Here is a 72,089-nt window from a genome sequence, read left to right as displayed (position 1 = left end):
CCGTGAAAATGCTGTCTCGATAGTAAGCGATGGATTCAAAACGGTGTCTGCGGTCATTTACTGTGTGTGAGAAACTTAAAGTTGTAAGCGAAGCTGAAATATGCGGAAATTGTGCCGTTGGCAGAAAGTACGATACTGATGAATCGTGTATTCGTGATTGATGGAAGAAGAAGGAAAAACTTCTAAAAAGTAATGGCGATCGCAGAGCGTTCCGTGGGCGGAGTGCACTGTTTCCGGAAATTGAAGAACAACTCCACAAATTTGTGATAGAAAAACATGACTTAGGATATGGTGTTTCTAGTGAAATGTGTCAATTGAAAGCACTAGAGATCTCAAAAGAACTTAAAACACAGGATTTTACTGCAAGCCGCGGATGGATCCGAAACTTTTATCAGAGAAAGGGATTGTGCATTCGGAGATGTATGTCTATTTCACAACGTCTCCCTGGGGCGTATGAAGAAAAATTAATGGCCTTTCAGCATCACATTATTCATTTGAGGAAGCAAAATTCTTATTTGCTATCACAAATTGGGAATGCTGACCAGACACCAGTCTATTTTGAAATGCCGTTAAAATACAGTGGATATGAAGGGTTCTAAAAGTGTAACCATCAGAACAGGTGGTAACAAAAAGCAACGATGCACGGTAATGTTGTGCGTATTAGCGGATGGAACCAAACTCTCTCTCCATATGTGGTTCTGAAAAGGAAAACACTTCCAAAAGGAAACTTGCCGTCCGGTGTTATTGTTAGAACACGAGTCTGGCTGGATGGACAGTGCATTAGTTGAGGACTGGGTGAAGTGCATTTGGCAACATCGTCCGGGAGCTTTGTTACAAAAACGAAACATGCTTGTGTTGGACAGTTACCGAGAACATACAACTGACGGCGTAAAAGATATGATGAGGAAAGGAAAAAACGATCTTGCAATAATTCCCAGAGGACTCGCTTCTATTCTACAGCCATTGGTTGTGTGCGTGAACCGGCCTTTCAAAACTGCAATGAAACAGTTGTACACCAAATGGATGTCTGATGGTGATCACGCATTAACACCAACCGGACGAGTGAAGAGGCCTGAAGTCGGACTAATAAGTCGGACTAATATGCAGCTGGATCAAGACCGCATGGGTGCGCATTCCCAACTATCTAGTGTCAAAAGCTTTAAGAAATGTGGAATTTCAAATTCATTGGATGGTAATGAGGACGACTATTTGTGGAAAGATGCCAACGACGAAAGTTCCTATGGTGAAACTTCAGATGAGGACGATGAATTGTGAATGACCTGAGTATTGGACCAATTTTATTTATGATTTTTGTGATGATTTTATTAACTGTAAGCTGTTTGAATTTATATTTGTGGCATATTTGAATAAAATTAAACAGGTATTTAAGTTATTTGATTTTTTATTCATTTCCGTATTATGCCATCTCAAATTTAGGGTGCAGGTCTTATTCGGTGGTGGGTGGTATTCAGGATTATACGGTAATCGAACCCTCATCCTAGCATGCCTTTATCACCTCAGCTAGACCGCTCCTATATAACTGTACATTGACTAAAAAGACAATTACCTGTTATGAATATATTGTCCAATATATACAACTTTACTTTTCCCTGAAAGATAATTTTTACACGGGATGTTCATATGTGTACTTTATTGCTTCGGACACACGGATAAGAATAGATATGCTGAAAATAAAGAATTCTGCCAATCATGGTAATTGAGAAGAAAGTTTGGACATATAATTGGCATGTGAAACCCCACTAATTTAGTGTATCTTGGTAGTTTTCAAACAGCAATTTATTTTCATCAACCTCATATAATAATGTAACACTTGCATAAACTTTCATATTAAAGGAATAATAATTTCATATTAAAGGAATAGTAAACACTAAAAGTTCAGTGAGAAATTGCTAAATTCGGGATGCTTCTTACGGATATGCTTTTGTAAATCAGCCTTATGTTTTGACCGTAGAGGACAAAATGGACAGGGAAATTTTGGTTCCTTCCCACACTCAAGATTGAGATGTCTTTTAAGGCCCCGTTTGTACTTATACTGCTTGAAACACTGGTTGCACTGATAACGACGGACCGGACGAATTTCAAACATACAATTATTCTCCTGCTGTATCTGCAAATGAGGTTCTGGTCCTTGGTGGGAACTTCTGCTGGTGAGGAAATTGAAACGTGCACCAGTGTTTGTTGACCACCCACCAGTGTTGTCTTCCGCAACGTTTTGACAGACACTCCATTCACTGGACAGACCTACAAGATAAAAGAACATTTTATCAGTCTCTATTCAGAAAATATCACAACTGCATCTGCTGGTCCATTGACAGAGAAAGCAGAGGAACCAGAATCTCAAATATTAAGATGGAACTAATTTAATGTGACAGTGATGGCCAATAGTGCAGGGAGCAGTGAAAGGTTACACTGCTACAATGTCGGCAAGAAGTGGCAATGTTTGTGAGGCCAGCAGCAAGCAAAACAATACCCTCGAGGAGGCTCACTTTAAGGAAGCTCTTTAGAACATGCTAGAAGCTGGCTACCAATACAGAAGGCACGCAGAAATACAAAAAAATGCAAGAATCTTCTGTTGGGTTATATAAAGAGTGGAGCTAGCAAGACTGAGTCAGATGTAGATTTTGATTCCCACAGGAAACCTGAAATGTCTTGGATGAGTAAATTCATACTGAGCAAGTAGCCACACGCCTTGGATCACGTAGCTATGAGCTTGCATTTGGGAGATAGTTGGTTCAAACCCCACTGTCGGCAGCCCTGAAGATAGTTTTCTGTGGTTTCCCATTTTCACACCAGCCAAATGCTGGGCCTGTATCTAATTAAGGCCACAGTCACTTTCTTCCCACTCCTAGGCCTTTCCTATCCCATCGTTGCCAAAAGACCCATCTGTGTCAGTGCGACACAAAGCAAATTCTTTAAAAACAAAACAAAAAAAAAACCGTAAATTCATAATTCCTATATAAATGGAATAAACTTTCCAGCAAACTCATTCTCAGTTGCCAGCACCTCGCATCAGCGTGTCAACATGGACTCATCAATTGGCAACGAGCCACATGTCTTGGTAGGTGTGCTAGCTGCCAGCTGATGAGCCCAGGTTGGCGCAATGGGGCAAGGCCCTAGCAACCAAGAATGTAAGTCATCTGGGAAATTTATTCCATTTATATAGGAATTCAGAATGAGTCAGACTTGAGTCAATCATGGGTGAGTTTTGAGACATTTGAGTCAGTCCATCTGCACGGAGTAAGATAGTCTTTATTACGGGGTAGTGATTCCAATTTTAAGGACTTCAATAATCTGTCGCAATAAATATCACATACAGAGATGGAAAGCAGTAAAATACTAAGGAAGACAACAGTTGAAAATACACAAACAGAGAAAGTTTACTCACTGAAATTTGAGGCTATCTTTTTTTTCCTTTTTATACAATTTGTTTTACATCGCACCAACACAGATAGGTCTTATGGCGACGATGGGATAGGAAAGGCTTAGGAGTAGGAAGGAAATGGCCATGGTCTTAATTAAGGTACAGTCCAAGCATTTGGCTGGTGTGAAAATGGGAAACTATGGAAAACCATCTTCAGGGCTGCCGACAGTGGGGCTCGAACCCACTATCTCTTGGATGCAAGCTCACAGCTGCGTGCTCCTATCCGCACGGCCAACTCACCCGGTGGATATCTTTCAACAGTGGGTGGGGATAAGAAAAGCACTTTATATAAACAGCAAGGAAATTATACAGGAATTTATCTTAAAAAGGCCAGAATATTTCAAAGGGTTGTCAGCTCTCGGTTCGGACAGCTGTAACAGAGAATTATCTTCTTATGACCAGTCCACTTCATCTGCTTATCATTTACATAAAGAGAGTTAATTTTAAGTAAGTTATGTTACTGACATGATATGTTACCAGCATTTCTAAATTAAAGCAAGAGTATGAAGAAGGTTAACAGCCAGCTTGCAAGAGCCAAGTCCTCCAGTCAGCAAATTAGAATACTGTATATAATTCAAAATATGAAATAAGGTACAATTCTAATTCTAGAGTCCTTTTAAAATAAAACAAAGTGGAACTGGCTTTCATACCCCTTGTTGATGGGACAGCTACTCAGTCTGTGCATAATCACATTTTTGTTGACCATTTATTGAACATCCTACAGAGAACTGGGACTTAGAAATATCTGGCTGTTGGTTTAATGTCTTCAATGTTCTGAGGTTTTATTTCTATTAGTAGGTATGTTGGGAAGAAAACCTGTCCTCAAACTTGAAATCAAGATATGGACACAAGTGCTATATCATTCATTTTGGCAAGATAAAAAACCAAAAACTGAAATAATACAACACTTTTATTCTTCCTACCAACCGAATATAAAAATAATACAGTACTTTTATTCTTCCTACCAACCAAATATAAAAATAATACAGCAGTTTTTTTCTTCCTACCAACCAAATATAAAAATATAAAAGCCCAGAATCAGGTTAAATTAAAAAAATAGAGATGATGTACAAAGCCTTTAAAACACTGCTAGGATGATGTCCATAGCAACTGTCTATAGAGTTAGTTAACAGCTCTTGGACTTAACTTCTATATGGCCACAACTGATATTCCCTTATTTTTTGCTTTATTGAAAAAAAGTATAGAATAAAATAAAGTTTGTAAGCCTGTAAAACCAACCATAAGAGAAATGCATCGAGTTTTAAGTTTGAGGTCTCCTCTGAAGCCCCCTTCCTGCTGAATTTTTTGAACAGCAGATAGTTACTGGCCCTTATCCTAAACTTTCTTGTAAAACCATCAATTCGTTTTCCCCATGATTCTGAAATGAGCAGACAAAACCTGACATAGGCTATTACTTGCCCTATAACAGCCAAGTATCAAGTTAATATACAAAAAGTACAAGCAAAAAGATGATTTTATACACATTATATAGAAGATCATAAAAAATAAGAAGAATGATTTCCATCTGTGAAAATCTCCTTTTATTTCTGAATGTTTGAGCAAAGGATGCATGCTTGAAACCAGCCAGGTCTTCACAGGTCTTCATTTCCTTTTGGTAGAGCTATAGCTGAGAGAAGGAATCAAACCTCTAATTCTTGCAATGACGGTTAAGTTGCAAATGCTGAACTGTAAATATTCACCATTAAGAAAATTAATTAAAATACACTCGCCAGTTTCAAACATGATGGCTTCATTTCCAAATATTTTTGAGGTTTTTGCTTATAAACATGATTACAATCAAAGAGATAATATATGAAAAGGGACTTTTGTAGAGTTTCATTATACGGTTTGCAAAACTGTCAAACTTTGAGAAGTAATTCTTGGATTTATCAAAGGGAATTTCAATAATGGAAATTCTTCCTTCATTTACCTACACTACCATTTCATTAAAGAAACTTTATCTGTCCTGGCTTTATACAAACAAGATTGGAAACTGTAAAATGGGTAAATAGAATGCATTAAATTAATTGTTAGATTAATTGTAGAAATAAACCAAATAATCATTAGAGTCAAAAGTCACCAATGAGGAACCCTTACAGCATCCTTCTGTTATTCATCAGACACAGCCCTCTATATATGAAAATGCTACTATCAATTCAAAATATTATGGTATTACATTTGATCATAACTATCATAGGCAATCATTCAGGGGCGAGTTCTACTGTCTTTCAAATGCATCAGCGGTGCCAATTACGGGGTTCTTAGACAACTTATGAGAACCAAGCTCTGCCGCAATGCTGGCACATCAAGTCACCATGCTGTTGCAGAACCTGACTGTCAGTTCTTCACCGATTTCTTTTTTGTTCTTCTCTACAAAATTGTACCTTTGTCGCTGTTGTTCTAAATGTTGTGAACACCTGTAGTCAATCAGACAACACATGCTTCCAGTAGTTTAAATCAATCTGGAACTTATTCATATCAGACTTTAGAATGACATCAAATCTTTTTTGCTGTTGTACTTCAATTGAGAAAATGTCACTTGGTTTGGTAGGCGTGTGTTAGGCACATTATAATTACAGCCTGCAAAAAGTTTCCTGATGAAAGACTTCTAAAGTGAGAGCAGACAAACAATACCATGAACATTTTATCTAATAACCAAACAAGTATTGTATCCAAACCAGGATGATGGCAAACTAATCACTGTCAGTGTTGTCATTAAGAAGGGCATCCAGCCATAAAACTGAGCCAAACCCACACAAAGTGATGATCACAAAAAATAAGCAGGAAAAATAAGTTATATTTACCTTCAGTGTATAATAATGTAATTGATTTTATGTCACACGACCTATATTTTTATGGTTTTTGGAGACTCCAAGGTGCTGAAATGTTGTCCTGCAGGAGTTCCTTTATGTGCCAGTAAATCTACCGACACAGGGCTAATGTATTTGAGCACCTTCAAACACCACCGGACTGAGCCAGGATCGAACCTGCCAAGTTGGGCTCAGAAGGACAGTACTCTACTGGCTGAGCTACTCAGCCCAGCCCTTCATTGTACAAATGTTCATAGTGTTTATAGTGCCAAAGTTAACAAACAATGGAGGGCAACAAATGACACGATGAGGATATCAAAGATACACATGTGAGACAAGGAGGATAACAGGGCACAGGGGGACTGCCTAGCCTTTACGGAGGACATAGTCATAGTAAGTGAGACAGAAGAAGATGAAAAGAAACAATTTAACAGCATGAGCAAGATAGCCCAGAAGGGTAGGACTACAGATCGCCTATGACAAGAGAAAGACTCTGAACATCACCAGGGATTGGAAAATGTCAGAAGACACCATGCAGAAGGTAGAAAAGTTAAAGTAACTTGGAGAATATATAACAGGAAGGAACTGGAGCAGTGAGGGTATAAAAGAGAGGGTGAAAAAGATGAGGACTGCCTACCTTCCAACCAGAGAAGTGTACAATTAAAGAAACATATCAACGGGCATAAAGTTCACGCACTACAAGGCAACAGTGAGAAACGTGGTACTGAACGCTGTCAAGATTATGACACTAGGAAGGCTTGGGAAAGAGCACCTGCTGGGCTGAGTGACTCAGATGGTTGGGGCGCTGGCTTTCTGACCCCAACTTGGCAGGTTTGATCCTAGCTCAGTCCAGTGGTATTTGAAGGTGCTCAAATATGTCAGCCTCATGTCAGTAGATATCTGGCACGTAAAAGAACTCCTGCAGGATTAAATTCTGGCACCTTGGTGTCTCCAAAAACCATAAGAGTAGTTAGTGGGAAGTACAGCAAATAACTTTTTTTTAAATATTAAAAGAGCAACTGGAGAAAGAAGAGAGAGAAATCCTGAACAAGATACTGGGACCAAGAAAAGGAGGTGAAAGATGGGAACGAAGATCAAGGGATGAACTGTACCGAAACATGAGGATGATCTCAGAAAAAATAAGACTCAAAAGAGCAAGACTTGCTGGACATGTGATCAGGATGGACATGAAGAGAATGATCATGCGGAGTGAATGAACAGAAGAGCATGGGAGACAACAGGTAGGGCGAGAGGAATGATGGAAGCCAAGTGGACTGTTGAACTGTGAAAGGACTGGACTGAGATGAGAGCTGGGTGGAAGGGACAGAGAACCGGAGAAATATACACGAACCAATATGCCAGAGCTGAACAACTCAGGAAGGTACAGGAATAGGATAGAGAAGCACCAATGGGCGAGACAAGAAAAGAGGCTACTGAAATTTCAACTGAAGAATGGGAGAGAAGGAGAGAGGGGATAAGAGGATCTGCACAGAGGCTGTAATGAAAGAAGATGAAGATGAAAAAGAAAAAGAAGTGCCATTTCCAAATGTATATTTATTTTCTTTTGTAACATAAGGTAAACTTTGACATGATTTAGTAAAGATATACAAAATGTTAAATGTATACTTCTTTTTGTATGGGTTCATTGGAAAATACTTCTCTTGATACCTGCAGCTTATAACAAGTACATCTACACATGTAAACTTTAAATAAGAACTGTATTTTGGTTCTCTGACAAACAAACAAACATAAAAATAAAAAATGTAGTGATGAAGTGATGAAGTCCACACTGTATTGAGAGCAATGGAAACTGCAATAACATACTGTATACATTTTAATCATAAGATGAAACATGTTTCTGTCTCATATGTTCTTGTAAGTTATCTTTGCGCTTTGTCTTGTGAGGACAGTGAGGGCATTTAAATCCTGGTTCTTTTCCGCATTCATGTTTTACATGCCTGTAAAGATTGTTTTTGTATCTGTACTTCTTTCCACAAGTATCACATGGGAATGGACCAAACATTCCCTCAACCAAGTGGAAGTTGCGATTGTTAACAATATTCATTTTGTTTGCTGCAGCATATCCCATGTGAGAACTTCCTACAACGTTTTGGATGCCATGCCAAAATCTTAATTGATCTAAAAGAAAAGAAATAAATTCTAGTCAGACAAACAACATTGTAATCATATATCAAGCATTATTTGGGTTAAATATTCTTATACATTGTTATATTTAGTACAGTTTTTCAAACTCTATTGGTTGAATTGTATAAAAAAGATTTAGGACTGTCTAAATCCCACTGCTAACTTACAAATTCCTGGAAAGGAGAAAAGTTGGCTAAAAGAAATACAAAGTATTTAAATGCATTATTTACTCTCAAACTCATGTGAAAATATGATTCGTAGAATATGACTAATGGAAAGAATGTAATTTGAGAATATGTATTCATCGCTTAAGGTAGATATATTTTTAAAATGGTATTTTTCAAATAAATTCTCACTGTTTAGTTTTCTCAGAAAATACCAAACCCCATGGTGCAATGTCCCCAAAATGCCATGGCCTACCAAGTGACACCTGCTCAGCCTCAAGGCCTGCAGATTACGAGGTGTCATGTGGTCAGCACTATGAATCCTCTCGGCCGTTACTCTTGGCTTTCTAGGCCAGGAGTTTTCACAGAACTATGAAATTAATGAATTATCCTATTTTTCAAACCAAATAACCCAGAGGAAAAATCTGAGATAGAAAATGTAGTCATATACGAAAGAGTGAATGTTTTAAACAAAATTTATTGAAATTTGCTGTATTCAGCGGCTGTCACACCGAGATGGTAAAGACGTGCTTGGTTTTTGCGGAAGGCAGTAAAAAAATGTAAGAAACAAGATTTCTCTTTCTGGAGCAGCACATGGCCTCGATGTTATCTTGGCTTACACCAAAAATTAGTAACAGGTTAATTCCTGGAGACATAGGCAGCCCAGCCACAGTGCTAATGACTCTATCACATTTAGCGCCAAGGTTATGGATAGTGAAAGTCTTTACCTTCCACTTTCTCCAAGGCACTTCATAGCCTGTATGGTGGTAGTTTTAAGAAAAACATATACCATACAAAATTTAAGTTAAAAAAAAAATTGTTCTCATCCTTTTGTGTTTTCTTCCTATTTCTTCTGCTAGTGGCTTTATGTCGCACACACAGACAGGTCTTATGACGACGATGGGATAGGAAAGGGCTAGGAGTGGGAAGGAAGCGGCCATGGCCTTAATTAAGGTACACCCCCAGCATTTGCCTGGTGTGAAAATGGGAAACCATGGAAAACCATCATCAGTCTTCCTATTTCTCCCTCTTCCCTCATTGAGCAGTCATTGCGTTTATCCTATTATGTGCTTCTTTCAATGTTCCTATCTTTCTATATATAACTTGATTTGTTTGTGTGTTCTTTTCCATCATTTATATTACCTTGTTGGGTGCCTTTCCTCCTGTTGTGTTTCTAGTTTTTTACCAACTGTATTCATCTTTACCTTTTTGGTCCCTTTCTTTTTTCCTGTGCTTATCTGGCTTTCTTTGTCTCAAATTTTTCTCAAGAAGAATGAAGATTCGTCAAGATGGCTCCTCGGTGAGTGTTGAAACCCGCCTTCCTGATGAAGCTGGGAAGCAGAAACAAGATTGTCAAAGATATAAAAAAAACTAGAATTGATGAGGACAGCAGTGTACGAAGATGTGGAGATTGTCCTTGCTTTTTTTTTTTTTCCTTTTCTATTTCTCCCTCTTCCTACACTGGTTTTTGTATTGGTTTCTCTTTGCTTAAGATATAATCCATTGCTTCATAACGGGTCGCCAACCTCGTGGGGTAAGGTTTGCGTGCCTGCCTCTTACCCGGAGGACCTGCATTCAATTCCTGACCAGGTCAGGGATTTCTACCTGGATCCAAGGGTTAGTTCAAGGTCCACTCAGCCTACATGATTACAATTGAGGAGCTATCTGACAGTGAGATGGGGCCCCGGTCTAGAAAGCCAAGAATAACAGCCGAGAGGATTCGTCACACCAACCACACGGCACCTCGTAATCTGCAGACCTTCGGGCTGAGCAGCGGTCGTTCGGTAGGCCATGGGCCTTCAGGGCTGTTGTGCCATGAGTTTTTTTTTTTTTTTTCATAACAGATTCTTATTTACAATTACTCTCTCTGTTGAAGTAGAAATGTATGCAGACCTGTCTACAATAACCTGAAAGAGTGCAGTTAAACAAATATGACAGGAAAAATCTGAGCTAACAAATTTCAGTAAACTTTATGCCAGGGAATTCAGTAATTAACTGAGAATATATCAAAAGTCTGATGGTGTCAGAAGGACATCAGCACATAACAAGCAGCAGCCAAACAATGTGATGTACCATATATAACAATGTTAATATATTCAAAATTTATCTACTTTGGAAAGAGAATAATTAGAAGAATATCTACAAGCAGAATAAAGAGCTACAATAATGAAAGAGATTGTGAAAATATAAAAAGATAAAATCAGGAAGATGTTGAAAGTATGTAACAATAGATCACTTCTCCTGAAGTATTAAATTAAAAAAAAAAAAAAAAAAACAGCACATAAAGAAGCAGCATTTCATTTGAAGTAGAAAATAAATTGCAAAGATAGGGCATACAATTAACACCATCTGATGAAATGTCGTATGGCTTTTAGTGCTGGGATATCCCAGGACGGGTTCGGCTCGCCAGGTGCAGGTCTTTCTATTTGACCACCGTAGGCGACCTGCACGTGCCGTAGGAATTAATCAATTAAGGTTAAAATCTCCGACCCGGCCGGGAATCGAACCCGGACTCTCTGAACGGAAGGCCAGTACGCTGACCGTTCAGCCAACGAGTCGGACACACCATCTGATGACAGGCTGTGATAAAGGGGATCAGGGCAATTAAAACAGGGATAGTTGCCATTTTCATCCAAATTCAACTGAAGCAAGCAACGTAATGTCGTTTTAGATGAGATCTGCAGAAACAGCACCCATGACATCTTAAATTGCAACTATATAGTAAATCCCACTTTTGCGGTGTCTAAAGGTCGAACTTTTGCATCGTTCAAAAGTAAAAACTGAACTGAGCCCAAATAGGACTGTGGAGACTTCCATTTGTAGCCCTACGGACACAGTATTGATGTAATAATGATAAGTGTAATGTCTACATACAAAATAGGAAAGCATAATGCAGCAATTAGGGTATTTATTTAAAAAATGGCAGAATATGGAAACTGCTGAGAAATATATGAGTGGTCAGAACTGGAATCAATCCTAGGTCATCCATTCTTGAGCTGGCTGTTGAAATCATTTCTTGACTACAATACATTGGGTATAAACAAAATACTTAAAAATTAGATAATAATACTACAATTATATCTCTTTACATTCTCATCTTCACTTTCCGGCAAACATTTATTGTAATATGTTGGCGAGAAACTGATTTTGACAGTTAGTCAAAATCTTAATATCAACGCTTCCAGAAAATTAGTTTATAATGGACTTACAGACTAGTTTTCTTGGATATCTTAGATCTTTCATCATATTTCATCACACTGGTTAGGTATTCATATTTTAGTAGTTTATGAATACATTTTTTGCAACATTTTTGTAGCGGTGTTTCGTGACTACACGTACAATAATAACAATAATAATAATAATAATAATAATAATAATAATAATAATAATAATAATAATAATAATAATAATAATAATAATAGAGAATAGCCAAATTAAGAATGATAATAATCAAAATAATAATACTGACATAAAATATAAATAAAGAAATAGTAAAATAATGCAGTGCCGGTAACTATCAATACGCAAAATTAAATCATATACAAGGGAACTTTTACAGGCCTAAAAATGACAACTAAGAAAGGAGAGTGGAAGGTGCAGGAACCCTATGAGGTCCATGGGAAGGTATGGCGTTATGGGGGAGAAAAGGTTTACGATCATCACCTCGAAACTCATCATATTAACATTAACAAAACCAATAATACAAGAAACAAAGCCATGACATATCAACTGATACTTAATTCACAATTCCAGGGTGCTTAAAAGACTTTAACAAAATACAGTTCCATGACACGGAATTAAGACATACTTAAGTAACTTAGAGAAAAACTTGATTTAACATAGAAAGGTGATGCTACGTGATAATGTATAGTTTAAAACGAAAGTAGGTGAAAGAACTGAAATTATGGCAACGGGAATCTAGGGCAAACTCGGACACATTAAAATTAAAACTTGAAAAAATACATTAAGCAAATAAATACCGAAACGCAAAAGGAATTAAATTAAATCAAACAAAATCAGAAAACATAGAGAATGACATCAAAATAGCACTGAAATAACACTTACCAATAAAACAGGAGTTCCCGGGGGAAGCCCCCGTGCGCACGCGCTCGCTAGGGTGGTCGGATGTAAATGACGCCGAGCACACGCATCAATTTTCTGAAGCTGGCAGAAGACTGGAAATGGCCCGATCACAATTAACCAATAAGATCAAACTTACACTAGATTCCCGTTCCTTTTCGCCAACAGGAACACCTTGACCATATATGGTCATTTTAAGATTGTTAGCAATTACACAAGTTCTGAAACATTGCTATTACAACACCAAAAATTTCATCATTGGAAACCACACATGTGGTACAGGATGCCTCATTTTAAAGAACCTTTTAAATTTTTAAATCACATTACAAACCTCAAGTTAACATTTAGTCAAGTTACACACTTGCTGACATTGATTTAAATGATCAATTGCATAAAATGTATATATATTAAAAAAATCACTTCAAAAACAATTTCTCGCATCTTGCAATGTTCATTTACAGTTCCACATATCTTGACATTTCCCTAAAAAAATTATTACAAACATAAAAAAATATTCCAGCAGAGTTCAGAATTCTTATTTCTTCATTTCTCAGAATACAAAATATTACAAACAAAAATAAAATCCTACTGCCCTTTCTTGATGACAAAAATGCCTATACATAAAAAGCTTAAGAAAACATTATGCAGTGTCTGTCATAATCTTCTTGCTTCAGTTTGGTTGAAATTAACAATGTGGTTATTAGAAAGAGAATTCATCCTATGTTGATTTAGAAGTTGATCATGTTAGGTAAGGGAAACTTCTCTTGTTCATTGTAGTAGATGTGACAATGAGATACGGCAGAGCTAGAAGGAAAGGAAATGACCGTGGCCTTAATTATGGTATAGCCTGGTGTAAAAACGGGAAATCATCTTCACCTTCGAACCTACTATCTACCAAATGCAAGCTAACAGCTATAAGCCTCAGAATGCATAGTCAACTTGCTTGGTTGATACTGACAAGTTTGATTTCATTTGATAATGAGTCTGAATACCTGGAGACTGATGATAACAGTTTTCATAGTTTTAGGAGACACGTAATTAAAAATCAGAAATATAAAATAGTAGTGGTAATGAAGAAAGAGATTATATTTGAGCTTTTCACATGGACAAATTGTATTTACAAATGAACCTGAAAGACAAGCACATAGGTCTGTGAATCTAGTAATGGTATTATTTCAAATCAGAAAGCATAAATGATTCTGAAAACATTGCACATTGTTGAAATATAATCCATACAACCCTTGTAAGACACCGGAAACACATTTTAGATAGCTTTTAATACATTTTATAAATTGGTACCATAAAATTTCCACATGCAAGGATGTTCTTCTGCAAGATACTGCAAAAAGTAATTAAGAGTGAGATAACAAAACATTGGGAGTGGAGAGCATTAAACAAACCATGTACTCTTAATCAAATTGAATATGCAACTCAAATGTTCCAAAGATAATGCACCTTATTAGTTAATTGCCAATTGCTGTTCTGACAAGTTGGATTGCATATCTCCTTACTTCTCCCAAACACTCAGCAGACAAAAAGAGCATGGGATTAACACATAATTCATACCAACATGTAACTCACACACTCAAACTGTAAAAGCACTCTGTTCTCTCAATAATGAAGACCATACAGACAGTAAAATTATTTAATTGTGAATCATGGTGATTTACCAACATCTGTTTGATAGAAAACTGCTAAAGATTAACATTTTCTCAAAATACATACTTTCTCACCAAGTGAGTATAAACTAAGTCATTATTTGAGTATTTAGTTTTCACGACAGTATTGCACTTGAACTAGATTTTTGCCTTTTTTAGGTTGTGTCTGGTACATAAAGTACATGTCTAAGAGATGTTTAGTACATAGCAAATATGGACTACCAGACATCAGTGGAAGTCAAACCCACAACCTTCCGTATTTTTTATTTGCTAGTGGTTTAACATTGCACTATCACATTGCGCCTTATTAGTTAATTGCTAATTTATCTGACTGATTTGTTTGTATATCTTCTTATTTCTTCCATTGGGGTTTTTGGTGACGTAAAGAGGGGAAAGGTAGCATTTGTGGCCTTAATTGAATCGATTATTTCAGAAACAAGTCAAGCGCCAAGTCTGTCATTTTTGAGAAAATGAAAGATATTGTCTAGCAACAGACAAAATGTTATGGTAGGGGTTTTAATATTTTAGCTTGAAAGTATTATACCATTTAATACTTTCTATCTAAGGAAAGCTAGTTTGTGCTTATTAACTTTGCTGTAAAAAAATCTGAAACATTTTTCATTTAACTGGTTTCTGAAATAAAAGAGTGTAGCAAACATATTTTTGTGGGATAATTCTTGAATTTTGAAAGGATTTTGTCATAAACTCCATATTTGTGTAAACAGAAAATATGTGAATAGGTTTAAAAATATAATTATTAAAAGGATGAAATCAGCAATGCCTGCTTATTATGACAGGAGGTAATTAATTCTCATAAACAAACTCCACACCATATTCTGACCCTGTAGTAGGCCATTGTAAAATGCTGTCCTAAAACTGTTCATATCCTATCATGTAAGGTTTTAAGGCATTTAGGTCACGTATCTTCTTGATATTGATGGGCACATAAAACAAACAATAACCAAGAATAATGTAGGGCTCAGACCAGGTATTTCCTTTCCTGAGTAAGAAAGATAACCTTCCCCTTTTATCCTGGTATTTCGAATAATATTACGCGTGTGAGTTTGTGTGTCTACCACTCCTCATTTCCTTTTTGATACAGGTTCGTCTTCTGAACATTCAGACATATCTCTACTATTATAAAAACACTGCACTAAACAAAAGAAACACTTTTTCAATCAGTTGTTCAGAAAACTACGAATATGCCATTCAAGAAACACAACAATGATAATAAAAACAGCTAAACAGCTAGCTATTCTGGATTCAGAGCAGCAGTGCCAACCGGCAAGGTGCGGCACATCACAAAATGTATCAGCAGTTTACTGCAGAAACCAGCCAAGTGGTGTCACTTAACTGGTTTCTGAACTAAATACGAAATTCAACGTAATGCCTGACCATTATATGAGGACATTTCTTGACTGGTTTCAGCACCAAAATGTGCGTATACCCTCCTAGTAACATATTCTGCAATTAACTAATTTTTTCATTTTTTGGCACTTGACTGCTTTCTGAAATAATTGATTCAATTAAGGTACAGCACCAGAATTTGCTTGATGTGAATATGGAACACCGTAGACATCCATCTTAAAGGCTACCACTGGTGGAATTCGAATCCTTCCAAATACTAGCTCAAAGCTATGTGACTCGAACTGCTTAGCTAACTCGCTTGGCCCTTCTGTTCAGCACGTACTGGGTATACCCGTTACGACCTTCCCAATTTATTGCGGTCAGCACTGAATGTGGGTTTAGCCCAGTTTATCAGCAGGATGTCCGACTCGTTGGCTGAATGGTCAGCGCACTGGCCTTTGGTTCAGAGGGTCCCGGGTTCGATTCCCGGCCGGGTTGGGGATTTTAACCTTTATTGGTTAATTTCAATGGAACGGAGGCTGGGTGTATGTGTTGTCTTCATCATCATTTCATCCTCATCACGATGCGCAGGACGCCTACAGGAGTCACATAGAAAGACCTGCACCTGGCAAGCCGAACCCATCCTGGGATATCCCAGCACTAAAAGCCAGACGACATTTCATCAGCAGGATGCTCTTCCTGACAGCAATTTTACGCAGAGGGAAGTATTCGCTATTGTGTGTTTCTGCGGTGGTTCATAGTGTGATCTGTTGTGTGTATGTGACAAGAAGTGTATTAAGATGAACATAAACACCCAGTCCCTAAGCCATGGGAATTAAACATTCACAGTTAAAATCCCTGGCCTGGCTAGAAATTAAACCCAGGACCCTCTGAACTGAAGGCGGTATGCAAACCAATCAGCCAAGAAACCAGACTATGATGATGATAAAACTTCAGCATTCTAAACACTCATGAAAATATAAACACTTATTCTTATAAATGATCAAAGAACATGTATCTGGTTTACAGATATTAAACAATACACATGTAATTCTTACTTTGACTAGATGATAAGTAGCAGTCAAAGGATACGCCAACTCTTGGCACCGACCATAAGAAAAATGACCACCCTGATGAAATTCTACATACTTACTGGGTTCTAGATAATACCCAATGCTATCATTATCTGGATTGTCTTGTACATCCTTAATGACTTAACTGTCAGCTTTAGCATGTGCTATTTACCTAGATTTCCGATTTTCTCTTTCTTCAACTTTTTTAGTACATTCTTTAGTACAGATCAAACAATGTGAAATATAGGATTAAGACTTCCAATCGAAAATTATGGAACAGTATATTTCCATATTATAGCAAATAAATTAAATAAATTAAAATAAATGAGGAAAACAAGAGGCTGCCAAACAGTCCACAAACATTTTACTTCAACAATTATGCACTTATCACTTTACAATTCTGACTCAAAACATGCACACATTTCATATTACTACTATTTGAATAACATTCATACCAGTAGTAATTAGAATCACAATTGAAAGTCAATATCTCTGCTTCCAGTTGACAAAAAACGATGGGGACATATAATATGACACATTTTCAAGTCTTTTAGCCTACACTGAGCACTTCTGGCTAACTTGGGAAGAAAAACCCTGAAGTCTCAATGAAATGATGGTATTTATAAAACTATACAAATATGATACAACTACTTTGAAAGGTCAGACATAATAACTAAATATAATTAATATCTATAATAAATACAATAATAATCAAATTAGGAAATATCCAGGCATTAAAACATTTAAAGAACTACCATGATGATAGAAACAATAGAGGAAAGGGGAGTGAGCTGAAAATAATCAATAAGCTTTTACAGTACGTTGTACGTCTGGAGTCAATATAAAATATTCAGATTCTGATCAGAAAATTTCACTTTCTTCTGCCATTTCTACTGTCAGAGTACCACCTTAAAACAATCTGAGAACTCAATAACATTCCTTACATGGTCAGGAAAACAAACATTTTGGAAATGACTACAATATATCAACCCATAAGAGGCAAAGTATAGTAACCACCCAAATGGTTCAATATTAGGTAAAGAGCTTACGGCAATCTTTTATGTTGTTATAGATTTCAATTCCAAATGCTGGCAACAAAGAATGAGTTAGTTGGAAAATTTACAGTTTCCAATAATGAACCAATTATATTGGAATTGTAGTCTTTATTTTAGTGGGAATATCCTTGTTAAATGTCTTAAGCACCAATAAAATTCATTCCCACACTTTTACTTGTCAAATAAATGATCTTATAAATAACTAAAGTGCCTTGTAAGTGCCATGGTAGCAATCATAAGTAAGAGTACAAAACATTGTAACTGTCACTTACAAACTTAGCCGCTATGCTCGGTCATTGTGTCTGTGATCTAACCAAATATTACTGTTAGAGTGCGGTTTTAATCAAATTCAGTTGTGCAATGCTCTTGCAAGGTCAACAGATGATTCATGCACTGAAGAAAATGAAACAGAAAGCAAGAATAAAGTTTATTAATTAATTTGGAGTACAATTCAATGATTTGTTTTGGTATCAGGATATCAGTTTTTGTTGCCTCCTGTAAAGTTTAGGAAACGGGACTTAAAATACTTTGCCTGGTATGGGATTATGTAATATTAGTAAATAAATAGTGGTTCTATAAAGCATCTTATTTGTGATAAGGCAGTCTACTCAGCTATGTTAGGTTAGTTTTAAATACACATGACTGATTAAAGACTGCTAGACCCATTTCTAATAACATAATTGGACATAAAACTTGAAGTTTAAAATATATTTAAGTGCTCTGCACTCCAAAAATCCAATAAAACTGGGAAAAATAATTCCATTTGAATACAGCTCTCCTAAACTGTAAGGGAGTTTGTCACATTAAAATAGCTTCTCATTCCCTCTGAACATATTTTCAGAATAATACAGAACCTAGATAGTGCCCCTAACACATTATACATTAATTATGTGAATTTCATGACAGAACCTTCATCTGTTAAATATTTGTAATAATATCATTTGAGGTTCTCATCATAATTTAGGGCCCCATTGCTTAAAACAGCTAAAACTGACTAACTGATATTATCTTTGGTCTTGTCCTACAACACCATGTTACAGAAAAAGATTTTACATCCTCTGGTGCAAAGATGAATTATAAGTTAGGTAGCATATTAAATAACTTATTCAAATATTCTCCACAAAACTTTCCAGAAAACAACATACTTCCAAACACAAATAAAATATTAAAAAATGTAACAATCAGTGACTCTCAATATATTTAAGCTTCAGTACTTCAAATAGATCTAAACTCAAGAGATTTTCTTTTCTTGGAATTACACTTTGGCAAGTCTTAAAAACTTAAAAACTACATATTACATGATTACAGATCCCCCTCCCCAACACCCTGTTCAGCTTCCAAGAATAAAATATAAGCTACATAATTTCTATGCACTTATATAATCATTGTAAATATTTATTGTAAACATCTAATGAACATCACAGCATAACTATATCATAAACAATCAAGTAAAGTGGAAGTTCTCCAAAATTATTATAGCATTACATCATCATAATCAACATTCCCCTCGTCCACTTTGAACTTGGATTGGGTTGTGGATCATTGATCTTCAGCTCTGCCTGTCTTTCCAAAACTCTTCATCAAAAATGTCTTGAAAGTTTGCCACTCTCTTTCTTAGGTCTTGTTTAATTCATTTGCTCCAACATTTCCTGGTTCTATTTCTTAATCTTTTTCTTCTAATCTTATATTCAAGCTTCAACTTTAGGATCCTCATTCCTCCCATTCTTTTCACGAGCTCAATACCACCTCAGTCTTGATTGTTCTCTCTCTCCCACTCCTCATACACCTACTGTTTCTCGCATTACCACATTTCTTATTTGGTCCTGTCTTGTCTTGGCCTTCTTGGCCACATCTGGATAGATATTCACGCTCTTGAAGTCTTTATGAAGTGTATTGGCCCACAGTTGCTTAGGTTGTCCCTTTGGTCTTCTGCTGATGACCTCTAGAATGTAGCCCATCTTGCAAGTGTGTCAGCTCCTGCTCATGAAATGTGCCCAAACCATTGGGCATTTTCTCATTAATGGGTACAATGCCAAACCATTTCCTGATGCTGTCGTTAGAAATGCCATGTAATTTAGTGCTGCCCACTGTCCACTTCAACATCTTTCATTCCATTGCGTTAAGTCGGCTTTCTGTTTCAGTCATAGTCAGCTAACATTCGCAGCCATAGAGTGCAACAGATGGATGGCTATATGGTAGATTTTTTAATTTTAGTATTTCATCCTGTGGTTTGAAAGTGGCTGGAGTTGTTGTTCACTATTTCGTCCAGGCTGCATTAATTATTGTGTTGAACTTGTCAGTGAATCAGCTGTCGTCAGCCATCATGGAACCAAGGTTTTTAAACTTTCTCACTCGCAGCTGGTCATCACCGTTTACTTTGATGGTTCCCACTTCTTGTGTATCTGATACCATATACTCAGTTTGCTTCTTGTTGAGGCACATATTATCTTGTGCGGTAGTCTTCTTCTTCTACTACTACCACATTTTCCATACCTGTGGGGTTGCAGGTGCACACTGTGACACATATTATTATTATTATTATTATTATTATTATTATTATTATTATTATTATTATTATTATTATTATTATTGTATCTTTGCTGGCGAGACCTAGTGTTTACAGTGCACTGTATCTTCCGGTGTGGACTAGAGAGATTTTGTTACTTTCATTGATCTGTCTCTGTCTTATCCTTGGCTTTGACAATATGAAAGTGACCGAGGTAAGAGCAACTAGTAATGCCATTCCTTATGCTGCTAGTCCCAGCTATGAATGGTATGAAAATGTTGGTGCATGCATTTCAGTGGGCTTAGCAGAATGATATGCAACAGCAACTTCTCGCTCAGTGGGGAAAGCAAACAGGAAACTACCTCACTCCCCATTTCCCTCTTCAGTGATGCCTAGGCCATCTATAGCAGCTGATGGCAGAGCTGTTAAGGATTCAACCAGCCTTCCGGCTGAGGACTGAACATACATACACATTATTATTATTATTATTATTATTATTATTATTATTGTTGTTGTTGTTGTTGTTACTAATGCTGACCCATTTTCCTTCTCCTACAAAGGTCCCAGGACTAGACATCTTGATATTACAATTTTTATTCCACTAACTATATGTAATGCCCATACATGAGTCAGTGTATCTGCCCACAGTGCAGATTAAGCTAAATCCCAGTTAGAATGAACGCAGCCTCATAGTAGCATGCCTGCCTTTCACCTGGAGGCTCAGGGTTTGATTTCTGGCCAGATCAAGGATTTTTACCTGGACCTGAGGGTTGGTTTGAGGTCCACTCAGCCTACATGATTACAATTGTTGAAAAGCCATCTGATGGTGAGCTTGGTCTAGAAAACATTTGTCGAGCTGACCATGCCACATTGTAATCTGAAGGTCTTTGGGCTAAGCAGCGGTCACTTGGTAGGCCAAGACCCATTGGGACTGTAGCGCCTTAGTGGGAGGTAATTAAAATGAGGTCAAAGGCTACGTTTCTACTCCTGTGGATCAGTGGTACTGTATCAGCCTCCAGATCCCAAGATAGTGGGTTCAAACCTGGTAGAAGTAGTCGGATTTCTAAAGGGTGGAAAAAAGTCCATTCGACACTCCGTGTTGTACAATGTCGGCATGTAAAAAATATCTGATGACACATTTGGTGTTCATTTCCTGACAAAATTCATTAAAAACTCAGCCACAGACGTCCAAGAGAGATTTGGTTTATACTGCCATCAGTAGTTCTAGAGTAAAATGACGTCAAAATTGATGAGCAAGCAGCCAGATAGCAGAAATTAAAATGCTTGCACACGGTAGCTGATGCCAAACTCAATGCAGCATACCAACTGTCGCAAAACCGTTACAACAAGAAGCTCATTTCGAAGAACACCAAAATATGCCAATACAAAACTGTTGTTAGACCCCAGTTCTTATATGCTGCTGAGACCTTACTGATGAACAGGAAAGGCACCATTGACGACTTGGAAAAAAATGTGATGTATCTTCCAAAATTCATGAGCCAAGAGTGTTCCCAAATGGAACCTACCGTCTAAAGTTTTATGGGCACCTTTCTAGAATGGACAACGGCAGGCTTACGAAGATCCGACTCATCCAAAACTACAAGACCAGAAGCATGTGACTCAATGGAGTAAAAAAGGACTTAGCTTCTGCTAGGATTTCTGATACTGATGTTTCAGACCGCTCTAAATTTTGTAAATTGGTAAATTCGTGGTCTCCTCTACCAAAGGTTGTTAAATCTCGAAAACCTCTTTCACAGGAAAGAAAGGAAAAACTAACAGCAGGGCTCAAGAAGTACAGGGAACGAAAGCGAGCATCCATAAAGAACTAGTCATAAGCGCTCCCTAGTGGGCTGAAATCACTAATAAAAATTATTTTTATTATTATTGTCTGAATTATCATTGCCAGCCTGGTGGCCATGATCGTTAAGGTGCTGAAGTCTAAAACGGTCTGACACCGAGGTTAGCCGGTTCGAGTCCCGTTGGTCGAAAAAAAAATCACCATCAGAACGTTGGTTAGCAGGGTAGGGGAGGTGGTGGTATACAATTTCTAATCACTAGATTGTGTGCCAAAAGCCTGGATTAAATTCCAAACCTCTATGCAGTGCTCATATGGAGTGAGGGCATATGACGCTGTTGATGGTGATTCGTCCATCGGATGGAGACGTTAAGCCTTGAGCAGACCCCTTGGTGCTATTCGGCCAGAGTAGGCTATGTACTGGCACTGGGTTTCACCCTCTCCCTACTATCATATATCATGTCATTCATTTCATCTCATTAACTCCTCTGATGAGGTTGACGTCAGGAAGGGCATCTGGTCATAAATACCCGCCAAGACAGATTCATGTCACCTCATACCTGACCCCGCCGGAAAACGGGACAAGGGTTGGACAAACATTGTCTGAATTATCATTCTCTTTAGTTTCACAGTACATGTTCTTGGCACAGTTACATGCCAACATTTTGCCACTGCATTCCAGTCTGAAAATTTGGTTGGAGGTCCTTTATTTTTTAAACAAAGTGCAAGTGAGACAGACTTCCTATAGAATATTGGTTTCCCTGGATTATATTGTGACAAGAAGCCCAAGAGTGTAGGGAGCCAGCAGAAGGCTACAATGCCAGCAGAGTGACAACAATATACAGTAGGTGGGGCCAGTAGTGAGTAAAACAATAGCCCTAGTGAACCGCTGAAGCTTGCGACAAGTAAGCTCTTTAGAAGAAGCTGGAAGCTGGCTAACAATAGAGAAGGGATCCAGAATGAACCGGACATGAAAACAATGAGATCTTCCACTGGTCTATACAAAGAGTGAAGCTGGTGAGAGTTAGTCTCGAATCAATCACGAGGCAGTGACGAGACATTTGGGAGTGCATCAGTGAGGAGTAAGATGGTCTTGACTGCACAGTGTGTGAACTGCTCTGGGGATGACACTGCTGGGAAAGGCCATGTTGGAGAGTAGGAGTGCTAGAGAGCTGCGTTCAACCACATTCATGAGTACAAACAGTGTGGAGAGCAAACCTAACACAAGTGAACTTGTAAAAAGCAGTAATAAATTTAGTAAAACACACTACTTCCCTGAGTAGCGATTTTAGTTTTGAGGACCCTAACAACCCGTTACTATATCATTTCAGGAAGATTCCATAATTAGCCTCCTAAATACAGGACTTTTCACTATATAGACATTGACTGCAATAAATCAGTTATAAGTTAACCTATAGATCATGTTTAAGTAACAAGATTCACTAATCAGAAATATTTAAAAATTTATAGTTGCTAAGTAAATGCTACAAAGAAACATCAACTGCCCAATGAACTGCCTCATAAAACCTAATGCCTCCTCGTTGTTAACTTTCAGTCTTTATATACAATTTTCCTTTTACTTCAGAAATACATGTCATGATTTTATAATTGAATCGGTCATTGTCAAAAGGCACCAAGACAATTTTTTCCATGTTAAGATAATGAAAAGAAATGTTTTTCTCACTTAATTGGTAAGAGTTGTTGCTGTCCTGCATAAGCAATACTCAAATATGATAATACAGTGAAACCTGCCTATACGGCCATTTTACTGACGAACCGATTAACCCTCAGGAAGCATTGTGATACTTGTGAAATATAACCGGTGTTGTGAGGTCCGGGGGACTGCACATGTTAATGGCTGAATAAGGTTTCAATTTCTGGAAAATGTCATTAGAGGACAATGCAGTGTTTAGTTGTTATTAATTCTAATACTTTGTCCTATTTTCGCTAAGAAATCACTATGCAGGGCAGTTATTAATAGGTTCTTGAAACATCATGTAGCTAATGTCTACTTCAATCAAGTGTGTCAAAAATATTCAAACGAAGCGCTTAATGATGTACAAAATATTTCTAATTGTGAAATCACAATAACAATAAAGGCCCCAATAATGAAATTATGAAATGATTTATTGAAAAAATGTTATTTGAAAACCAGCAGATCTTACATCTTAGGTACTTCCGAAACCTAATTTTACATAGTCGTTCATGCAAACACTTGAAAAATTAAAATCTATCCTACTCATAACACCAAGATGAAATGTAAAAATCTGCTCTTTCCCCATTCACCTCAACTAAAAGCTAAAATGTCCTTTAATTTGAAGATCATCTATGTCTGAACTTGAGCTGTGGCCACTTTGTATGTAATCAGTATTGTCATTGCCAGAATCCTCTATGCCATTGGTGCATTCATGCATTCATTCAATATTGTTAACACATCTTAAAAAGAAGCAATTCCAATAGACAACTTTGATGGTCCAGAAACTATTTTCATACAACAATAAAGAATCTCACCAGAACAAAAAATGTACGTAACTGGCGTTGCTAGGTCCAGCGGACAACTTGAGTTATGTAGTTAGTACAAAAGAGCATATTACGATGTTATCGCAACAATTACCTGAAGCTAAATGAGTGATTTGAAGGTCATTGCGTGAAAGAAATGGCACAGAGCAAACAAACAAAACTGTGGTAGGCCCCAGGGACCTCACGATACTTGATGACAGTTAATTTTCACATAAAGCCTGTGTTAATATTCCCTCCTTTAAGCAGTCACTTGACTCTGTGGTCAGAGACCAGACACTTTTCACAAACTGACCTGAATGAAAGGGCCAGTCATAATCACTCCTAATACTTTGTTCATCCCTGAGACAGACATAGTTATAAAAGTCAACATTTTTCACATCTGGCCATCCAAATGTTATATCCCTCTCTTTTCTAGACAACAACAAATAACATCCTTCTTTCCCATCCTCTCTTCTCTGCAGCTTACCAGTAAATTAAGTTGTAAATTACCTGTGACAATGCATTGGGTAGTGTAATTCAACAAGCTGACAATATGCAAACTCATTTTAAAACAGTTCTGGTTTGAATAGTGTTTAAAGAGTAAGACAGTAGTGATGATGAAAAGTAACAGAGAAGCAATAGGGAATATTGAAGTAAATGGAAGACATTTAGAGGTTGTGAAAAGCTTCAACTCTATGAAGAGTATACTCACAGCAGATGGAAAAATGAACAAATAAATTGGAGAGAGAATCCACTAAGCCAATGGGTTTTATCTGTGTGTGTGAGGTATAATGTGGAATCAGGAAGTCCCAGAGAAATGCAAGAAAAAAGACAATGGAAGATGATAGAGTCTCAAAGGGAGTATTTAGAGAGAAAATAATAGGAAGACAACAGGGAAGGCCCAGAAAGAGGTGGATTGATACGGTGAAGGAGAGTATAGAGAAGAGAGGGGGTAAAAGTAGAAGGAACATTGGAGAAAGGCAGGGAGTGGTGAAAAGATAGACAACTGTGGAAGTGCTTGATTCACAACCCGACCCAGAAGACTGGAAACGGGAAATTAAGAAGAAGAAATGTAAGTGTTCGAATAGATGCACTACTGTTACAATTTGGTGATTGAGTTCAGTTGTAGTACTGTATTCAGTCAGTGAATGTGTAAGGTACAAAGGTTGTTTTAACACTGAAAGGGAGGAGAAAAGTGATTCTTTGAAAGGAATTTCTGCAAAGAAACTTGCTGAAATTGCCATATGAGCCAGGACACAAGTGAATGACATAAAATAACATCACTGTATCACATTTTAGGTGAACGGTACAGCAGGAATTCAGTCTTGGATCTGAATAAAATATTTACAATTTTTTGAAACATGTATTGCTAAAAAGAGATGTGGAAGTACTGCAAAACTTGGCAGCTTGAGTCAGTGGTTAGGGGTGATAAAGCATACTCTGTTCAGAACAGCTATGAACAAACAACATGCTACTGATCGCCAACATTCTGCGAGGACATGGCACATGAAGAAGAAGAAGAAACTACATAGAAATGTTTTACTGTAAATCAAGTGAATTAAGAAAAATGCTAATTTTAATATGCTGTACACCCTGTGATCCTGTGATGAAATAGACCTTTTCCCCAATTACAAAATTTCATAACCTTAATTCAGCAGCCTCCTGTACTAATGGCCATATTTTCTGTAAGAATGACTGGTGGTCGCTTTATCCAGGTTTCACTGTACTGTTCTAGAAAGGTGTATTTGATTTGAGTTAGTTATTTTTAACAATAAATCATTAATTTAATTAGTACAAGGTGTATTTTATGCAAAATGAAGCCACTTGTAATTGCCATTAATGTACAATATTGTATTTTCAATGCAAGGCCATACAACAATTGACATGGAAGGAAGTCTGTGACTTAGTTCTCTTTAACAGTGAATGTTAAATTCAGCAGCCAGTTTAACCATTAACAAAAGGGAAGGCTTAAATTCTTGTAACATGACCAGATATGTCTACCTTCATAAAATGAGTAGCAAACCAAATAACCAATTCAACTATGTAGGCATTTAGATTACATTACCAATAAGATATACATACATACATGCACACATACATCTTCATTATAGATTGTTGTGCCTTTCAGCATTCAGTCTGCAAGCCTCTGTGAATTTACTAAATGCCACTACAACCCTCTATTTGTAAGTAGCTCTGTCACCTCATTTAGTTCTATACCTCTTATCGTTAAATGATTAGAAACTGAATCTATCCACTGTCATCCTGGTCTCCCACTACTTCTCTTACCCTCCATAACCGAGTCCATTATTCTCCTTCGTAACTTATGCTCCTCCATTTGCCTCACATGACCCCACCACCAAAGCCAGTTTATGCGTTGAGCTTCATCAGTTGACTTAATTCCTAACTTAGCCTTTATCTCCTCATTCCAAGTACTGTTACCCTCCTGCCATTGTTTCCACCTGTTTATACAAAGGGAACTAGGAAAGTTTTGCAATGTGAGTGAACGCTTTAGACTTTTTTCAAAATAATTTCCACCACACTCGATACACTTCTCCATACGTTGAAACCAGTCACTGAACCAACTCTGCCACTTTTCTTCGGTTACATTTTCACACTCTTGATCCCATACTGCCAGAAGCTCCTCGTCAGATGCAAAACGCCGCCCTTTCAGCTTCATCTTCACTTCTGGGAAGAGTGCGAAGTCACATGGGGCAAAATCAGGGCTATATGGAGGGTGATCAAGCACAGTCAAGCCTGATCTGGCAAGAAAATCCATTGTTACATTAGCACGATGTGCTGGAGCATTGTCGTGATGCAAGAGAGAAGTGTTGAGCTGTGACATTGGATGACCTGAGGCAGACAAGTCTCACTGTACCACTTCGCAGTAACTGTCCTTTGTGTTTCTAGCACAACCCGAGTCAGGATGCCCTCTTTAGTAAAGAATACTGCAAACATCCTTTTCTTCACTGACCTTGACTTTCGCACAGTCACAGGAGTACCCTCATCTTCAAACAGCCACACCTTGTTCTGAGATTTTGTTGGGACATCGTAATATTAAAGCCAAGTTTCGTCACCTGTAACGATGCTATTGATGTTATGCAAAGTCCCATTTTCAAACTGTTTTAGCATTTTTCGGCACCGTTTCACTCGATGTGTCCTTTGTTCCTCTGAAAGTGAATGGGGCACTCAAAGGGAACAAACCTTTCAAACATGGAGATGGTCATGTAGAACTGAATGAATAGCTGGTGCAGGGATGTGGAGGGTCTCTTCTATGTCAACCACCTCTCTTGCTGCAACATTTTCCTCACAGCTTCAATGGAACGTCTTCAACCCCAAAATTTCCCCTCTGGAAATCTTTGTACCAGCGGAAAATTGTTGTCCGATGTGGACAGTCTTTCCCCAGCACAGGAGTCATTTCCTCCAGGCACTGGTCAACAGTTAAGCCACGAGCAAAATTGTAGCAGATAATTGCACGATATTCACCTTTAGACCACACTGACATCTTAACTTGCTTTCAATCCCACTGCTTGGTAATAACTGGTGTGAAGGTCGCACCTTGCTGTCTTCTAGACCGGTTTTCACCCCTCTTTTCATCCCTCACCATAACAGGGCTGTCCAGCCAACTGTTTTTGCGTATTGCAAAACTTTCCTAGTGCCCTTTGTATCAGCAATCATTCTCGCTACTTTGATGTCTTTTATTCTAACTTTGAATAAGATACAATGAGTCCACCCAGCATTCACTTTCGTAGAGCAAAGTTGGTCTGAAAGCAGACCGATATATAGTTTCATCCGGGAGCTGACTTCCTTCTTGATCGCAACTGCAAGCTCACTGCATTAGCTTTGCTGCACATTGGCTCAATTTCACTTACAATACTACCATCCTGGGGAACACACATCCTAAATACTTGAAATTATCTACCTGTTGCAGTTTTGTATTTACAACTTGATATTCAGTTCTCTTAGGTTTCTTACCTTCTGACATCACTTTAGTCTTAGAAAGGTTAATTTTCATATCATACCAGCTGCACCTATTTTCAAGTTCCAGGATGTTAGACTGCAGGCTTTCAATACAATCTGCCATTAAGACCAAGACATCAGCATAAGCCAAACTGTTAACTACATTTTCACCTAACTGAATCACTCCCTGCAACTTTATACCTTTCAGTAGATGATCCATGTAAACTATGAACAACAAAAGTGAAAGATTACAGCCTTGTCTAACTCTTGTAAGTACCTTAAACCAAGAATTCATTCTGCCAGATGCTGCAAAATAAATATTAGGACTAACAAGTAATCTATATTGAAGGGATGTCATAAGAATTTGTAGGGTAGCTTAGTTTTAAAAAAATGTACAATCAAAGCTATTCAGTAATTTCATATTGCTTTGTAAACTGATTAATATTCATTTTCTCTGAAAATCAAGACTATAGTATCTCCTTAAGCACTATTTAATGCCTTATCAAATGCAAAGTAAGTGTGTTTCAACCTAATGTGATCCTGAAGATTATCATTGCGCTTGGTTCTGTGGTTGCAATGAGGGCATTTCAAACTTGGTGCCTTCCCACACTCATGCCTCACATGTCTCTGAAGAGTATATTTCGATGAGTATTGCTTGCCACATCCAGTACAAACAAATGCTACTGGAGTTACAGATATATCTTGGTTTCGATAGTATGCATTTGCTTCAGCAATATGTTGGCTAGTAGACATCATCATAAAAGGTGATCCAGAACTGAGCATAGCTGAATCTTCTGTAACTCCTTGGTAACCACTCCAACCACTGGGGAGAACTAGGGAAGAAAATAGAAGACTTAGAATGAAACAGGATTTTTAAAAATTTGTAGTAAAATTCATAAGACATATTTGTAAGAAAGATAATGAGGGACTCAGAAAGTAGCCTGATGAATCTCCTTCTTCAATTTACTTACATCCCAAATATTATACAAACTGTAAAAGAAGTAATAGTGAACATATTAAAGTAATGGTAGTTCAAAACTGTTCACGTCAGCAGCAAGTCAACACAGTACAATAATAAGGAAATCAATGCTAACATCCATACAACCTCATACCAAGTAATTAAATAACTTACGGACAATCAATTTATTTATGTCTGTTATTTACAGCCTCCATTCTCTGCTAGATAAGAGAATAAGATATTTTCCAACTGTACAAATAAAATGACGTATGGAACCTCAATTGCATACAGAAATACACTAAATCTCTCTTATTTCATTATTGTATAAATTTGTGGTCATGTGGTTTGTTGTACATATGAGCACATGCTTATGACAGGAACAAAGTATGACTGAAATTATTTCACATAATACAGTATATCACTAAAGTAAAATATAGCAAATGGGGAAAAAAGACCACCTGTGAACAACTTCCATGGGGATTTACTATGGTGTTCACTAAACTCTAGGATACTCCCATATAAAAAATTATGGATCTAAGTTGGAGTGTGTTGGTTCATTTCATTTGATTAACATATCATCTCTGAATCAGGTAGCACCATATGATCACACAGACGCTTTACTCTCTGTTTGAGCACTTTCACTGTTAGTGAGTTTGTGCAACATTAAACAGTTAGGAAAAAAAAAAAAAAAAAAAAAAAAAAAAGAACACAGCAATATTCTGATAACAGACATAATAAATCAATTTTCACAAACATTTATATCACACTAGTCTTGGTAATGCAATAAGACTTTTAATATGCACTTTTTGTGTATTGGACTCCTTGAACAGATGCTTAGGTCCATTTGGAAGCTAGGTGCATTAACCATCCTTACTCCTGACCGTTCATCAAGCCAAAGCAAATAAATCTGCTTATAAAGTGGAACTATTCTAAACAAACACTTCTGAATAGCGGACTTCTAGATAACAAGAGTTTTTTTCATTCCCAGGCAGAAATACATGGGGTATATATGGAAAAATTGCTTCTCAGTAGCAGGCAATTTCAATAATGGAGGCACACACAACAAAATATTCTTGGATACATTTTCTGTATAATGAGTATGAATTACAGTATTTTTCAGAAACTGAAATTGAATTGAAACAGTTCTGCATGTTGGTAATGTATAAGGGCAAGCACAGTTTTCAGTGATATTTCTGACGGCCTTTCAATTGAAGGGCATGGGTGTAGCAGATCCATAGGGAAGATCCAGAGAGACTTATTTCAGAAACTAGAAATATATATGGAAAATAAACTTCAACGTGCTTTCATAACATGAACTTTTATATCAGCTTTCTTTTACATAAAGAAGAAAATTAACATCATGTCTTTTCATTTTGATCTAGGAGGAGTTTTACTGAACTGTATTACTGCATCCTATGTTATTTGTTTCATTCTACAGTAATTGATCAACTATTAAATGTAATTCTATTGATGAAACAAAGTTTATTCTTAGACTATGGATATACGGAAAATGTGGCCCCAAATTTGTTTCACTTATCATATAGCAGACCCTCTTAGGAAAAGGCAATTAGCAATTCCTCAAAAGTGTCCACATCTGAGAAGATTTACTGTGTGTGGTAATACACGAGATCATACATAGGAATTCTAGGTCATGGATTTCTTGATAAACTGATGACTGTTTCATGTAAGGGACGTTGAGGTCACTGGCTCTTATTAAATTAAATACTCAGGAAGCTTTGTAGGGAATCCGCATAATATAATGTCTTTGCAAGGAAAGCTAAAGGACAATTAATGAGGTAATACAAGAACAGACTATTGGACAATATATCATTGAATTCAGTCTTAATAAATCCTGGCAAAATGTACTAATTATTTTCGTCCACCTATGTCTCTAAGACATTAAAGAGAGGAACTAAGGAGAATAGCAACAAAAACAAAGAAGATAATAATAATAATAATAATAATAATAATAATAATAATAATAATAATAATAATAATAATAATAATAATAAGGAGAAGAAGAAGTCAAAATCATGAATCACGTTTTTGCCACAGCTGGAGTAGACTATTCTTGAGAGCTCTTCAGTAGGAAATGTATAATAAGGAGAAAATCATAAAAAAAGACAAGGAAAAAGGATTTGTACAGGTGATAGAAGAACAGAGTAGAGTTTTTCTTGAAGGTCATTGGGAAAGGAACAACCAAGTGTAAAGATATACTGCAGGAAGAAGGACTGAAACATGCCAAACAATATCTATACACTTGGTTGTTTCAGGTTGATTATATCTGTTGATGTGCAACAATTGCATCATAACTGACATACAATTGAGTAAAGAGGGCTTTTCAAAAATAACCGAAATTTATGAAAAGGGAAAGTAATTTATTTATTTATGAAAAGGGAAAGTAATTTAATTTGAAGATGAATAGTATAAAGGAACAAACAAGAGTAAATTAAGTCATTAAGAATAATATGAACATCAAAAAGAAACCAATAATAGGAAATGAAATGAAATGGCGTATGGCTTTTAGTGCTGGGAGTGTCCGAGGACATGTTCGGCTTGCCAGGTGCAGGTCTTTTGATTTGACGCCTGTAGGCGACCTGCGCATCGTGATGAGGATGAAACGATGATGAAGACGACACACACACCCAGTCCCCGTGCCAGAGAAATTAACCAATTAAGGTTAAAATTCCCGACCCTGCCAGGAATCGAACCAGGGATCCCTGTGACCAAAGGCCAGCACGCTAACCATTTAGCCATGGAAACAGACACCAATAATACGACAAACACATTGACAAGTCAGCATGAAAACAGGATGAAACAGAAAGAAAAAGAATACATACTGTGTTTATCCTATTATATGTTATTACATATGACTTAATCCAAAGAAAAATTATGCCAAACACTACAGAAAAAATACTTAAATTAACATTTTTGTTTAAAAAAATGAAAGTCATGTTTACTCCTCCTTTACAATACCTTTGAGAGTTCAGAAGTAATTCGGGTTACAGCATATTCCTTAAGAATTCCAAAGATTCAATAGTAGAGAAAATTAAAAATATTGATTCACATAGCAAACTGTAGAAAGAGACTAAATGTACTGTAAGTTAATGAAAGTATATTTTTTAAATTCAAATTTTAATAACTTGACATTAACAAAATCACAGTTTTGCTTTGGTTCTGTTCTGTAACTAACTGGTTACTAGTAACTCTCTTTTATATCTTCGTTAATGGTCTTTGAATGTACCAGTCGCTTATGGCGAAGCAGAGTTGAGTTGTGGTGTGTTCGGTAAGGGCAATGCGGGCAGAGGTACTTTGGTTCCTTTCCGCATTCATATTTAACATGTCTCTGAAGAGAATATTTGGTTGAATATTGTCGACAACAATTTTCACAGGGGAAGGGTCCTCTGTCCATAGTTAGAAATGAAATTTGTTCATCACAGTTTTGCCAGAAAGTCATGATACTCCCTGGCAGCAAATTCTTATCAAAATATCCTTTAGGTACACTGGAAACTGGAGCAACAGAATCAGATATGTCACCTGAATCCTCTTTCTTATACTGGTATCCACTTCTATTGTAGACATCTAAAAAAAAAAAAAAAAAAAAAAAAAAAACCATATCAGTCAAGGTTCAATATCAAAAGTTCCCTTTCAGCGCAGCAAGTACAAAACACAATTTTTCTTTTAAACCTTCATACTTAAAGATGACAGTTTTCTTATTGTATGGATAGTTTTCTGTAACTACAAACTGCACTAATCCATTCAACCACACATGCACTAGTGACTAGTTGAAGAAATTCATTCTGTTCTACAAATAGTTCTTATTGAAATAAGCATGCAGCTTTTACTTTCCTTTCCTTCTGAAAGATAGTGACTGCAAAACAAACAAAAACAACAACAAACCAAAGTGATGGAATTTTCTCCTGAAAAGGAATGCCTTAACATCGCAATAAAGCTACTGAACAGGTCTCTCGCATTTAAATGCAACCAACTACTCAGGGATTTGATCAAGCAACCTTCTTAACATAGAAGGTGAGGACCTCAAGAAACTATGCTACGCAACTGGTTGTATTATTTTTTTTTGCTAGGGGCTTTACGTCGCACCGACACAGATAGGTCTTATGGCGACGATGGGATAGGAAAGGCCTAGGAGTTGGAAGGAAGCGGCCGTGGCCTTAATTAAGGTACAGCCCCAGCATTTGCCTGGTGTGAAAATGGGAAACCACGGAAAACCATCTTCAGGGCTGCCGATAGTGGGATTCGAACCTACTATCTCCCGGATGCAAGCTCACAGCCGCGCGCCTCTACGCGCACGGCCAACTCGCCCGGTACTGGTTGTATTAAAGGAAGTAGCATTCAACAGTGTAGTCTATTTGAACATGAGATAAAATACTTCATATTATGATCTTTTCTTCTTTTAAAATCTCTGTTTAAACTTAATCGTCATTCCATGCCATCTCTCCACTCACAGTTCGAAACATACTGTTTAGTATAAGAATAACATAGCTACGAGGATGACTTCTTGTAAAACTACATATGTGAAGTGGGTGGATCTTACAAAAGCTTTTTTTATAATGACTATATGCTAATGAATAATGAATCAACATATCACAATAGAAATAATTTATTATCACTTAACAATATCAAACTTTACCCAAAATGCATTAACTTGATAAAGAAAGAAATTATGTTCCATTTAGTTTGAGAGGTACAACTGAGGGCTATAGATGATATCCATGAATAACTATCTAAAGAAATCCTGTCATAGTTATTATTAATGTGCCTAAAATTATAGGCAAACGTAAGGATCCAGAGCACTACATTAAATTTATAAATCAATAGCCTATAGAAGTTATGAAAAAAAGGAAATCAAATATAAATACTTAAAAAAAATATGCAATTTGCACCACATGACATGCATGGCATGACAACTGATTCTGTATCTGTCAACAAACAGACATAACAGTGCACCTGGCTCCAACCGTAAGTCCCACAAATTCCATTTTCCTGAGCTGATATTTATAGAGACAGTAGGGGATACACGGCTTGTACCTATTCTTTCTCTCTTTGTCAGCTTCTACAACTGTGTCGCATCAATCCCGAATGTGACTGTTGGTTGACTGAACTAATGTATAGTGTTGTTGACTGAGTGAATTTATCTGTTGTGGGAAGGTTTCCAATGTAGTTTTGTATGTATTGTATTTCCACGTTTGTACGTGACAGCATTCAATATTATATATACCCATACTAGATTATCCGGATTAGTTTTCTGCTAGATTCACACAAGATATAAATGAGTATTTCATTTGTAAACAAGAAAAAGAGTGGATAAATTGTGAAGTATGTAGATGCAGTAATAAAACATTGTTAAGTAATCTTTCAGTATAAGTATACGTCTTTGATTGATGTGATGAATTCTAAAAATAATTCCATAATATTATCAACTCTTTTCAAGTAACAAAATGTTTTCTCATAGGGAATAAATGTAAATATAATATACGATACATCATACAGGTTTACCCAAAGGAAGGATAAAATCAACAATGATTATTATGATGATGATGATGATGATGATAATCATATGCCCTCCTTTACCATTCCCAGGAATTTTGATTTGATGTCATCAAGGCTGCTTGTGCTTCAATTTCTATGTTCTGTTTTACTCTACTAGATGGCAGGACCTCTCTCGGATGATCTATGGGTGAGTATTTCATTAATTTAGTTGGAAAAACACCAAATGTGTCACAAGAGATCTTTTACATGCCGACATCAGTGGACATGGAGCATCAAAGGTGCTTTTATCTTCCATCAAAAATCCAACTCTCCCAGGTCTGAACCCACAATCTTGGAATCGGAGGTCAACACCCTACCACCGATCCACAGAGGGAGCTAACAATGATAAGTATCAATGACAATGTTGGTATTCATAAAACTGTAAATTTAATAACAATAAAGAAACCTCCAGTAAAAAAAAATTGTGTATTAAAATGAGAAAATAAACCTGTTTATGAAATATGAATGCAGCAACATCATATTTAAAAAAGACAGAGTATTCTGGACGTCACAGACATCACAGCACCTTCACTTTCCAAGTCACTTCAACCAAGTTTGTTTCATTCCGTATTCAACATTATAACAATAAGCATCTAGAAAAATGAAACAATGTCAGATACAATAATTCATACAAGAATTTAAAATAAGATATTCCTTCCGAGAAAGGAGAATGAGCAAACATCCTTATGACATTTACAGCATTCCCGCTCTGACAAGCAATACTGATAACACTGCTGGAGATATTCAGTAGCACAGGAATAATTTATGAGCTCCTTACCAATTTCAGAAACGATGTCCTTTGCTTTGAAATAACATGGCCCAAATGTTTCAACTGCAAATGCGTTGAAAATATAACTATCGAAAATGCATCCATACTTATTCAGCTTATTATATGTATAAAGTTCACACAGAATGTTTGGAACGTATATGCCTCAGCATATTAAATTTGTGATTTGTTCTGCAAGGGCAATGAGGACAGGTAAATGTTGGTTCTTTGCCACATTCATAATTAATATGTCTCTGAAGTATAAATTTCTTTGAGTAAGTCTTGCCACAAGCTGGAATATCCCCAATGGATACTGTTGAGCTGCTTCTTGAAGGTTTGCTATTCCAGCAATGTTTAAGTACTTTAACCCAGAAGAATATTGTCCTCTTCCACTCATAAAATGTCTCGAACTGTCAATGGGATCTAAAAACAAAAAGAAAATAACTTCATATTAGTACCTGTTCAAAATATGGCTTGGAACTTCTTCTCTTGATTCAAAGTTTTTCTTCTGCACTATACAGGCCAAAAAAAAAAAAAAAAAAAAATGTTGTAAGATAGTTTTTCAGGACTGGAAGAAAAAATTAAAATAAATATAGAACATTCAAAAATTAACAAATAAAATAATAACAAAACAGAGATATTTTAGTAGTTATTTTGTATGAACAGACAACCTAGAAACTTTTCTTCCTCCAAAACTTCAATTAATGGTAGGAACATTTCTGAGCAGCTAGGATTCCTAGAAAAGAGAGATAAATTTATTTTTTACATCACCATACTTGATTTTACAATCAGAATGTTCAACACAATTTTAAAATCATTTCACGTCTTAGAAGAACCTGAGCTCTAAATAACAGACAGAAATATCACTTTAAATGAGCAAAGCAACTTATAATAAAAGCATTCTGATAATTCATAAAAAATGAATGTAAGAAAAATCTTGCCTCCCAGAACTGAAAGGTTAAGTTTCAGATTTTCAAGAGCTGAAGCTTTGGTGCACAACAAATTGTATCAAGTACTGGAACATGCTCAAGGGTCAGTACATATGGTATGAAGGGAAGATTCACTACATACATTTCTTATATAATATACACTGCATAGACAAATCGAGTGATTATTCGGTTTAGATGATGATTTAAAACAGACCTCCAGCTAGTTGCCTGCTGTGGGCTATTCCACTCGAGTACTTACATATTCACGACTGTATTGTACTTCAAATAGGCTTCCAGCTTATTATTACGTCATGTCAAGTACATTATAGCACAAGCCTCAGAGATATTAAGTACCTACACAACAAAAATGGCCAACCAAATACTTATGAGAAGCAAACCCAGAACCGTATGTTCCATATGTCTAGTTCACATGGTACATGCTGAACAGATGTTAAGTAGAGAACAAAAAAGGCTCATATTATTGACTAGCACTCACTCTATAGGATGTTCCAAAAGTTCCATTGCCCCCCACCCCACCCCCACCTAACTGTGCACTACATGCTTTTTCTTGTTGCAGGTGATATTGGTTTGTGAAAATAATGGCCGATGAATCTAATTTCACCCTGGAGCAATGAACTGTCGTGAGTATCTGGGCTCATGAACGACCTCACACTGGGAAAACTTTCAGCGATCCAAAATGATTTCAACATTAAATACAGCTACACCATTGAAACCAACAATATAGCACTGGGAGAAGAAGCTGTTTGGAAATGGTTCCATGAAAGGAGGACTGTGTTCTGAAAAACCAACAACAAGAGCAGACACATGTGCGGAAGTCGTAGCATCAGTGGAACGATCGCTGGTTGTCCATATTTGGGAACAGTGTCGAACACCTTCAGTAACTGCACTCAGGCATCACATTGGTTCTCCAGGTCCTGATCAATCAATTCAGTTGCAAATGAGGGTCTGAATGGTTTTAGGCGTAAGTCCTTCTGTATGTATCGCTGTAACATCATTAGTGAGACATTCCATTCCTCTGATCGCTTGCGTAGTGATTTTTTCAGCTCTCAAAGTTTTCCCGGAGTGAAGTCGTTCATGAGTCCAGGTACTCATTATCAGAGGGTAGAGAAAAGTCCACCTATTCAATACCATTAGGTACCAACTGATGAACCCAGCCTAGCACACGGGGGCGAAACGCTGGCAACCAGGAATGAGTTAGCTGGAAAATTTATAATGTCCAATAACGGACCATTTATATTGGTATTATAAATTTACTCTTGCCTGCTGCCATTACATGATGGATACAGTACTTCTGTATTCATCTCTTGGCACAGGCCAGAGTAAAGTGTAGCTTCCACCGAAGTCCCAGTCTCATCCATGGCTGTGACAATATGGAAGCTGCTGGGGTATGGGTGGTGCTGAGTAATGACATTCAGAGCACAACTAGTGCATCTGAGAGTTATGAAAGGGGTTACTCATAGGGTCAGTCGTGCTGCAATAGCACTTTCTGACCCAGTGAAGAAAGCAATGGCAAACCACCTCACTCCTCATCTTGCCTAGTACGCCTCATTTTGGTACTGCCATTGGTTTTTGCGGTTTCCTTATAACCGCATAACCTTTGGTGGTGCTATTTGATGATCCAACCAGCCTCTGGGCTGATGACCTAACAGACAGAAATTTACTCATTCGCAACAAATACTTCAGATTCCCTATGGTAATCAACATCTATACCATCTGATGGCCAAGCAGGCATCAATTTTTGATAATGAGACAAAGTCTCTCATAGTGCATTGGCACTGCCGGTGGCTACAATTAGCCTACGCAGTGGACTCCACGGTATGCACTAGCCAGCGTCTTGGTGGGTGTGCTAGGTACCAACTGATGAGCCCAGTCTAGCACACGGGGGCGAAACGCTGGCAACCAGGAATGAGTAAGCTGGAAAATTTATAATGTCCAATAACAGACCATTTATATTGGTATTATTTTAATTTTAACCTACACTTTCATGATTACAATAACAACAGAAAATCTGATGAATAATATTAAAATATATTCCCACTCAATAATAGTCAGAGGATAATAAAATGTAACTAGTCAATGATCTCACTCATGCTTAACACATTAAAAAAAATTATATTAATATTCCTGCAAAGTTAAAATGACATGTTCTAAGTCTTAACCAGGCAAATTATTTAGCAATGATAACAGCAAACAGGAGTGGTAATAGGTTCAGCTTCCAGATTACTCATAAGCAACCACCTTACATGCTGTCAGTTTCGTTATTTCCTTCAGTTGTTCTTAATGCTTCTGTCCTTACCATGGACAAGAGTAATCTAATTATCATTTGAGCACCTCCATTGTTAAATTAAGAGTTCCCCAGGTGGATGAATCTAGCTACTACCATAAACCAAGCTACTCCACTCATATGTCACAGGTTGTTGTTTCCCTTATCCATGATCATGACTTTCGCCTTGTTGTTATTGACCACAGGGCCCTGCTTGTTCTCGTCAATTGCTCCATAATTATCTCCAACCCTCTGGCACTTGTCTTTATGATGGTAGTGTCATTGGCGTGCCTTAGGCTGCTGACAATATCCATCTAGGACTTCCCTCATGATATATTCAGAGTAGATGTTGAATGTACAGTCACTCAGAAAAGAATGAGTGCATGGTATTGTAGCAGTTTCTTGAAGGTACACTTTTCTCAGAATTACAATTTGATTTATATTGCACTGACACAGAAAGGTCATATGGCGATCATGGGATAGACAAGGTCTGGGAGTGGGAAGGAAGTGACTGCGGCCTTAATTTAGGTACATCCCCAACATCTGCCTGGTGTGAAAATGGGAAACCATGGAAAACTATCTTCAGGGCTGCCAACAGTGGGGTTTAAACCCACTACCTCCCGAATACAAGCTGATAGTTACGTGATCCGAACCATGCAGCCGCTTGCTAGTGGCTTTACGTCGCACCGACACAGATAGGTCTTATGGCGACGATGGGACTGGAAATGGTGGCTAGGAATGGGAAGGAAGCGGCCGTGGCCTTAACTAAGGTACAGCCCCAGCATTTGCCTGGTGTGAAAATGGGAAACCACAGAAAACCATTTTCAGGGCTGCCGATAGTGGGGTTCGAACCTACTATCTCCCGAATACTGGATACTGGCCGCACTTAAGCGACTGCAGCAGCCGCTTGCTCAGTCCTTAGAAATAAATGAACCTGTAGATATACCCGTAATGTTTGTTATGGGTATCCATAGGGTTTGTGTCTACATGTGAGGAAATTATATTTTGATAATAGTTAAAAGTAAGTCTTGAGTGTCTATACATAAAATAAAATTTCAAATCAGTCTGTCTGTCTATGCAATTTAAATTTAAAAGGAAAGATTACATGATTCATCGACATTAGTCAATATAAGTATACTAGGGTGATGGTTTGGTTCACCCTGTCAATATATTATCATATTATGAACTTAGTCAATACGGACAAAGTAAGGACTGAAAATTGTCAACTTTATCGAATCACCTTAGTCACTACAAGTGTGTCTTAAAAGAAAAATTTAAGAAAATTCAGACAATTGGTACATGTTTCGAACCCACTGGGCTTTGTTCAGCCTCAAAGATAGAATATAAAGTTAAAAATGTGAAAAACACAACACTAAAAAGTCCTATGAAAAATTAAACTTGAACTATCGTATCTTATCTTTATATGTTCCTATATCTGGAGATTTTTATTATTTTTATTATGTTTCTAACAACAAGATAAGATATACTAATTCAAGTTTAATCAGAGTTTCTGTATTACCAAGTGAGTTGGCTGTGCAGTTACGGGCACCCAGCTGTGAGCTTGCATTTTGGAGATAGTGAGTTCGAACCCAACTGTCAGCAGCCTTAAAGATGGTTGTCTGTGGTTTCCCTTGTTCTCACCAGGCAAATGCTGGGGCTGAACCTTAATTAAGGCCACAGCCACTTCCTTCCCACTCCTAGCCCTTTCCTACTCCATCATTGCCATAAGACCTATCTGTATCGATGACGTAAAAGGAACTTTCTGTATTGAGGATACCGAATCAATGTTGGAGGTTTCGTGTCCAGGATAATCTTATCTGCTTATGTCCATGTTCCCCTTGTACCTTGCCTTTTATGATCAGTCGTATCAGTCTGTATTCGTCATTTCAACAGATGCAACTGAAATACGCTGCTCTCACAACATTTTGTGAAGGATGAGACGTCACATGATTTCCCAGCATGACTGAGTATCTCCTCATTGATGATATGGTCTACCCATCTCGGAATATTTTAAAATTCTGAAAGTTAGCTCCCAGTGTACGTTAAACAGATAATGTTTCACAAAGTTCTGCCTAACAGGGATATTACAGTGTGCTTTAACAACAATAAACAAATAATAAATCATAAACAATAAATAAATAAAATATGACTTTTTACTTTACACTCACAAAGAAGACAATCCCAACAAGAATATTCTCTACACAAGAAAGGGCAAGAATATCAACACGTATGAAGAAGTACTGGAAGGACCGCAAGGCTCGGACAGTTCCTACCACGAAATCGACAAACCGAAGGGTTGATTAAAGTGATCCAATATGGTCTCAAAAAAAGAAAAAATAATAAATAAAAAAATGTTAAGCACTGAAGCATATGCATCGACTGACCTTACAAGCCACACTTTCACACCAACATCACATGAACTGGTTGTATAAGGAATGGTGGTGCTAACTTCACTCACAACTTACTTTACTGTAAAATATCAGATTCAGACAGACTGATGCAAGTAAGGAATAAATATCAATAAGAGTACACGTGGACATGAGAGCAACAGGAATTTTGTGGAAAAGTTTCATTTGCGCTCACCATTAAAAACTAAAAAAATCAGTCTCTTCTTATGAATGTGAATTTCTACTGTTCTTCTCTCTTCTCCCTCTCCTCTTGATATCACATTTGTCATACTTTTCTTTGCACTATTTCTAATTCTCCTATCTACTGAACCAGACATTCCTTGGTCTCCTGTTACATTCTTTCCTCAAGTCACAAACAAACATTGATTTCCTTGAGCTGCCCTTCATGATATCATCCATAACAAACAGTAAAGGTGACCCATAGCTTCAAAGCAGTTCAATAATTTGTAGACTAAAGCTCTGAGCATTGGCACAGAGTACGAAATTAATTTGTTGACATACACATACAAGCTTCAATTTACTGAGCGAGTCTGCTATGCGGTCTGTGAGCTTGCATTCAGACTTCAAGGTGGTTTCCCATGGTTTTCCATTTTCACTCTTGGCAAATGCTGAGGCTGTAACTTAATTAAGGCCATGGCTGCTACCTTCCCATTCCGTCATTGTCAAAAGACCTAACTGAGTCAGTGAAACTTTAAAACACTTGTAAACAAGGAAGAGATTCAATTTCGTTACTTGAGAACATCTTTAATTTTTTTAATTCATCAGGAGATGCATAAAAATAAAGGACAATTTGTTATGAGAACCAAATAATAAATTCTTACCATAGATTTAAGATCTCTACAAATTATATATTGCAATCTTGGTGCACATTCTATCATAACAGAAAACCCAGGACTGTGAGGATTTCTCAAGGCACAAAGGACACTGAAGTAGAAGGTACTCAATTCTTCATAATGTAGAAATATAGGAAATTTTTTATTATATAATGGAAATTTTGCTTGCACAGAATATATCACAAACGATATCTGACAAACAAGAAAATAAAACTCAATTTAAATTTCTGTTAAACAGTCATGAAGTAATATTAATTAGAATATGAACCATACTTTTATGACTAGTTGCTTGAGTGTATGAACTTTAATTTGTAGATATAACATATACTTTTACAAACATACACAAACCTATGTTTAGAAGAAAAGAGAAATGTCAAAATGATGAAATATAATTCTCAGAGAAGAATATTTGATACCTTGTTTAAGAACTGTAATAAGAACAAAAACAGAAATAGGCAAATGATGACATAAAAGAAGCGTCTCTTATACTTCAAAGTATATCAAATTTATTTTTGACAAAAGAAAGTATATGGTACTCACTGACTTACTTGACTTAATTCCTATTACTCCTGGCTGGAGCATAGGGCACATACAAAAGCTCTCCATCTGACTTGATTTGCTGCCACAGTTTTGATATTCTTCCAGGACTTCCCTCAGCTTCCACTGTTCGATCCCATGTTATCCTTGGTCTCCCTCTTCTTCTAGTCCCTTGTGGATTCTATTCAAGAGCCTGTTTTGGAATGCTGTCAGGACCTTTACCCAGTGTATGACCCATCCATTTCCATTCTTTTATGTGGCTTTCAGCCTTGTGTTGTTGGGTACGCTCCCACAATTCCTGATTTGATATCATATCTGGCCATCTCACTCCTAGGATGGTTCTTAAACATCTATTAATGAAAGTCTGGACCTTGCATGTTATCTCTCCAGTCATCTTCCACGTCTCACACCCATAGAAGAGCACCGATTTCACATCTGTCCCAAAGATCCTCAATTTAGTCTTTGTTTTGAATTGTCTGGACTTCCACACCAGCCAGAGCTGGGCAAAGGCCTCTTTGGCCTTGTTTACCCTATTTTGGTCATCTTTATTTGCCCTTCCACTTCTAGAAATACCACTTTCTAGGTAACAGAAGTTGTCAACTTGCTCTATCTTGTTCTCTAATACCAGTGGGTTCGTGTTTCTGGCATTGATCCTTAGCTCCTTTGTCTTGGCAATGTTTATTTTGAGTCCCACCTTTTGTGCTTCCATTTCGAGGTCTTTTATTTTCTCAGTCATATATCTAAATGAGTGAGATACTGCAATAGACACATATCATCCGCAAAGTCCAGATCTTCTAGACGATCCATCATCCCCCATTGTATTCCCCTCTGCTTCCCTTCAACCACTTTTCTTATGAACTAATCTAATGTCAACAAGAACAGCAAAGGTGAGAGCAGGCACCCTTGTCGTACTCCCATCTCTATTTGAAAGGGCCCTGAAAGGTCTCCATCATGTTTCACTTGGCAGGTGTAACCTCTGTATAACATTTTTACCATGTTGATGATTTTCGTTGGAACCCCACACCCCTGCATCGCTCTCCAGATTGCTTGGCACTGTACACTATCAAAAGCTCTTTCAAAGTCAACGAATGCCAAATACAGTGAAGACTGATATTCATTGGACTGTTCTACTATAATTTGTAAGCTATTTATTTGGTCTATACAGGATCGGTGTTCTCTAAAACCTGCCTGGCTCGAAAAAACTTGACTTGGTATAGACAAGAGTGTAATTCCTCGCCAGTTGGTGCAACAAGTCAGATCCCCCTTCCTTGGTAGTTTGATCAAAATGCCCTTCCTCCAATCCTCTGGGAGTGTCTCCGTCTTCCATATGTCTTCAAACAATGGCAAAAACATCTCAGATGTCAACTCGTAGTCTACATTCAACACCTCCGTCACAATATTATCCACTCCAGGTGCTTTGCCTGCCTAGCAGCTTTTCAGTGACTTTATGATCTCGCTCTTCGTCGGCAGGTTGATATTCACTCTCAATTCTGGAACCTCTCGATAGTCTTCCTCCCCTTGAAATGCTCTTTCCATCTTGTCATTTGTTCTTCACTATTCGTAAGCTTCTTACCTTCCTTGGATTTAATTGGCCTGCACTGATTGAATTTCTTTTGAGACAGCTGGTTTGTAATGTTAAAGCTGTTTTGAGTCTCCTTTAAGTGCTGCCTCCTGCGCCAACTGTGCTAGGCTATTTACCTGATTTCTTCTATCTTTTCTTTGCTGCTTTCTTCATTTGTCGGTTCAGTTCACTGAACTGTTCTATCACGTTTCTTTTCCTTGTTTCATCTTTGCAATGATTTAGCTTTGCATAGCGGTCCTGGGACACACGAAGTCCCCACTGTACTTCATCACCCTTACAGGCATTCTCCTACTTCTAACATTGCCCATCTCCCACGACGTGGACGAGGGGTTGGTTTTATGGGAGACATATGGTATTTAGTATTTTAAAAAAAAATTCCTATTCACTAGCCTTGTGTTTAAGTATATTTACAACACCCATAACAAACACAATCACATTTATCCAGATCATAAAGCAACTTAACAAAGAGAAGTTCCATAATGAGCACATGACAACAATAATTTTTGGTTCCAAACATGACTGAAAAATCCGGCACAGGTATCAATTATTTCCTCTGCATTTAATTAAATAAAGACAGCATCATTTAAGTCAGGATGTCTTAATCGAATGTGATCTTGCAAATTAGCTTTGCGTTTTGTTTTGTGAGGGCAATATGGACAAATAAATTTAGGTTCCTTTCCACACTCATAATTGAGATGTCTTTGTAGAGTGTATTTGTGTGAATAATGTTTTCCACATTCTAGACATTGAAAAGAACCAACGCTTTTCTCCACGGTAGGCACCATTACACGCCACTGTTCAGATTTCTGCCAGAAGACACTTCGTCTTTCTGCTAACACTTGTTGGTTGCCTGATACTACCGCAGGATAATATGACACATCTGCACTTCTACTTGGTAGACCCAATGTTCCTTCCACTAAACCACGATAACTGGTCCATGTACTGGCAAGTCCTAAAATGAAAAGAGAGATTTTCTGTGTTAGTTGTCATAAGTCCTTGGCTCATCAAATTGCTTATACTGATTTGGTGGTAAAATTGATCGGAAAGTGGTAAAGCATGTGGAAATCAATGGATTAATATAAAAGAAAATGTAATAATGTATACACACTCTTAAGCATCTCTTGTAATTACAAAAAGAAAAATCAAACATATTTTTATGTCTTTATATACAAGAATGCATTATGTGATAGGAAATGTCTTGGTTATTACATTATATGATTAATGATAAACATCAGTTACACAGCCATGCAGACTTTCCCATGATGAACAATACTATGTTGATAAACTTAACCATAATAGGTATTTTGTTTGATTCTGTATTGACTTCACTGATGAAAGGAATGCATGTATGATAGAATAAATAATTTTCAGTCATTAAAAGTGTAGTAACAAGGTGGACCAAACATAAACTACTTTAAATAGATTCTTTAATAGAACAATGTCAGAAGTTTATGGATGGCACATGGAAGCCTCAAATTTATAGTGAATGCAAATCAATAAAATTATATTAACAATGTCAAAATAAATATGATTGTTCCTCTTCTCAAAATGTTTCCCCTTGTCCTGACAGAGCAACTTATAGTTTACAGTTTCATCATTTAATAGCTGACCTCTGAGATTAGACCTTGTGTCATATCATGACTGCTTACTCAATAAAACTAATCAATCAACACTTCTTCACAGTGATCTCAATAATAGTCTGAAAATTTAAACATTAGCTAGAATTTCAGTTCTGTAACAGAATTTTGTGATTTATGATGCAAGAAATAGCTGTAAAAGGAAGATAAAATTCCTCAGTTTCACAGTGAAATGATTAAAAGAACAAAACTGTTCCATACATGCAGTGGCAGTATATTAAGAGCAAGTAAGTCAAGTCAATGCTATAGTTTTATTTTTTAAAAACAATGATAAACTCAATCAACTAAAAAATGTCAACTTATATCAACCCATAAACTCAAAATGTTTTGGTAAACATTTATGTATGCACTGTTCAAGGTTTGTACAATGATACATATCTTAGAATGCATATTCAATTTTTTGTATAGATATAAATTATGAGCAAAAAATAATTTCGATTAAATTTTGGTTGTAACAATTACGGTGCATACTCGTCAACCTTTTTGTGCTCAAAGCAATTTTGCTTCAAAAATGTATGAAATATTCTAAGAACAACTTCTAACAATGATTTACAGTGCTATACCCATAAAAAACAACAGGCATGTTAAGGAAACACATTCAAATGCATAAATAAATTGCAGAATGAAGGTGATGTTGAAAATGCATGAAAAAGGTGATATTTCTGAATCCTACTTGCTTTTATAAATTTCTCTAATATTAAATATTATTATACATGAAACACTTATCAAGAATCAATACTGATACACAATGTTGCAAACAAGAAACACATTGGGCATAAATGGGGTAAAAACTGAATATTTGTATTACTCAATTGGGGTGAAATATCGGTTAAAATATTTTTTGAAAAATAAAATATATCTAGATAAAGTGAAGAATCCAGGCACAGGAAGAAATTAGTGACATAAAACAAATTCTTTTCATTTCTATTAAGTCAGATTGCACTTACCAAATATTCAGAAGTAGGACTGTCCACCATTACCAACTGTCAAACAGGTATGACAAGTGCAAAACCAGGATTGGCATATCAAGAAGTGTTTTTCTGAAATGAAGACATCTTGTGTGTAACCATGACGTCTGATTTGTAACTGACTGGCGTGGCATGAAGCGTTACGTATTATCGGTGCTACTTTATGGTGTCGAAGCATGCTTCGTCAAGGAATCAACTGCAGTCTTTGAAATGTGGATGAATCGTACAATGTTCAAGATCCCATGGGTGGTCCATGTCACCTCGAGGAGGTAGTCCATCATGTTAAGTCCCCTCGTAAAAAGTAGGAAAGCAGCCTATTTCGGTCACATCTTCCAAAATAACATATACAGCCAGATATGTCATAAAAGGCAAGACAGAAGGGAAACACAGACATGGTTGGAGGCGCAGAACCTCTGACAGTGGTTTGACATCTATGATACAACACTTCTGATGGGAAACTACAACACATCGAAGGTTCACAACTAAGTATTTTTTATTTTCCACCTTGTTGATACACTAAATTGCTTAAGGCAACTTATTGGTTAAAAGTGATACATGTTTCGTATATTATAAACATCTTCAGCCACATAACACTGTTTAGATGAAAAATTCATATAATGACAAAGTATCAATGCTTTAGAGCTCTAAGATGTTTATAATATATGAAACATGTACCACTTTTAACCAATAAGTTCCCTTAAGCAATTTAGTGTATTGACAAGGTGGAAAATAAAAAATACTTAGTTGTGAATCTGTGTAAATGCGATACGGACCATGAAGCTGATTTTATGTAAACATCGAAGGTTTTCGGTGACACAGGGATGGGAAATGGCTAGGAGTGGGAAGGTAACAGCCATGGCCTTAATTAAGGCAGAGCCCCAGCATTTTGCCCAGTGTGAAAATGGACAAGCACAAAAAACCAACCTCAGGGTTGCCGACGGTGGGATTCATACCCACCAATTCCCAAATGTAAGCTCACAAATACAGAACTCAAACTGTGCAGCAAATTACCTCAGTGCTACTACTCCACGATGGTCACCAACCTTCTGTGATCAGATGGCACCAGAAGAATTGCTCCTTGGCTTTTAATCCACAAACTTATTTGAAATAACAATAAAACAAAAACAGAAAATAGTCATTCAGAATGGTATAGTGACCTTGTTGAACAAGATTTTTACATTTATGAAAACAATTCCTTTTAGGTAATGAAATTAACTCTAATATGAATCGTATCCAGTACAGAAATTTGCAGCAATATAAAATGTGAAATTGTCAGGCAAGTAATACACAAATTTCAAGGATAAAAGTGGTATTTTAAATATCAAATAAAAACTAATTAATGAATCTCAAAAAATTTACATATATCAACTACTTCAATATGGATTTCAAATGATTCTAGTATTTCTCATTAGTAATAAGTATATTGGTATCCTGCTTTTTATTTTTAGACAGAGAAACTGGCAATGAAAATATTATGAAGGAAATTGTAATACAATATATTTGAATTTCCACTGCCTTTCAAAGAACAATTCCAGAAATGAAAAATCATCTGAAATAATAATAATAATAATAATAATAATAATAATAATAATAATGATAATAATAATAATAATAATAATAATAATAACAGAAAAGCAGAGTAAACTGGATCTCTGTGTGGTGGTCTATGGGCAAGATATCATTAATTTTGTCAGGTAAATACCAAATGTGCCCCCAAGAGATCTTTAAATGCCAACATCATTCAACGTGGAGTGTCCAATAGATCTCTTTTTCTGTCCTTCAAAAATCTAATTACCTCTGCTGGGTTAGAACCTGCAATGTTGCGATCCAGAGGCCAACACTCTACCACCGATCCACAGAGAAAAAATGTATTTCACATTGGAAGTAAGCTTCCTCCATAATGAATACACATACACACACAAAGACTGAATATTTTAAGAGCGTCATTATGAATGGGGTGAGGATCTTGCGATGGCCTTTGTGGACTTTGAGAAAGCTTATGACCGTGTGTGTAGAAACAAGGTGTGGGAGGCCTTACAGAGAAAAGGTGTCGAGGAACAGACCGTAGAAAGATTGAAGGAGATGTATATTGGGAGTGTCTGTTGTGTGAAAATAGGAGGAGAGAGAACAGGCTGGTTTGAGCTAAAAGGTGGATTAAAACAAGGTAGTACTCTGTCACCTTTGCTCTTCGTAGTAACAATGGACGAGATAATGACCAAAGGGGCAAGGAAAATTGGAGAAGGAAAAATGACAGTGATGATGTTTGCAGATGACCTGTTAGTCTGGGGAGAAAAGGAAGAGGATATCCAGGAACAGTTAGATGCTTGGGTAGATGAGGTGGAACAATATGGAATGAAATTTAATGCCCAGAAGAGCGAGATAGTGATCACAACTAGAAAGAAGGAGAGACCTACGAGAGGGATAATGCTTGGAGGGGAACAACTTAGGCAGGTAGAGAGTTTCAAGTACTTAGAAAGTATCATAGAGGAAAATCGAAGAAATGATAAGGAAATAATCGAGCGTCGAAGACAAGCAGGAGCATTCCTGAAAAGTGTAAGAAGCCTGGTTTGGAGCAAGGATGTCCCTCAGAGAAGCAAAAGGGTGATATACAGGATGTACTATATACCTATTCTGATGTATGCAGCTGAGACTTGGGTAATGAGGCAGAGAGCTGTGAATAGAATACAGGCAAGTGAAATGAAATTTCTGAGAAGCAGGATAGGGGTGACAAGACGGGATATGATGAGAAGGTACGAGATATAGTAAAAGAAGAGCCACTACAGAATAGGATAGAGGCATCTAGACTTAGATAGTATGGACAAATGAAGAGAATGACAAAGGAAAGGATACCAAGGAGGATGCACAAAATGGAGATAACAGGTAAACGACCAAGAGGAAGACAAAGAGACAGGTGGATAAAAGATGTGGAAGATTGTGTACAGAAAAGAGGAGAGGACTGGGCAAGAGTGACTAGGGAGAAGTGGTGGGAAGACAAGAGGAGATGGAGAAGCTTATGTTCCAAGCAGACCCGGCCAACAGCTGGAAACTGCAGATGATGATGATGATGATGATAATGATAAATATTTACCCATAAAATAAAGTGTATTCATGAAGGAGCAGTGTGAACAGTAGAAATAAGAAGAATAGGATAGGCAGCTAAGCCTCTGTGTTAACCATTTCCCCTAAAATAATGTACAAGGGACATTAGATACCTATTACGATTCATATGCTGAAAACTTAGTCAGTGATAAAGAAGGACAAAATTGGATACAGGCACTAGGAATGAAATTTTTTATATGTAGGAAGGTATGGGAGTAAGAAATGCAGACATTTGTTACAGAGCAGAAAGAATATGAGGTACGACATTACAAGATTAAAATATAATGAGATACCATGGTAAAATGACAGAGAAAGGAAGAATGGAAAATAATTAAGACAGAAGAAAATATGCAGAGGTAAGTCAAAGCAAAAAGAAGATGTAAGGAAGTTATTACTAAGGAAAATAATGTAATGTGGTTATTACAGCCTGATGTAGCCCTTGTAAGGAAGACCCTCTAATGAAGGTGGGCAGTGTCTGTAGGGTATAGGAAAACTGCATGTTAGTGTTGTGTGTGGTATATGAGTCCCAGCAATGTTGGAGACAGTTCCCAAGCCAGGAGAATTAATCATTTGCCATTTAAATTCCATGACCCAACTGTGAATCAAACCAAGGCCCCAAGGCCCCAAGCCCAAAGGCTTAGACACTGATCCCTCATGAAGTCAGGCCAGGGAAGGAAGACATGCTGGAAACTGTTAATTTAGGAAATAAGAAATGATCTAACCATATGAAAGAAACTATTTATGGAATCGACAAATAAAGGAACAGGAATACTAAGTATGTTCAGAACAAAGATGGAAGAATATTGTTGACACTATCAGAAATAAATAGCAGATAGGAGAAATATTTTCATGACTTGCTAAATATTAATGAAACAACAAAAGAAGTTCATACATATATCATAACAGCAGAGGTGGAATTGACAGTATAAAAAATGAACGAAGGGAAAGCTGTGCGAACAGATGAAGTTGCATTAGAAATGATTTAAGGTCCTCTGAAACTTCAATGGATGTACAGACTGATCAAAAATTTATAGAAGGAGAAACAGATCCTAAAAAGAAACTGTCTGTTTCCACGAAAGGAGGTATGTAATAATTATATAGAAATAACTATTATATTCCATGCTGCCTAAATAGAAATTCTGTCAAGATTTAACTGGGCAAAGTAGAACAGTTCAAAAGTTAAACCACACTACAGCTGAAAAGTGTACTGTTGCCTTCATGGATTTTAATTTATTATCATGCTAAATCAACATATTATGAAGTTACAAGACAGAACAATATTATTTGGTGATTGTAATTGATTTGGGGAAAGAATAGAGATAAATCCAAAAACAGCTTGATTCAATAAATGGAAAGATTGAAGAGTAAGGAATGAAAATCAGGATGGAGAAAACAAGGGCATTGTGATGACAGGAGGAGAAGGAGAATGTAAATGAACAATAAAAATCAAGAGACAAGGGTAAGGAAAAGGGTAAGGAAGTTGTAGATAACTTCAAATATTTAGAAAGTAAATGGAGAATTTAGGATTGGATCAGAAAATCACCTGAAAGACAACTTCGAAGAGTCTTCTATTACAGAGTATTGCAACAAACAAAGAAGTGACATCTCTATACCAATTTAAACATAGAGCTATTTATTTGCACTTATAAAATATGACAAATTTCACATCATAGTGGCATGAATTTATTTTATATTATTATTTCAGATAAGAGTAAATATAAATCACTCTCAGTGCAAACTGATGCCAAAGCACCACAAGTTTGTGAATTACAAATAATTCCAAGTAACAGCTGTAAGTAATAGGATTGTTCTCTCAATCATAAAAAATAAAGAATTTTAAACAGCAACGAAATAAGGCCACATACTTTTCACTCAGGATGGAACTTCCAGCTCTCAATCAAGATAAAAACAAAGTAACCAACAAGTTATGCCAAATAGGATCCATGATTATCTCACTTACAAGGATGTCTTCCATTGTAGAAATCCAGCATTAATGCAAAAAAATATGTTTGTCAAAAGAAATGATGACCAGGGTAAGAAAAATTAAAGTTCTTTGTAAGATAAGTTTCTAAAGTCCACACACAGAATCTGTGAAGTGGTAGCAAGAAAACAAGCCTTGTGCACAAGCAGCTTTATAGGCAGCTGGTACCAAGCAAATTGGCCGTGCAGTTAGGGACGCACAGCTGTGAGCTTGCATTCAGGAGATGGTGGGTTCGAATCCTACTGTTGGCAGCCATGAAGATGGTTTTCCATGGTTTCCCATTTTCACACCAGGCAAATGCTGGAGGACGATGAGACGTAAAGCAAATTGTAAAAATACAAGTAAAAAATCAATTAAAGAATGGCAGGTCAAATGTGCACAAATATAGAGTGAGAGAGGCTGAAGCATAACACACTGATGCTACACATTTGACTGTTGGTCTTGAAGCAGCAAACATGTCGAAAATACAAAAATGAAACTTGTTTCATACTGAAAATAAAAGGCTACAAATAAAATAAACTTTCTTCAGCTTATTCCAGTGTTTTTTCTGGGGTCGCCAAAGCCACTTAGGTTCATTTTGGATTTGGCCGAAGGTTCAAGGCCGGATGCCCTTCCTGACGCCACGTGATTCTTGAGATGAAAATCTCAACCCAGGAATCGGGATTCAAACCTCAGCCTTGTCGGTGGGAAGCCAGTAGCTAAGCCACTGAGCTAATCATGCCCACCCCCACAGAAAAAAATAAAAGGCTACATATAATATTTGAAAATAATGGTAGCCTAAGAGAAGTCAGGCGCATCGCACCAGAGTTTTAGCATATTTTGTACAGATCTGTGTTATGCCCGTCAGAGCTATCTTAAATCACCTGCTTCCTTCTTGACACTAGCTGGGAGAAATAATGGAAGCATGCACTGTCAGGCTCCGCCCTCTCCCGAGTGACATTATGCAGGACTGTACTTCACAGATTTAATGTAACTTACAAACTTAAGACAGTTTCTCATAATTGAGTGAAAAGAGAGTCTCTTTGTAAAAATATTATATAATTAAATCTGTTAAAAAATATATTTAGCAAAGAGAGGAACAGTTACCAGGTTTCTTGAGTGAGCTGATTAGATCATGGAACAATATTATAAAAATCATTATCTACAATAATTAAGAATACATTCAGTTCTAATCATAGTCTATTTCAAACTGTTCTCATCACTAAGGACTGAATGCCGTCGTAGAATGTGCTTGTCTAAATTGCCTTTCCAGTTAGTTCGGTGGGGACAGTGAGGGCATGTAAACTTCTTCCCTTTATCACACCTGTTCTTGATGTGTCGCTGGAGGTTGTATTTGTACACGTAAGCCTTGGAGCAGTGTGGACAACGAAAAGGTCCATCTCTTGATTCGTTTATGGCATGAGATTGGAGACTAAGGTTGCTTAACGGAATGCTTATAAACGGTGAACTTGTATTGCAACTCAGAAAATCTTGGTACCCATGCATCCAGCTGCTGGGAGAATCTAAAAGAAAAACATTAAAACCATTATCAGTATCATAATATATTCAACATCTATTAAAATTAGAAAAAGAACATTTTGAAGAATACATAGAGAAAAGAATAACAGGAGATGGAACGATTATCATAGGGGATATGAATGCTCAATAGGGACTGTGAGAGATGGATACGAAAGTATTCCAGGAGCACATGGATGGAGTCCACAAAACCCAAAAGGAACTAGACTCCTTGATCTCTGTCTGAGGAACAACCTTGTAACAGGGAACTCGTGGTATCAAAAACAAAAAAGCCATGAGGTCACAAGATATGGATGGGATGGAAAAAGTGAATCTCTTAAAGACTATTTTTTTTTTTAATCAAGAAACAACTACAAAATAGACCATTAGACATAAAAGTGATTCCTAGTGTCTTCCTGGAAAGTGATCATAGACTCCTCATTGGATACTTCAAGTTTAACAAGTTAAAAAGAAGTAAGAACCACACAGGTAAAGAAACTCAAGACATGGATGCTGAAGGATAATGATAGAATAATAGAGTTCCAAGAAAACATCAAAACAGTACTATCAAAGACAGATGAAGGAAGAACAGTTGAGGAGGAATGGAAGGATCTCAAAGAAAATCTAGTAATGATAACTGAGAAGGTATGTGGATGAACCAGTGGCACAAGAAGATGGAAGGGAACTCTATGGTGGAATGGCAGAACAAGAACTGCTGTCCTGAACAAGAACAACATGTTTAGAAAATATTTCAAGGACCAGACTGACCATAATAAGGAACTATACAGGGTTGCTAAGAAACAAGCAAAACAAGTTGTTACAGAAGAATGAGAGAAGTGGTTGAATAAGTGGAGTGATGAATTGAAAGAGGATGTTAATGGTAATAAGAAAATGTTATATGGGATGATGAAAATAGAAAAAGAGATAAAGAACACTCCAAATATCTAAGAGATGATAATGAAATCTGAACACTGAAGATGATAAGATCAAAGAGACTTGGAGGACTTACTTTGATGAATTGCTAAAAATGTGAATTGCATACAGCCTACACGAAAAAACAGTACTATCTCATACAAGTCTGCCTCTGACAACGGGTTGGACTTAACATAGAGTGATGTAGAATATGCCTGGAAATACATCAAAACTGGAAAATCAGGTGGTGCTGATGAAATTAATGGAGAAATGATCAAGGCTATGGGCATTTCTGGAAAACATTCAATCTACAGACTTTGATAAGATCTGGAAAGAAGGGGACATACCAGTTCATTGGAAAACAGGCATTATAATTCCAATTTTCAAGAAAGGAGATAGAAAGAAATGTTTCAACTACAGAGGCATCACTTTAACATCTCAAGTTGGTAAACTTTATAAAAGAATTATAGAGCGTAAAATCAGACCCTTTATTGAAGAGAACCTCTTCGAAGAACAGTATGGATTTAGGAAGGGGAGATCAACAACTGATTTAAACTTTACCGTTCATCAGTTCATGGAAAAATACTACAAACACAACCGAGATTTGTGGGTAGCCTTCCTGGATATCAAGAAAGCATTTGATGCTGTGAACAGAGAGAAGGTGTGGGAAACACTGAAGAAAATTGGAATACAGGATGCATGATACACAGGATCAAGAATATGTATAAAGATATCCACAGAAAAGTCAAGACACCTGTAGGAATGACTGAAACCTCCGATATAAAATCTGGGTTAAGACAGGGTGGTCTTTCGTCTCCTCTTCTTTTTATCACTGTGATGAATAAGATTCAGAAAAATGTTCACCAAACCATTAGAGGTAAGAAAATGAAAGTTATCTTGTTCGCTGACGATATATGTTTGTGGGGAGACTCTATAGAAGACCTTAGAGAACAAATAAACTCCTGGACAGAAGCTGCTAAAGAATATAAAGTCAGTCATCTTCAGCCAAGAGAAAAGTGAGGTTATGGTCAGTAAAAGATATGGACAACCAGTGGGACACATTGACATGGAGGGGAAACAGCTACAGATGAACTATCAATTCAAATATCTTGGAAGTGTTATCTCTGATACTGGTTCTATAGACAAGGAAATTTCCCAAAGAATTCAGAGAGGTAGCAACTTCTACAAAATAGTTAAAGACATAATATAATATAATACAATATAATATAATATAATATAATATAATATAATATAATATAATATAATATAATATAATATAATATAATATAATAAATATAATATAATATAATATAATATAATATAATATAATATAATATAATATAATATAATATAATATAATATAATATAATATAATATAATATAATATAATATGGAACAAGGAAAATACCAACAAAATGTAAGAGAGTCATATATGAAACCTATTACGTACCAATCCTGACCTATTTTTGTGAAATATGGACCATGAGAAATAAAGATGTTAGTAAAATCCAGGCAGCAGAAATGAGATTTGTCCGTAGCATGATCAGTATAACATGGAGGGACAATATCCGTAATGAGGAAATCCTCAAGCAGGGACATATGCGACGCATAGGAGATAACAGATTACCGAAACAAATGTATGATCTAAAACTTGAAGACAAAAGGCCAAGAGGGCGACGACTCAGATTACAAGGACATGGTGAAGATTGACATTGAACCGTGAGGACATACTTTGGAAAGCATTGAAGAAGGAGAGAACTGGTGGAGAAGCCTTGTTCGCCGACACATCGCTTAAGATGGAATGACGTGGGATATGTATTAAATTAGTAAATTGGATCACCATGATGGTACTGTATTCATGGCACATGTTCCAATGAAGTAATAAATCTACCTTATGAAGTAAAATTGTTGTAATTAACAGTGTAATCTCAGGGAACCAATTGTGAATATTAAACTATTCAAGCTCTTTAGGATTTTTCAACCATGAAATTACCAATTTTTCAACCCAGTATGGCAGCAGACTCTTCGCCAAGATGGCCACAACTTTCCAAGATGGTAGAGGCTAGTGCAGTATTGAGAGACCAATGCAAGTCTCCAGTGTGCTAGGAGATATATGAACTTCCATGTGTATAATTGTCTACCCTTGGTGTTTATATATCAAAAACTAAGTTTCCAAAAGGGAACCTAATTTTATTTCACTGTATTGTTCTACAAAGGAGGCTCATAGAGAGAATTCTAGTCCATGAAAGACTCATCAACATAATTCTAGTAAAGAGGATAGGAGTATTCAGAAAGAATAAAAATGAGAGGTCAGTAACAGAAGAGAGAGCAACAACAGAGGATAATAATAATAATAATAATAATAATAATAATAATAATAATAATAATAATAATAATAATAATAATAATAATAATAATAATAATAATAATAATAATAATAATAATAATAATAATAATAATAATAATAATAATAATAATAATAATAATATCAGACACTACAACACCGTGATTAAAATGGAATGACTATATGCTAGTGAGTGCCTCTGCATGACTGGGAAAGCTGGTCTAAGAGACACTGAGAAGATTGAGGAAAAAAAACCATTCACAAGATAATCGTTCCAAAAGTTGTAAATGGACGATATAAGTTAAGGGGACATGAAGAATTGTATCAGGAAAATGAACGACTGATGGAGATTATAAGGAAAAGACTGAAATTATATGGACACCTCTTCAGAATGGATGGAAAGCGTTTGACGAAACAAATCTTTCAGACACTTGATGATCGTCAAACTAAAGTTTCTGAGAAGTGGTTCCAGGAGGTGAAGAAGGACTTCAGCAAGACTGGGCTAAGGCGAGAGGACATCTCAAATCAAGCATAGTACCGGTTACAAATCAACAACTTCAAGCACTTCCATGTAAAACAAATGCAGAACAGTGTTTGGGCAAAGGAAAGATGGTAGGCTGCCAAGGAAAGAATGCAGCGATTCTGGGCTGAAAAATATTCCAAACATGTGTAACAGTTATTTAATGTGGTCTTCAATGGCCCTAAATGGGAAAAAATTGATGATACTAATAATAATAATAATAACCCCCTCCCATGGTACTACAGCCCTTGAAGTGACCGCTGCTCAGCCCAAAGGCCTGCAGATCATGAGGTGTCGTATGGTCAGCACGACAAATCCTCTCGGTCGTTATTCTTGGCTTTCTAGACCGGGGCCGCTATCTCACCGTCAGTTAGCTCCTCAATTCTAATTACGTAGGCTGAATGGACCTCGAACAAGCCCTCAAGTCCAGGTAAAAATCCCTGACCTGGCCGGGAATTAAACTCAGCGCCTCCGGGTAAGAGGCAGGCACGTTACCCCTACACCACGGGGCCGGTTAATAATAATAATAATAATAATAATAATATGGCATCTGCTACTGAGTTGTAGACCTTCTAAAGTAGTGTGATCTAGGTAGTTTGCTTACCAATTTTGACACTCAGTGTTGATCTCTAGCAATGAAAGTGAAATTCTACTGGACAGACACTATGGATGAGTTAGTTTGATTCTGTCAGGTCTCACAAAGTGCATCACCAGAGATCTTTAACATGCCAACAGCAATGACATGGACAACCAAAATTTTTGAGCACCCTCCAAAATTCAACCATATATCAGCTCGGATCTAAGCCTCAAGCTTGGGATCATGAATTGGACACTCTACCATCGACGCACCAAGGCAGCAAAGGAGGCAATGAGAGCACAAAAACATAAGTAAAAACTTCATGTTTTCCCATGTAGTCATCTGCTTTCATCAATCCTGGTTCTTCTACATCCACTTCTTCTCAGGCCCTGAGAAGCTTGTTTCTGTTTTCCAGCATCATCATTGGGTAGGGCAGTCATATTCCCTGAGGTGGACATTTTTGAGAGATCTTCAGTCTTGAAGTGGACAGTGCATGATTAGAAAAGAGAAGAGAAAGTCACCACTGATCTGCATTTAGAGATGCTGTCTTGGTGGCAGATTCCCCATCAGTTGTTTACCTAGTCTTTTCTTAAATGATTTCAAAGAACTTGGAAATTTAAACATCTCCCTTGGTAAATTATACCAATTCATAATTCCTCTTCCTATAAATGAATATTTGCCCCAATCTGTCTCCTAGAAATCCAACTTATCTTTTCCTTCTTCTAAAAACTCCATTCAAGCTTACTCATCTACTAATGTCATTCCACAACATCTTTCTGCTAACAGCTCTGAACATATGGCTTAGTCAAGCAGCTCATCTACTTAATTCCAAGCCTTTGGAACATTATTTTTTGTAATGCAACTCTTTTGTTAGCAATCACCCTGAACAAATCAAGCTGCTTTTCTTTGGATCTTTTCCACTTCTCGGAACAAGTAATCCTGATGTAAATCCCATACACCGGAACCATGCTCTAACTGGGATCTTTCTTACCAATGACTTACATGCCCTCTCCTTCACATCCTTAATACAAACCTTAAATATCCTCATAACCTTTATTTACAATCCTGTTAAAATGATGACCCCAATGCAGATCTTTCTTTATATTAACACCAAAAACTCTATAGCAATCCCAATCCCCATGAGGTAACTGAACTCTATCAACACTCTAATTAAAACTCTTGGTGAAACTTACAACCTGACTTTTAACCCTGTTTACCATCATACCACTACCTACTGTCTTATCTCACAAGACTATTGAGGTTTACTTTGCAGTCATTCATGAACTTGTAACTTATTTATTACCCTATACAATATAATATCATCTGCATAAAGCCTTATCTGTGATTCTAGTTCTTTATGTATATAATTTATATACTGTAGATAAAAGAAAACATAAAGATCCAATAATGTTGCACTGGAAAACCCCCTTTTTAATCACTGCAGAATCAGATGATGATTCATACAGTCTCCTGTGATATATCCAATCATAAACCTTGGATAAGTCAATAGCAATGCAGTCCATTTGACCTCCTGAAATGAAAATATCTGCAATATATTCATGTAGTAATACAGGTAGAATTCTTTAAATAATTCATATTTGCAATATTATATAATCTAGATTATGGTTTCATGTAATTGAGAATTTCCCTTTCCATAAGGTAAGAGATGTCTGCCTACCTGTTAAAGTTGGGAATCAGAAACAAGCTTCCTGTGAAATGACAAGAAACAGACTTAGAACAGTTGAAATTGAGGAGAGAGACAATCTATGAAGATGAGAAGTTACTCATGTCATCTCTCTTTTCTGTTGCTCCCTCCACCAACACCAACCTGTCATTGTGCATTATCCTTACTTGCTTCCTCTCTTTGATATAAATTTACTACATGTATATACTGTATAAAAACTGGGAACTAAGTGTTTAGTCACTACAGCTCTTCTCACTGAGCACGGCCAGCAGTGAACAAAACAACAGGCAAATTGCTGGCCCAGTTCCGTAGATGATGTTGAAAGCTGGCTAACATTGGAGAAGGCACCTACAATGATCTGGAAGTGGCATCTGCAAGAATCTTCCACTGGCCTACATAGAGAGCGAAGGTGGTGGAGTGTGAGTCAGTCTTGAATCAGTCCCAAGTAAGTTCATGGCAGTCACGGGATGGTCGCAAGTCAGTGCATCAGTGAGGTGGTCAGCGTGTGAAGTGAACTGCTCTGGAGGCAACACTGCGCTGTAAGAGGCTATGTTTAAGAGCATGAGTTTGATGCGTCAGAGAGCAGTGCGTTAAACCAAGTGTGCTAATACAAAATGCGTGAAGTGGAAAACTCGAATGAGAGTGCACTTGTAAATAACTGTAAATAGGAGTTTAATAAATTTAGTCAATAATACAATATGCTTCCTCCCTGAGCAATAATATAAGTTTTAAGGACCCTGACACCTGCCACATTATTTATATGTTCTACAATGTCCTAGGGGTTGCTGAAACACTTCTGAGAACTTGTAGACACAAGTGTCATAGTTTCTACAAACAAAATGTAAAGGAATTTATTGTAGTTTTAATATCATTTCAGTACAATCTAAATTACTTATGTTTCAACCCATTCTCTATTTACAGTACTCTAAGTACCAAGTTCTGATATAACACCAGAAATGTAACTCAGGCTTTGAAGTGTGATGTCATTTGTCAGTACTGCTTCTCTGTAGTTTCTAAAGTAGGCAGAAAACAGCATGTGTGCTGTGCAAGCATAGTTTATTATTCAATGGAGGTCTGCACACAGCTGTGTATCTTGATTACAGCGCCATTTGATCCTAAGATCACAGAGTCAGAGTTTGGGTGCAAATTAATGTCCATATTGCCTGGTAAGTGTTCAGCATACTTTTTCTTGGTAGCTAAGAATCCAGAAATTAGTTCTGTACAGTATTGCAATTACCAACTTATGTTATAAAGTATACACTGGCACTTAGAAATACTCAGCTAAGAATCCAGAAATTAGTTCTGTACAGTATTGCAATTACCAACTTATGTTATAAAGTATACACTGGCACTTAGAAATACTCACAGGTCATCAGCAATACATTCTAGAATATTTCAAACTGAAATCCAACTACTCATGCTTTGCATTTTTACATGTAATTTAGGTTTTGTTTACTCTAACTAATACAGGTACGCCAGCACTATAATCCAGTGTGAAAATGGGAACCAACAGAAAACCATCTTCAGAGCTACCGACAATATGGTTCAAAATGATGATGATGATAATAATAATAATAATAATAATAATAATAATAATAATAATAATAATAATAATAATAATTATTATTATAATGATAATTATAATAATTATAATATTATAATATTATAATATAATATAATATAATATAATATAATATAATATTATAATAATTATTATAATTATCATTATAATTATCATTATAATTATTATTATTATTATTATTATTATTATTATTATTATTATTATTATTATCTTTTTTTAATGTTCCACTAACTACTTTAACTGTCTTCGGAGAGCCAAGGTGCTGGAATTTTGTCCCATCAGATTTCTTTTTGTGTTGTGCCGGTAAATCTACTGACACAGGGATAACGTATTTGACCACCTTCAAATACCACCGGACTGATTCAGGATCAAACCTGTACACAACTTGGGCTCACAAAGCCAGCACCATAAAATGTGTTGTTACATACCTACAGGCCTGACGGTACTTGTAAGTATCAAGATTATTTTGCTCGATAAAGTCTGTTTTTAAACTTTCTGATTTCAAAAACTATACATGATAGCCAAAACAACCTACCAAAAATGTTTGATAGCATTAAGATTACAATTGATAATTTAGTACTAAAGAGTTAAGCTTGTAATTTTTACTTGTAAATGTTCTATTATTTTTTGTCATTTGAAATATTGAAATATTAACTTGATTTTATTTGTAAGCTTTGTCAATCTAGGCAACCTCCAATTATAGGGAAAGCAGAATAAAATTTTTTCAAAATAAACAGCTGTAAGCAGGCATTGGGAATTCGTCAGGAATTGTAAGAAAAAGAACCTATATAAGTGGTACATTAAGAGCTATATCAAATTCTGTTAAGTGAATATGAAAGTAAAGCCGATGGTAACTTAAGATTTATTTCAACTCTCAAATAATTGACCCATCATATATAAGTAGATGAGCTCATTAGACAATACAGAGTCCTGTTTAGTAATGGAAAAATTAAACCAGGAACCAACTCTCTATGTAATTTATAATAATTTTCCAAAAGCAATCTCTTGGAATGTGAAGTACAAATCATGTAACACAAGGTAAAAAAATAGTTGTTTATTAGCAATCAAAAACCTTACTTCACACATCTGTTGCTATAGTACCATCATTGCTTCAAACAAACCATTCACACCATAGTCCACTGAGGATGTCTGTTACGAATATGCTTCGGTAAATCTGTTCTGTAGTGACATTTATAAGAACAGTATGGGCACAAGAATGCTGGTTCCTTGCCACATTCCTGCCTCATGTGCCGAGTAAGAGTTTGTTTGTATCTGTACCTCTTGCTGCATGATGGACATACAAAAGGGCCACTTCCTGTGCCCAGCTTGGAAGGTAAAGTCACTTGCTTGTTAACTCCCCAACGCACTAGCATCTGCTGTCCTCTCCGACTACTGATGTGTGATCCATTATCAAAATTTCCCAGTGTATTTTGATTATTATTCCAAGTAACTGTTAGACCTGGAAGACAAAAGAAAACATTTAATCGGTAAAAATGTACATTTTTCTACAACAGCTGATAATCAAAGGAGGACCTTCAGTTATGAAGGGCAGGGTTCAACATTTGATGAAGATCCATCTTGACAGATCTTCAGTTTTGATGGCTTGATCTCATTTTTGTTTGTTCCTTTCCATTCCTTATATTCACCAGTTGGGTTACTTTTCTCCTTATGTGTTTGTCCTGTGTTCATGGTCTTTTACAACCTGTATTGATTTTTTTTCCTTTTGATCCCCCCTGTGTTTATCTAGTTGTCTTCTTATTCCATATGTCCCACATCAAGATGGAAGATCTGTCAATATAGTACCGCAATGAGAGTTGAAACCTGCCCTTCTGAGGAAGTTTGGAAGCAAAAACAAGATCGCCAGAGGTTGAGAGGAAATGTATGTAGAGAAATTGGACTAATGAAGAGAGAGTCTATGTATATATACGAAGGGAGTTCCAATATATAATGCAACACATTATTTTTCTAAAACATAATCTCCATTCAATGTTACGGCCTTATACCACCGTGATGTGAGGGTCTGTATGCCTACATGGTACCACTTGATTGGTCGATGTCGGAGCCAACGTCATGCTGCATCGATAACTTCCCCATCATCCATGTAGTGCTTTTCAAGGAGTGGACCCTTCATTGGGCCAAAAAGATGGAAGCCAGAAAGTGCGAGATCCAGGCTGTAGGGTGGATGAGGAAGAATCAGACAGGTTTGCTCAACCTTGCTGTGATGATGAAACACGCCTCGCACAACGACTCAGGTCTCTGTAGAAATTATGCAAGCGCCTATGAATATCTGTGATGCCCTGGTTTTCTGCCATAAGAAACTCAATAACTGTTCTCTGTATGGTATGCACTTCCTTTACAGATGCCAATCTGAAAGCTAGTTATAACACTGCCAAAAAATCGGAAATTAATTAAACTCTACGAGATGAAGCAGGAATATTCAAAGATGTCCCAAACAAAATTCCAATTTTGAAAACCGAATGTGGCTGAGAAATAAAATGTGTTGCATTATATATTGAACGCCCCTCGTATAAAGGCAGCAGTTGTATGAAGATGTGGAGCTGACCTTGTCCTTTTTTTCCCCTCTATATTTCTCCCTCTTCCCACACTGGTCTGTCACTAACAAGGGAACATCCACAATGGTGAAGTCGCTGATCGCGATGAAACTTAGCAAACACATTGAGGTACATGTAAAAACAATGCCAGCATCAATTTTAGGTGCCAACATTCATTAGCGCGTTAACTAAGGGGCCTAAAAGTTGCGACATTTCAAGTTCCGCGCAAACAGCGATGAATTCCTCCTGACCAATGCTTAGCCGGAACACTGCCTTGTGCCACACCTCTGCTCCTCCTCCCTCCGCCCCGCCTGGTTCAGCACCACTCGTTTCCCTCTCCCCGCGCTGCCGTCTGCTTAGTTGTCGAACAGAACCTGTGCTACACTGCGTACGCTATCAGCCTTCCTCATAGCTCTCCCTTAGAATTTCCACATTGTAAAGGCAGTTTACATTGTTGTACCAGTTCGTATAATAGCCATGTACACTTTTACGTATGTAACTGCCATTGTACCCAGAAGACTGTAGTGTGATACTTTAATATGGCTACTTGTTGAATACATAGACCTCTGTCAGCTATAGCGCAAAAGTACGAGTAAGTAGGACTACAGCTCTGCCTGTGATTACAGTATATCTACTGCATATATAAATGCACATCTTTATTTCTTTTTAAAGACTTTGCTTATTACGACAATCATTCCATGTCATACTCATATCAAAGTTGTCTATGCATTTAATTGATTTATGTTCAACAACCATGGCTGCAATTGAAATGTGTTGTGCCTTTCACTGCAAAACATAAATACATCATTCAATACAAGCACAAATAAAAACATTCTATCTAGATTCCTTATACCAGAGTATGTAATATGGGAAATACCAGCAGTTTCTAACTCGGAGTTTATAATTGCTGTTGTTCGCGATTTCGTTTCGTTATGACACAACTGATAGCGTACACAAAATGGGGGTAGGGGAGTGGACATGAAAAGAAGGTCTGGACCTGTAACCATATTTTGATATCCCGAGGTACAACATCTCATTACATTCATTGAGATCCTCTACCCGGGCACGTAATTTCTTTAAATAAAAGGATATTTAACGTTGTTTCAAGGTGGGTGATTTATTTTAATAAATTTCATATGTATGTCCACTCTAAATGACACTACCGACAGCTTCAAGGTGTTTCAGACGTAAATAATAATTTAAGCCTAGGTCAGACGCGGTACCTTATACCACGTTTGTCCACGCCCGATGGTGCTTAACTCGGGGTTGTACCCACGAATTGACAACCCACCGGATTTAGCAGGAATGAAAATATAACATTTGCATAAAATATGAGTAAATACGTTTAGGTTATTTATTACCATTATGTGTGAAACGGAACGCGATTTAAAGGATTTCAATAATTATAGTACGTAAAGAAGCAAAATATAGCGCCGGTCTCGTTCCACAGCCAAGCAGCCAGCAAGCACGAGGAGAAGGGAGAACCACTTGGAGGGTAAAAGGCGGTGCAGAGGGTGTGTCTCCAGACGGGAAGTGTGTGTGCTGGCTTAGCATTGGCCAGCAGGTATTCATCGCTGATCGCGCGGAACTTGAAATGTCGCAACTTTTAGGCCCCTTAGTTAACATGTTAATGAATGTTGGCGCCTAAAATTGATGCTGGCATTGTTTTTTACATGTACCTCAATGTGTTTGCTAAGTTTCATTGCGATCGGCGACTTCACCATTGTGGATGTTCCCTTGTGAGTCTATCCTATAATGTACTTCTTTTTACGTCCCTAGCCTCTCTCTTTATGACTTGATTTCACACTTGTTTGTTCCTTTCCATTACTTACAATGGCAGCTCAGTGTAGGTAGAGGCAGCAACGGAAAGGAGACAGAGACAAACATGAAAACTTAGAAGGAAAGGGACAAACTCTATATCTTCATATTAAGCCACCTTTAGAGATACAAGTTCATCTTCCTCAGTCCCATTTCTTCTAGATACAGATGTTTTCTCCTTTGTGTTACCTTTTTTTGTACTTATTCAGCCTTCTCTGTATCCTATACTTTCCACATCAGGAGTGAAGATCTTTCGATAATGCCCTCTCTGTGAGGTTAGATGTCTGCCTACCTGATGAAGTTGGGAGTCAAAAACAAGCTTCCTGGGGACTGATAAGGAATAGAGCAGTAGAAATTAATGGGGAGAGTGACAATCAATGATGATGTCACAGTATATGAAGATGAGCAGTTACTCGTGATTTTGTTTTCATGCTCTTTTCTGTTCCTCCCTCCATTATGATATCGCCTATCTTCTTTCCCAGCTTCCTCTATTTGGTATAAACTTTGTACAAGTGTCAAAACTGGAAGCTAACTTGTTTAGCCACCAAAGCTCTTCTCTTCAGTAACCTTCTTCATGGCATATTTTCCTTTTCACGAGAGATCTATCATTCCACATTAAGTCTTCCATTTTGTCCTATTTTCTGCATCAACTGAGCAAGCACTGACACATGCATATCTTTCTGCAAGACATTCACCTGCCTCCATTTAGGTCTTAGTGGAGGTCATTGTTCACCTGGGTTGAGATTGAAGGCTGTTCTTGTAACTGATGTTGCATTTCTTCTGACAACATGCCCATTCCACCGCAGCCTCCAAAGGTGTTCCAGATGTATTCATTTCTGATTCAATCCAACCGTATGACTCCCAAAAAACTAACAAAGCACCCTTATTTCCATTACATAAAGTGCTTGCTTATGTCACTTTGTGATAGGCCAGCATTCAGGTCCATATAAATACTGGGCAGATGAAAGTTCTGACCTAAACTCTACTTTTTTTCTGCTAGTAGCTTTATATTGCACCGACACAGATAGGTCTTATGGCAACGATACCTAAACTCTAAAGGGATCTTATGACCACAGAGGACACCTATGGTATGGTACCATTTCAACCAAACAGCGATCACTTGAGTCTGATCATCTTCTGTGGGATTACTTATATCCTAGAGGTTGCTAGAACACTTCTGAGAACTTGTATGTGGCACGGAGGTACTAGAAATTCAAAAGAAATTATTAAGAAACTGAATCAAGCCACAGTTGTTTTTTGTGAGATTTTGCTACTCGACTTATAAAAATGCAACAAACTTTCCATGTATGTGTCCAAAAATGAAACATCCAATCTAATAATACCGTATCTTGAAGAACCCTCAATCCTCCTTCAATAAACAAATTCCTGAGTTCAGAGGCACAAATCACGCCCAACTGGCCAGCCCCTGTATTGTGTCGTATTGCTACTTTGTTAGTTCCTCGATTTTCAAAACAAATGTAAATTTGGTTTCAGCTCATTACAAGAAAAGTGGATGGGCAACATTAGTGTTTTCCTATAAACCAAATCATTCATCACTTTAATAATTAGCTTGGTGTTGGTTATATGGTTACTTGTGGTGTTAATATAAGAAGTGATGGATTTTTAATCAGGAACACAAGGGAATACTGGAGTGCAAAATGAAAGTAGAAAGAAAAGTGGAAGTAAAAAATTTAGGAATATCTACACAATTAGTTAACAGAATAGTGAAAATTCTTATACAAGTGATTAGGGTTTAGTATGAAAGTGCTACTCCATTATCTGTGTGCACTATATGCAAAAAATAAAAATAAATAAAATGTACAGATTAGCATTATCATCAGATAACTATGAAAGTAATAAAATTTCCAGAAGGAAATTATAACAGTTTTATCTGTAATGACGTTTTGTAACTTGCACAAATAAAATTTTTCATTTGTGCATTTATGTGACAATTTGATCTTAATTTTATACCATAAATCCTGATCATCACAAATGATACAGTAAGAACATACGCCAAAATCTTTTGGGAGAATGGGCAAGTAATGCCTATGGTAACATAAGATGTCTACCTCTATAGTGTAATAATTAGCACTATTAGTTGCTGTTTTCAGAGGCCCGGGTTTGATTCCTGACATTGCCAGAATAAGATTGGCAGGGTGGGCTGTTTAGCTTAAGATGATTTTCAACTTTGAAATAACTGATCCAGCATGTAAATGATTTAATTAGATAATAATAAATAAACCTGTTAGGTATCTAAAAAATTGAACAAAGAACATGCTTTCTAAGGTATAATATTTTGACCAAAAGCTGTCTATCAGTATGTAAGGTACAAATCATGAAACATAACGTAAAGATAACTTGTTTATTACAAATATTTATCAGCAATTGAAAACCTTAGTTCACACATCTGATATCACCATCACCACTTCAAACAACCAATTCACACCATATACTGAGGATGTCTCCTACGAATATGCTTTGGTAAATCTGTTTTATAGTGACATTTATAAGAGCAGAATGGGCATGAAAATGTTGGTTCCTTGCCGCATTCCTGCTTAATGTGCCGAGAGAGACTTCTCTTGTATCTATACCTCTTGCTACATGATGTACATACAAATGGGCCAGTTCTCAAGCCCATTTTAAAAGGTAAAGGCACTTCACTGTTAACTCTCCAAGGTTCTAGCATCTCTTGTCCTCTCCAACTACTGACGTGCAATCCATTATCAAAACCTCCTATTGTATTTTGATGATCATTCCAATTAACTGTTGGACCTGGAAAATACAAAAGAAAATACTTAATCAGTAAAAATTTACATTTGCTAGAACGTCAATTAATAACCAACTCAGTCACCAACAAGGACCTACAGTTATGAAGAATACTGATTACTCATACTATAGAACAGGGGTTTCCAATTAGTAAGAACTCAAGGGCCACATTGGAAATCTGAAGCATGACCGCGGGCCGCAATTGAATAATAGACAAATTTTTGTAAAATTCCACAAATAGAACAAAATAATATGGAATTGAAAGGAAGGTTTAATAACTTTAATTGCTTAAAGCACTATTTTACAATTGCATAAAAGAGTCAAATTAAGAACAATCACTATTATACCTCAGACGATTGAATTTGGAAGAAGAGTACCCAGCAATATCAGTTCCTTTGAATTAATATTTGACAAATGAAAAAAGTAAAATGAAAGACAAACTAAAATTAATAATGTAGTTAAAACAAAAAGGACAATTTAGTGGGAGTAGTGTGAAGGGCACAATGCTATACATTTGTAAGAGCCTAAAATCCCAACAATGTACTTCCAGGAGTACTTCCCTGAAAATGTTCACTGTGTACCAGTGAATACTGTCAATGAGAGAAGAACAAATAAATTAAACCACTTCTTACACCAATGGCTTTTAAGGTATTTCTTGGTATTCATTGCATGGTACGTTGAATAAAAAGGGCACAGTGAGTTGGCATGTAGTTCCAGAATTGGTATGGATCACGTATCCATTTTTATAACGGTTAAGACCTAGAACTGTTATCTGTGAGGGCTCATTTTCTGGCGAAGCTTTGATTTTCATTTTACTAAATCAAAGAATCTATTCAGCAAAAGTGAATACTAAAAAACAGGAGATATATTAAAAAATGAATTAGTTCTGACTTTGGTCTGTACAGGATATAAAAATGAATACATTTTTGAATGAGCTATCAAATATTTTTTGTAAATTTTCTTCACATTTTTAAAAATACATCTTTTAAATTCCTCGCGGGCCACAAGAAATAGCATCGCGGGCCACAAGTAGCCCGCAGGCTGCCATTTGAAAAACCCTTGCTATAGAACATGGGATTAGCAGGAATGATTACTGATATAAATATGAGGGAACAATAAAAAGAGGATATTCATATTAGAAATTATGTGAGGAAAGAATATGAATCAAGCTATATGAATTAACTTAGGTAATAATAATAATAATAGTAATAATAATAATAATAAAAAAACTAAAACTACAGAAAGCCACCCTCCTGAGCACTTGCCACATTGTGACAAAGTTCCTAGGAACGACTTTTCCTTTGACTCACGCCAAACAGCATGGTTCCAGCCCGCAGTTCCAGTACTACTGAAGAACAGATTCCCAAAATGGGGACATAAGAAGTTGTCTGAAGTTGTTTGTATTTATTGTATAAATGTATATGTTGTAATTATTTCTGTTGTAAATATTTGTAGATATATGTACCTGTAGTTTCATAATCAAGAGGGTGACTCCTTGCTTAGGCCGAGTCAGCCCATTATGTTACCGGCGCAAGCCGAGCCTTCCTAAATAATAATAATAATAATAATAATAATAATAATAATAATAATAATAATAATAATAATAATAATAATAATAATAATCTGTTTAGGCTGCCTATGTGACAATTTTGATGTTTTCTTTTCCACTAGCACAGGCAGTGGAACCAGAACTCTATTCAGGTGAACTATGGCTGAGATATTTAATTAATTCTGTTGTATAAACACCAAGCATGTAACCAGATATCTTTTCATTACCCCTCTGTGGGTGGGGGCGGTAGAATAGCGCTCACAGTATCCCCTGCCTCTTGTAAGAGGCGACTAAAACGGGCCCCAGGGGCTCTTCCCTTGGGAGCGTGGGTTAACGACCGTGGGCACTTAGCTGAGTCTTGGCATAACTTCCATTTACTTATGCCAGGCTCCTCAATTTCATCTATCCTATCCGACCTCCCCTGATCAACTCTTGTTCTTTTCAACCCCAATGGTATTAAGTTACAAATCCTAGGGAGTCGTTCATTTGTATCCTTCATGGCCTGGTCTTCCTTTGGCCAATACCTCCATTTTTCGAAGTGTCGGACCCCTTCCATTTTCCCCTCTGATTAGTGTTCATATAAGATGGTTGCCTAGATGTACTTTGTCTTAAAACAATAATCATCACCACCACCACCACTCTTTTCATTACTAATTTTAAATTCAGTGTATGGCTTTTAGTGCTGGGAATGTCCGAGGACATGTTCGATTTGCCTGGTGCAGGTCTTTCTATCTGTCACCCATTGGCGATCTGTACGTCTGGATATGAGGTGATGATGATGATGATGATGATGATGATGAGGTAGGGGGAGGGTAAAACCTGGCATTGGCACATAGCTTACTTCTTTTGAGTAATGCCAAGATGTCTACTCAAGAATTAACGTCCTCATCCAAAGGACGAATCAAAGAGCATCATACACCCTCACTCCATACGAACGTTGCAGAGAGATTTGGAATTGAATCCAGGCTTTCGGCATGCAATCTAGTGATTTGAAATTGTATACCATGACCTCTCTTGCCCTGCTGGCCAAATTCTAATGGCACATTTGTTTTGCACCAACAGGACTCGAACCGACTAACCACGGTGTCAGATCATAGACTTGACGCCTTAACGATCGTGGTCACCAGGCAGGCTTCTCATTAATGACATCATATAACATGAAGTGTCGAATGGACTTCTTTCTGCTGGATCTGAACTCGTAATATTGGAATTTGAAGACTTGTAGGCTCAGTGGCCAGCCCTGTGGTGTAGGGGTAGCGTGCCTGCCTCTTACCCGGAGGCCCTGGGTTCGATTCCCGGCCAGGTCAGGGTTTTCTACCTGGATCTGAGGGCTGGTTCGAGGACTACTCAGCCTACGTGATTACAATTAAGGAGCTATCTGACGATGAGATGGCAGCCCCGGTCTAGAGAGCCAAGAATAAATGGCCGAGAGGATTTGTCATGCTGAGCACACACCACCTCATATTCTGCAGGCCTTCGGGCTGAGCAGCGGTCGCTTGGTGGGCCATTGCCCTTTTTGGCTCTTGCGCCATTTTTTTTTTTTTTAAGCTCAGTAATAAATGATACAAGGAGCAGAGGGTATGGATAAGTTAAACTTTATAAAAGGTCTCCTACCTCCATATTGAATAAATTAATGTACTAGAAATCAAGTCATACACAGAAAGACAGGAATATGAATAAGTTTATATTTTTTTTTACTTTATGTCGCACCAACATAATATGAATAGGAACACATACTAGGATAAACACAATGACAGGTCAGTGTACGATGAGGGAGCAACAGAAAGAAGAGACAAGGATAAACTTGAAAACATAAAAGGACAAGGAGAGTCTCCACATCTTTATACAGTACCATATTCACACAGATGTGCTCTCTCCTCATCAGTCCCAATTCTTCTACATCCATTTCATTCTACAGTATATTCCTATTCTTGCTTCTCTTCACACACATATGACTTGATTTGACACTTGGTTCTTGGTTTGTTCCTTTCCTTTACTTAAAAGTAGAAATCATCACCATCATCATCATCATCATCATCATCATCATCATCACACCAGACATTCAAATAAAGATAGGAGCAGAGGAAGTTGCAAAGCCTGCTGCACAAAGTATGTTCCTAGAACTTTAAATGCTGAACAACAAATAGTCAAGTAAGGTCAATTTGTATCCTCATCCCAAGGAGGTGCCGTTATTTTCAGGCACACCCTCAGTGGACGTGAGCTGCATG

This window comes from Anabrus simplex, chromosome 1 (assembly GCF_040414725.1).
Source record: "Anabrus simplex isolate iqAnaSimp1 chromosome 1, ASM4041472v1, whole genome shotgun sequence".
In the NCBI taxonomy this organism is placed as follows: Eukaryota; Metazoa; Arthropoda; class Insecta; order Orthoptera; family Tettigoniidae; genus Anabrus; species Anabrus simplex.
Note: the sequence above shows the minus strand (reverse complement) of the source record.